The sequence below is a fragment of the Setaria italica genome, chromosome VII (assembly GCF_000263155.2).
Source record: "Setaria italica strain Yugu1 chromosome VII, Setaria_italica_v2.0, whole genome shotgun sequence".
In the NCBI taxonomy this organism is placed as follows: domain Eukaryota; kingdom Viridiplantae; phylum Streptophyta; class Magnoliopsida; order Poales; family Poaceae; genus Setaria; species Setaria italica.
This window is the reverse complement of record NC_028456.1, coordinates 20,735,238-20,795,056: the sequence shown is the minus strand read 5'-3', so window position 1 is coordinate 20,795,056 and position 59,819 is coordinate 20,735,238. Positions and strand designations below refer to the sequence as shown.

The 59,819-nt window shown below is 46.4% G+C and overlaps 6 protein-coding genes and 1 pseudogene across 6 annotated transcripts; all 7 read left to right on the top strand.

The window, feature by feature from the left end:
* Window positions 1–627: 627 nt before the first annotated feature.
* Window positions 628–1,996, top strand: LOC111257955 (putative F-box/FBD/LRR-repeat protein At4g00315). Its single transcript, XM_022828520.1, has 3 exons — window positions 628–939; window positions 1,630–1,785; window positions 1,853–1,996. Exons 1-3 carry the CDS (start codon window positions 628–630, stop codon window positions 1,994–1,996), a joined length of 612 nt encoding a protein of 203 aa, XP_022684255.1.
* A 5,116-nt stretch (window positions 1,997–7,112) lies between these two features.
* Window positions 7,113–8,642, top strand: LOC101777391 (F-box protein At5g03100). The gene is made up of 3 exons (XM_004977959.1): window positions 7,113–8,063; window positions 8,161–8,313; window positions 8,406–8,642. Exons 1-3 carry the CDS (start codon window positions 7,113–7,115, stop codon window positions 8,640–8,642), a joined length of 1,341 nt encoding a protein of 446 aa, XP_004978016.1.
* An 864-nt stretch (window positions 8,643–9,506) lies between these two features.
* On the top strand, window positions 9,507–11,139 carry LOC101776982 (putative FBD-associated F-box protein At5g38570). Its single transcript, XM_004977958.2, has 4 exons — window positions 9,507–10,298; window positions 10,373–10,537; window positions 10,689–10,847; window positions 10,936–11,139. Exons 1-4 carry the CDS (start codon window positions 9,507–9,509, stop codon window positions 11,137–11,139), a joined length of 1,320 nt encoding a protein of 439 aa, XP_004978015.2.
* Window positions 11,140–14,643: 3,504 nt separating this feature from the next.
* LOC101776560 lies at window positions 14,644–20,793 on the top strand (annotated as a pseudogene).
* A 12,927-nt stretch (window positions 20,794–33,720) lies between these two features.
* On the top strand, window positions 33,721–41,202 carry LOC101781144 (regulator of nonsense transcripts UPF3). The gene is made up of 13 exons (XM_004975629.2): window positions 33,721–34,230; window positions 34,904–35,010; window positions 35,819–35,914; window positions 36,006–36,104; window positions 36,222–36,301; window positions 36,376–36,471; window positions 37,430–37,529; window positions 38,486–38,583; window positions 38,667–39,141; window positions 39,212–39,277; window positions 39,350–39,468; window positions 39,572–39,625; window positions 40,387–41,202. Exons 1-12 carry the CDS (start codon window positions 34,091–34,093, stop codon window positions 39,608–39,610), a joined length of 1,515 nt encoding a protein of 504 aa, XP_004975686.1. The 5' UTR covers window positions 33,721–34,090; the 3' UTR covers window positions 39,611–39,625; window positions 40,387–41,202.
* A 4,666-nt stretch (window positions 41,203–45,868) lies between these two features.
* Window positions 45,869–48,829, top strand: LOC101780741 (nuclear speckle splicing regulatory protein 1). The gene is made up of 4 exons (XM_004975627.4): window positions 45,869–46,173; window positions 46,296–46,418; window positions 47,170–47,388; window positions 48,085–48,829. Exons 1-4 carry the CDS (start codon window positions 46,009–46,011, stop codon window positions 48,514–48,516), a joined length of 939 nt encoding a protein of 312 aa, XP_004975684.1. The 5' UTR covers window positions 45,869–46,008; the 3' UTR covers window positions 48,517–48,829.
* A 919-nt stretch (window positions 48,830–49,748) lies between these two features.
* On the top strand, window positions 49,749–55,357 carry LOC101780342 (protein TIC 40, chloroplastic). Its single transcript, XM_004975626.3, has 14 exons — window positions 49,749–50,156; window positions 50,668–50,782; window positions 50,866–50,923; window positions 51,013–51,030; window positions 51,500–51,764; window positions 52,046–52,164; window positions 52,248–52,311; window positions 52,457–52,535; window positions 53,308–53,348; window positions 53,444–53,489; window positions 53,876–53,973; window positions 54,538–54,641; window positions 54,715–54,762; window positions 54,891–55,357. Exons 1-14 carry the CDS (start codon window positions 49,964–49,966, stop codon window positions 54,942–54,944), a joined length of 1,302 nt encoding a protein of 433 aa, XP_004975683.1. The 5' UTR covers window positions 49,749–49,963; the 3' UTR covers window positions 54,945–55,357.
* Window positions 55,358–59,819: the final 4,462 nt, after the last annotated feature.

Genomic DNA, 59,819 nt, shown 5'->3' with positions numbered 1-59,819 from the left:
GCCGAGATCCTGCTCTCAGCCAACGTTGAGCGCGCGCGCGTGTTTAACTGTTCTGTAGCGGCCCATATGACAAATTTGGGCTTGGGCTTTGCATGTGAGTGATATACAATGGATGCCTGGAATTTTTTATTTTAATATTTTGTAAAAATATATATCCTAATAAAAAATTGTAAATCTATAAATATAACACAGTTTGAAAACGGCAGGAGGTGTACTGTAACAACAATTCCCTCCTATAGGAAAATACATTTTTAAAAAATTATAACTAATTTATATAAATTTGGATGGAGATAAACTTTATATGAGATCTCAACAAGATCTACAAACTTTTTTATTTAGTATTATATGATGCTTAAATAATCGTCACAAATATCAGATTAAAAAAAATTCTGAATTTAGGCCGAGAGCCTGCTCTCAGCCCATCTCGCGCGTGTGGTAGGTTAAACTGTTCCGTGGTGGCCCAGATTATAGACATGAGCTTTGTATGTGATACTGGACTGCCGCGGGCTTTAGAGACTAGGGTCTAGCGTATTCCATCCTTCCCCTTCTGCTCCGAGCCGTTCTTCTACGGCGAAGTCTGGGGAGGGCCAGCGCCCCCTTCGCTTCGCCGCGCTGAAGGAGAGCACGATGGCCGCCGCCGCCGCCCAGCGGGCCAGGAGGGGCGGCCTCTCGGTTCCCGACCGGCTCAGCGCCCTTCCAGACGAGCTCCTCCGCGACGTTCTTTCCTTCCTCCCGGCGCAGCAGGTCGTACAAACCACCGTGCTGTCCAAGAGGTGGACGGATCTGTGGCGTTCGGTGCCCGGCATCAACCTCGACCTCCGGCATTTCCAAAGGGATTTCTTTGAGAGCTGTCCTGCGGCCTGGGAAAGGATGGAGAATTTCGCCAACAACCTGCTGATCTTGCACAACGCTCCGTGCCTGGATGCGTTCCGGTTTCATGCAAGTTTTGTTGATTGCGATCCGCTTCGACATCTGGATAGATGGGTCCGTCGTGCCATCAAAGACAACCCTTTGGTGCTCGAGCTCTTTGTTCTCTGTCGAAGTGCCCCTCTTTCATATCAGTTACCCCATCTGAGCTCCAGCCCTTGTCGTCGCCTCAAAAGGTTGCAGCTTACTGGTATCTCTTTGGACCATTCTTTTGCGGGGCAGCTCCGTTCTTGGTGTCCAGAGCTGGAACATTTGGTTCTCGAGCGCTGTAACATTGGGTTTTGTTGCATTGAATCTGACAAGCTGAAGAATTTGGTGGTTAAGTATTGTAAAGGTCAACCTGCAGATGTATTTGTTGTCCGAACACCTGCGCTTACTTCCCTGTGCCTGCATATTCCTTTTGCCACCTATAAAAACGGTGTTTCATTAGATGCAGGAAACTTACTTATGCAGGCCTCGGTTCATGTGTTACCAACTTTTTCCTCTCCAATAAAATGTGAAATCATACTTCTTGGGAGCCTGTTCAATGTGACGAATTTGGAGTTGAAAGGTTTTCGAGCAAGGGTACGCCTTCTTTGTTAGAGACGTCTTTGATAGATGCATATTTGTTAAGTGTCGTCTGAAGGTTTATCCCCACTGAATTAAGATAATAATTGAATAATTGATCATTATGTTAAGTTGTTTTTTCTTACTCTATTTCAGGCAGTGCTAAATAAGGAATTTAATGATGTCCCAGTATTTGACAGCTTAAGAACTTTGTCACTTGTCTCGTGTTTCAGCACAATCAAGGAATGTGCTCTTTGGAGGTTTATGCAGAAGTCTCCTTATCTAGAGAAGCTTATTTTGAAGGATTTTCACGTAGGAGCCCTTAACATCCGTCTATATCCATTAATCTTAATTCACCATTTGATTTCCCCCCTATTAGGCTGTGTTTAAACTGATCTCTGATGTGGTGCCTAGTCACCACTACCCCAGTTTACAAACTGACTTATTGAGGCTTGGTGTTGATATTGAGGGGATACAATCATACAAATTTGATGAAGTTCTCATCTCTTATCTGATAGATTAGCATTGCTCCTAGCTTTTTGCTTTGAAATATCTGCATTTAGAACAGAACAATCCTGATGCTAATGATGCCCATTTGTCAGAAATTTGTGAATAATCTTTGAATTAGTTTTCTGTTGTGTTGTGCTTCAGGTAATATGAACACCTATGAACCAGGGTAAGAAACACTGGCAATAATAGATTCTTGTTGGTTTACTGTTACTACTGTGGAATGGTTGCAGAAATATGTTGTTTGGTTGATTTTTGCATGACTTGAGAAGTAATGAAACACATGTTGTTTACGAGTTAGAGGAAATTTTAAACAAAATTAGGAGAAAATTCCAAATTTTGGAAAGAAATTCCCTGTTATTTGTTAGAGGAAAATGGGAAGTCTCAAAAGTCATACTTCTGTGATCAGCACAGGGTGCAAGTGATGTTGTCCGGATTACGTTTCACCTGTTCTGTTGGCTGGTTTTTGTCTGCTTGCTTGAGAAAGGGCAACCCTAATCATGCATTTACTCCATGCTTGACATTTGTGCCTGCTTCTAAGAATCAGTTCATCCAGACATATTGTTTAAGGGTTTGGGGAACATTTTCAATCAAATGAGAAATTCCAAAATTTTGGAAAATGTTCCTTGTTATTGACTACAGCAAAATGGGAAGTCTTGAAAGTTGCGCCGATGTGATCAACACAGGGTGCAAGTGTCAAGTGATGTTCAGATTACAATTCACCTGTTCTCTAGCCTTTTTCTTTTCCGCTAGCTTGAGAAAGGGTGATCCGAATCATACAATTACTCTCCTATAACCCTGCTTATCCAGTACTCAAATAAAGAAGAGCTGCACAGACGCCGTTTTTTTTCAAGTTTAGTATTGAAGCAGTCCTAATACAAAAATCAATGTGCTATCTTAAACTTTGCTAGCTTAGTTTTCAAGGCTACAATAAAACAATGCCTATATGTTTATCCTTTTTCTGGAGTTCTCTGTGCAGGTAGTTGCTTTGGACGGTTTAACAAGATGTATATTTGTTTCAGGGGGCGTCAATTGTTGAACCGGCTGAATACCCTACGCTTGAAAACCTGAGAACCTTAATCCTGGATAAGTGCAGTTTACATGATAACTTTCTGTTATTGCATCACTGGTTGCGGAACTCTCCTAATTTGGAAAAGCTCAGTGTACGGAACTGCAAGGTATTTCATTTTTCTTTTTCTCTTAGCCCCATGTAACTCATGCTCACTTGATCTTACCAGTAATTAACACAAATCCTTTACCATGGAAACAGCTCCCAGATGGTTCCACAGGAGGGGCAAAGAAGACATATTGTCGGTCTAGGAACCTGGTGCAGTTTCCGAAGCTGATCTGTACTGAAATCACACACGGCGGAAATCATGCCAATATTCCAGAATTTGTCAGGTTTTTGCTGGACATCTCTGCACCACATAATGCTATAATGGTTAAAAGGATATGAAGTATCTACCGACCTGGCTCCAGTTACGTTGGTCTTCTTTTTATCTAATTTCTGTCGAACTTGCTAGCCGTAAACTATTTTCAGACGCACTGCCTGCTGTACTTCTGAACTAGAATGCAGAATGCAAGGGCTTGACCTACTAGTGACCTTTTTCTGAAATTATATAGTGCAGAATGCAAGAACATGTGTGTATGAAATGCGTCGTTGTTTCTGACTACCTCCCTTAGCATGCGATTATGCGAATGCCATCATCCTTTGTTGCACACTTGTTCTTGAAAGCTGCGTGGCGGTGCGCTTATTGCTTGGTTGCATGTGTGCTGGTGCCCTTACTTGAAGGGTAGCACGGCTGGAGGAACCTGTAACACCCAAATTTTTGAAGAATTCAAATTCATTAAAATTTGCTCAAATTAGGGTGTCATTTAAATTCTAGGCATTTAATTTCATTTTCTTTAATTTAATTAATTCATCATAGGAATTATTTGTGCATTCATGCTGGAGCATAATTTTTGATTGTTGGAGTTTGAACCAAAATTTGAATTTCAAATTTAAATTCAATTTCCAAAACCATTTCCTTTTCCTTTTTCTTTTTCTTTTTCTTCTCCTCCTATTGGGCCGCATCTTTCTTTCCCTCCTTTTCTTCTTCTTCTTTCGGCCCAGCCCCTTTGCTCCACCTTCCCGCGCGGCCCAGCTGCATAGCAGCTCCTCCGGCCCGTTTCCCCCGCTCGCCGGCCGCCTTCTTTTCTCCTGCGCGGCCCATCGCTTCGCTTCCTCCCCGTAGCCCGCGAACGCGTGCGCCGGTCCACGCAGCCACCCCGGCCTGCGTAGCTCGCCCGCTCGCCGCCGTTTCCTTTTTCCTCCGCGGCCCGCGAACGCGCGCTGGCCCATCGTGCCAGCCCGCCTACCTCCCGCAGTCACCGACGGGTGGGGCCGCCCGTCATCTCCTTCCTCCAGCCGTATCCGGCCGGGACTTCTTCCCGCAACCGCCGCGCCGCCGGCTCCGTAACCGCCTCGCCCCCGCCTCGAATCCGTCGGGCATTTAAACCCGAGGCCGCTCTATCTCCAAGCACCGCCCCTATATAAGCCGCCGCCCCCTCCCGGCCTCGAGCACCCACGCCGAAGCACCCGCAACCCTAGCGCCCCAAAGCTCCAGCGCCGCCGCCTCTTCCCCGCCGTCAAGCGCCGCCTCCGGTGAGCTCCGGTCGCCGAGGACCCCCAAAACGAGTTCGCCGCAACCTCCTCTTTCTTCTGGTGCCTTCCGCGCGCGAAACTGAGCCCTGTGGTGTTGTTTCGGCCAACTCCGCCGCTCGCTGCCGCCCGGCGCGGCGCCGCGATGTCATCGTCGACCCCGACCGTCGGATCAAGATCCGACGGCTCGCAACGGGTCAATCCGACTGTGTAACGGTCAACCGAGCCGCACCGTGCCGCTTTTTCTCTTAAGCCCCCGCCTTTTCCGCAAATCAACCCGCGGTCCAGGTCGCGTTGAAAATAATTCCAGATCTGCCCTCGCACTTTTCGGTTTAACCCTTGAACTTTTTAAAAATCAACCTGCCGTCCGGATTTGAGTTTTTGCGTGTTAGACGTTTGGTTTATGCGCGTAATTACGTATAAGCCCTCGGTTTTCGCGGTTTGGCCCTAAAAATTTTGTTTTTCTCACAGAAAAGCCCCTGGATCTTGTTTTAATCATATATTTTGCATCTTAACTCCGTTTTTCGCGTTCTTTATATCCACGTGTTCGTTTTAAAGCGTAGATCAACTTTTCAAGCTTGTTTTCTCTGTTTAACTGTGATTGGTGTACTGTTTCTTACTTTTTGCCCATGTTTGCTTGTATGTGCCCGTGTGACGCGTGTAGACGTCCCGCAGTTCGAGGGAGTTGAAGACCAAGCCTTCGAGGAGTAAGAACAGCAAGAGCAAGGCCAAGAAGGCAAGTCGTGTCCTTGATCACTACCTTTTCATCCTATACACCTTTACTTTCTCGTACTCAACATTTATGCTATGCACATGTTAAGATTAAATTGATGGGTCCCAATTAAGGTTCGTCTAGATTGAATTACCTTTGCCTTGACCAACCGGTTTACTTTATGTTGGGTAGTTCATGCTTAGTGCTTACTTGGTATGGTGGTTTAACTAAACACAATGTTTAATCTTGCTTTACTTCTGTTATACCTTTCATTAATACAAGATCATTTTTGTTAATCGGAACATGGAGAACCACCCAGGAAAACAGTGCTACCACAAGACTAAATGGCTCTGGTCTTGGCTGAATAATTAGAAACCTTAGTCTAGGGTGACCTTACTCGTGATGAGGCAAGAGGGGGGACTGAGTCGTTGCATTTTTGTCTGGGATGGGTGGTGCACGCTAGACACCGAAACATTAGCGGGTTACCACTGACTAATGAATCTTTGTAAAGACCTCGTAGCGTCCCTATGCAATCACACCTCGGAAGTGTGGTATGGTGCCTTGCAAACACCGTGGTTGGGTCCAAAGTTCTATTGAACTTTTACGCGACTTGTGGGTAAGGATGTGCCACCTCTGCAGAGTGTAAAACTGATCGATCAGCCGTGCTCACGGTTAAGAGCGGCCTGGACCCTCACATGATAATATTATCGGAAGATGGATTTAACTCGTTGTCATTTCATGCATATGTTGTTTACTTTATTTATGATCATGTTTAATTTCGGGTGGTATGAACTTATACTTAGTTAATTGCTAATAAAACTTGACCAACTTAATTAAAAGCGAATGCTAATTATACCTTAGCCGTACCTTGATTTGCCTTACACTATACTATTCCCCACGACTTGTTGAGTACCAACCATAAGTGTACTCACCCTTGCAAAACCGCTGTTCAGACCAAGCTAATTGGGAGGAGGAGTATCTACACGACTTTGAGGAGTACTAGGCGTACGTTTCTTCAGTCAGCTGCCTGTGGAGTCGTCGTCGTCTTTGGAGTTCCGCTGCGTAATAAATTAGGCTTATGTTTTATTGAGACTTTCGGTCATGTAATAATGTTTAATACTCTCTCTATTCGCTTTAGCACTGTCTTTGTTATTCACTATTGTCGTACATGTGCGTAACTTGATCCTGACGCACATGTATTTAATGCACTCGATTTTATCCTTAAAATCGGGTGTGACAGAACCTCGCGTTCCAAAACAGGATAGAGTGAGCCTGAGCCCCCTGCCGGACTACCGCCTCCACGAGATCATGTCCCACATGAAGGCCCGGCAGGTGGTGTAGACGTGCGCGCTGTCCCGGCAGTGGCGGCACCTCTGGAACAAGTCATGGCTTTATGCAACAGTAGATGCTCCTTCTCGTATCAAATTCGGCAACAGATAAATGATAAATCGATCCTTTTTCATATACTACTATAGTTTTGGCAACAAAAACCCAGGAGCGGGTGGGGTTGATCGTCATGGTTGCTACGATCCGATCACAAGAGATAAGCCAGCCGATGATAACAGAGAGTACCGTCCCATAAGTACTCCACAAAAGATCGAAGGGAGATCTGGTTTGTTGGAGCATTCCAAAGTCCAAACTCGCTACGATTCCCAACATAATGTGGATGCTGCGTACTACTCTACGTTGTAAACTACAACACCTTTTTTTCCAGTATGTATAAAAAACACAAAAACCTTCCACCAAATACGGAGCAATTGACTCGGCAAAGGGCGCAAGATGGAAGCCCCCGGCAAGCGGAAGCGCGGCAACGATGCAGGCGACGCCGCCGCCGGCTACTCGTCCGGCGACGACCGGGACAGGCTGAGCGCCCTGCCGGACAGCCTCATCCACCACATCATGTCCTTCATGAAGGCCCGGCAGGTTGTGCAGACCTGCGTGCTGTCCACGAGGTGGAGGCACCTCTGGCGCTCCATGACCTGCCTCGACGTCGACAAGAGTGAATTCGAGACCCCCGGCGCCAAGAAGTACCTGGACTATGAGGGCTGGGAGAAGTTTGAAGACTTCATGGACACCCTCCTGTCCCCTGGTAACGTTTCCATCGCCTCCTTGGACACGCTCCGGCTGCAGGCCAGCTACGGCATTGGCGAGGGCAGGCCTGCATCCAGATGGATCCGCCGTGGCATAAAGTACCCCCACGGCCAGCTACCTGCTGCAGGTGTTCATCGTGGCAAAGTAGTGAGCTATAATTCCTGGCGCCTCAGAAGGCTGCACCTTTCCAATATAGAACTCTGTGATCTTTTCGCCGAGCATGTCAGAACGAGCTGCCAATCTTTGGAGGATCTGGAGCTGGGAAGTTGCAGCTGTAAATTTCACGCGATCGCCTCCGGCTCGCTGAAGAACTTGGCTCTGAAGTACTGCACCCTGTATGGACTTGATGAGATCGCGACGCCCACACTGAAGAACTTGCTCATCGAAAGTGGCACTGGCACCAACTTGAAGACGATGGATCGTCCGCTTGTTATCACGGCACCAGCCCTTGCTTCTATGTTCCTAGGCGTGACGCCTCACAACTTTGTTGGTGGCCTTTCGTTGAGCGAGATGACATCCCTTGCCAAGGTATCTGTTCATCTATCGTGTAAAGAAATAGTCGATCCATTCAAGATCCTTGGTAGTTGTGTATCTAGCGTGATAACAAATCTAGAAGTGTCATCAGTTTCCCAGACAATGGTATGCTTGTGCCTTCTCTATCTTCCACTTATTGGTGATGTTTTCTCGTTTCACTCTACTGCTCATGTCGGGTGTCATCTGTTCTGATATACTCCAGGTGCTCGGTGAGGGATCCACGACATTCATACAATTCAACAACCTGAGAACCTTAGTACTAAGCCACTGTGATCTTAGTGATGACTTCCAGATTCTGGGGCACTTTCTTCGTAATTCTCCCAACCTGGAGAGACTCACTTTGCTATATTGCAAGGTATATTGTTCTTAACTAAGCTTTTCCAAACTCATATTTAGTTATAAGTTCTTGGTATTTTCATGAACTTACATCTTCTACGCTGCCAACAGTATTCAAATGACACGAAGAAAAAGAAAGGACCATCCAAGTCGAAGAATGCAGAGTATACCCCGTGCCCTAACCTCGTGGATGTCCCGTGCAAGAACCTCAAGCTCACCCATATAATATATAAAGAGGATGACATCCGCCAACTGATTGAGCTTTTGCTGCACATTTCAGGGAATTTACCGAATAACTACATAAAACTCACCAAAGCTCGTTTGTGGCCTAGTGCTATTGTTATCTAGATGATTTCTGTGTGATACTGTCCCATAATGGTGGTTCTGAATTATGCTATAATCACGCACGCCGATCCCCTGTCATTCTGACTATTCCTTGCAGAGTAGTATGGCTAAGACTGCAGTCTGTTCTACTAGCAAATGCCAGCGATCTCAAGTTCCAGACAGGCTTAAACCTTGCTGCCATCGTTTCGGACGACATGGTTTATAATGCTCAAATAAGTTGTAGTTCTTGTACAATCCAGTGTTACTGGAACAGCTGAGTCGTCAGGGGAAAATATATTGCCAGGTTGGGAGTCCCATCCGATTCAGATTTCCAATCGTGTAGGTGTCCAAGTAAACAATGTGCGACCTACTAATTGACTCGGTGAGATGAGACTTGGCCACGTCGTGCTGGAGAGATTGGGGACTAATTCGAGGCCTCAAATGTTGAATGAGGCCAAGTACGTATTTCGGCTGTCTGGAGCACATCCAGAACAACGTGCTGAGCTTCTGCAGTCAACCGATCCTTTTAACAATCAGGTCTGCAGGTATGCGATCAGAAGAAGATAACCGACCGATCGTCAACAACACGGAGAGGATCGGCATGATCCGATAACAATTAAGTTCGTTAGAACCTTCCTAACTCTCTACGATTTCCATGGAAAGACCGGAGCTATGACATTACATATGCAAACCTCGCCATCGAAGCTATCAGACCGATCCAAATAGAACAAGTGCTAGCAACCGCAGCTCGAGCTCAAGATGGAAGCCCTAGGCAAGCGGAAGCGCGGCGGCGACGACGACGACGACTCGTCGGCCGGCGGCGACCGGCTTAGCGCCCTGCCGGACCACCTCCTCCACGAGATCATATCCCGGCTGAAGGTCCGTCAGATGGTGCACACCTGCGAGCTGTCCAGGCGATGGCGGCACCTCTGGGCCAAGGTCCCGCGCCTCGACATCGACCAGCACGAGTTCACCGACGCGGTCGCCGGCTACAAGAAGTTCGGCGACTTCGTGCACTTCCTGCTGCAGAAGGTCTCCATCGCCCTCCTCGACGAACTCCGGCTGCACGTACACAGCGGCTACATCTTGGGGAGCGCCGACGACGACAATGCATCGGCGTGGATCCGTCGCGCCATAATGTCCAGCGCCCAGGAGCCCCAGCGTGAGGGAGTGCTGAACTCCGGCTCTTGGCGGCTCAAGACGCTGCACCTCTCGAACCTGCGTCATCTGGATGAACTTTTCGCCGAGCACGTTAGGTCACGGTGCCCGTCCCTGGAGCATCTGGAGCTGAGGGTTTGTACTTGTCAGTTCCATGCCATCGCCTCCGGCTCACTGAAGAGCCTGGCCTTGAAATGTTGCACGGGCAAAGGATTCTACGAGATCACGTCGCCCACGCTGAGGAGCTTGGTTGTTGAGCGTGGCGACAACGACTCCATCATCACTTCTCCGTTCGTCGTCACGGCCCCGGCTCTTGCTTGCCTGTCCCTGGACATCTCGCCTTACAACTTCCCAGGTGGCGTTTCCTTCGGTGAGATGGCATCCCTTGCCAGGGCATCGATCCATCTGTTGACGCATCGTGAAACACTAGCAAAGGAAAAACATCTCAGAGACCACCTGTTCAAGACTCTTCGCAGCGTGTCGAACGCGGCTAGTTTGGAGCTATCAGGCTTCGACATTACGGTATATATCTTCTTATGCTGCTGCTTCCGTTTCACTCTATGCATGCATGGATTCATGTTGCGAACTCGTTTCAGGTGGAAGCAGGTGAAGAATCCACGGCATTCCCAGAATTCAACAACCTAAGGAACCTAGAATTGAACAAATGTGGTCTTTGCGATGATCTCCAAGTATCAGGACGCATTCTTCGGAATTCACCCAACTTGGAGAAGCTCACTTTACATTTGTCCCCGAGTTGGAAGGTATATTATATCTAAGCTTTAAGATTCATTTCATCATCTTAAATCTTTTAAAAACGAGCATGCAAGTCGCAGAAGACTACATAATTATGACTTCTCTCTGTCCTTGCCAATGCATTTTTTTCATTTCATCTGTGTATTGAATCTACTCCAGGTGCTAGTTGGGGAACCCCTTTCGTCATATCCAGAATTCAAGAACATAAGGGTCTTGATACTGCACAACTATGATCCCAGTGATGATTTCCAGACATTATTGGGATGCTTTCTTCGGAGTTCACCTATATTGGAGAAGCTTACTCTGCGGTGTTGCAAGGTATAGTAGTGTCATTTTCTTTACTACGTGTATAAATCATCTGTGACTGAATTTAGTCCCCTGCCTTACATCTTTTATGGTGCAACAGTTCTTAAACGATACAAAGAAAAGGAGAGGAACCTCCAAGATGAAGAACGTTGTTGTCGAAAACCTCGTGGATGTCCGGTGCGAGAACCTCAAGCATACTGAAATCATATATAAAGATGATGATGTCCGGCAACTTGTCGAGTTTTTGCTGCTCTTCTCAAGGAATCTACCGAATAATAACATAAGGCTCACCAAGGTTGACTAGTGTCATCGTTAGCCCGGCGCCATGTGCGTGGTTTTGTGACCTATGGCTTCTCTGAATTCTGCTTGCATTGCATGCCCCTGGCTAACTGAAGTACAAGCAACTTTTGACTCGTTTTTTACTGTATATGGCTGATAGGTACGACCAGAAAAGAACTCCTATAGTACAGAGATAAGGAGCTTCTAGATATTCCAATCTTAGATAAGGGTGAATAATTCTGAACTCGTATGGTTCAAAATTTCTAACCACAATTTTAGATTGTTCTTTGACTATGCGTGGTTTACACACTTTGTGGCCTCACTTGGATACGAAATGCAAACACGATAATTCCAACAATCTAGCTCTAAGTTGGTAGAATTGATTTTTTATTCGTTGAACTGTGCAAAGGACAAGAGACTAGAGCGTAGTGAAGAGATAGTTTCACTCATTTCTCAATGCACCTTCCTCTCACAACACAATATTTAAAATTAGCTGCTGCACACCATCTCTTCTCTAAATTCGTTAGCAGCTAGTTCTAGCTCATATTATTGGAGACGTTTGAGGTTTCCTTAGAGAATGTTGGGAAGGTATCAAGAGTAGCTTTGCGTGATTACGGCTGTTTTCAGAGATCTCTACGAACGCTCGTAACCTTGATCTCTATAACTCTGCACATATTATTCTCATTAAAAAAGCAGATGCCTTGGCCATAGGTAATTACAGACCATGAGACCAATAAGCCTCGCATACATTATTATAGCAAAAATCTTCTCCAAGCTCCCTGCAAAACGCTTAGCCCCTCATCTTGATGACAACGAATTAGCTACTAATAAGAATCCCAACCAACATTTATCAACCAAAACCACGAATCACTCTAGGAATCTCTTATATAATTACTAAAAGCCTTTAAATAATTAAGAAAAAATTTATGAAGGATCGGCAACCGGGCCTTCAAAAAATTCGAGAAATTGTTGAAAACGTAGCAGCGTGGCCGCGTGTGGCCGTGAGCTGCTTGCTGCACCTCTGCCGCCGCCCCGAGCCACTTCGGTAGACCGGAAACCGGCATAACATCTTCACTCCATCGGCGGCCGGCCGCCCTCCGCCGAAAATACCTGCCCAGAGGCCAGAACCGCACTGGCAATCGCGTGCATGGATGGTTTCTTGAAGGATCGAAAGGGCGACCAGAGGGAGATGAATGGGAGCCTATAAAAATTCTCAATGAGAACAAGGTCTATGTTCCAAATGCAACCCCACATCACACCGCGCATTTTATCGTCAAGATGACACAAGTCAACTCGTGACAAGCTCACCCTAGGAACGATAAGAAACGCTCAAATCACAGCGGAAACATAGCATGAATTGATTCTATCAAGTTTGCACAAATGAGGCAAAGCAAAGATACTACTACCCACTTACTAATCTAGGCATCAAAGGGGCATCAAAGGATGAGTAATAAACTACGCATGATTAGTAAGATAAAAACAAGTAGCTAAATAAGAGGACACAGGTTAATTTAGCTAAGTGAAGGAATTAATAGAGAACTAATTATTGCATGGAATTAACAAAAGATAAAAGGAATTAGCTCACTGGTTTGCACGACTAGCTACACTTGGACTTGTGCTATTGGGCTGTGTGCACCTGCTGTTCATTTTCTTGAAGGCCTGGTCCTGCGATGGCTTGTTGGTGTGGGCCGTTGGTCACTTACTTGCTCCTGAGCCTGCTAGCTCACCTGCAGCTGCTCGCCGATGGGCTTCAGGCCAGCCGATGGGCCGCTTGCTGTCGCTAGCACTGCTGGGCCGCAAATGCTCCTCTGCTGCCTGGGCCGCGTCGCGCACTGCCGGGCTGCTGCGCCTACTGCATCGGGCCAGCCTCGCAGCGAGTGTAGCGCTGCTTCCCTGCAATCTGTCACCTGCGCACACGAACAGAAGGAACGAAGAACAGAAAACAACGCACGCAAGAACAGCAAGGAACAAAGAAGAACACGCTCCACTTCAAATCACAAGAACTCCTTCGATACTCCGCTGATCAAGATAAAACTTGAGACAAGGATGCAATACCACTAGGGAAAATAGATCCATGAGACAAATCTCAAAAAGCTCAAGCATTCATCGCAAATTTTGGAGAAAACCGAAACCCTAACTCAAGAACACGATTTGGGAAAATTCAAAATTCAAGCCGGATTCGTGAGGGATTTGAAGGGGGATCATATCAAAGGTGCTTCCTAAGGTCCTAGCAACATTTCCCTTCAACCAATCTCACGAGATTCGAGCTCAAACACGAAGAACAATAAATCCCCAAAAATAGCTCCGAAAATAGCGAAATAGAAAAACGCTCGGGAATCAAAGATTTAGCACGATTTGAGACAACAAACAAAGCTAAATCACGAGAACATCTTCTATACAAGATGAGGACTAGCCTCCTCCCTTCATCCACTCACTAAAGATGAAGAAATCAAGAAAAAAGAGTAATCACTCTCTAATCTCCCTCTCTCCTCTCACTTAAGCACATGACTAGCCTCTAAGCTAAAAGATAATGAGTTGATAAGCAAAGAGGTGCTGAAATAACCAGCCTCCCATCCCTATTTATAGTCCAGGATGAAAGACTATATTATCCCTACAGCTACAACTAAGATAACTACCCACGTAGGGGCATTTTGGTCCAAGTTTTTATCCGCGCATCGGACGGACACATCGCCTTCACGACTTTGCTTCGCCTCGACGCAAGCTTCGCGATGACGCCACGTGCCCTCCTTCTCGAAGCTCCGGTTGCACCGGGCTCGCCCCCGGTTTTGAGGCCCAAACCGGGAAACCTGCCTGCGCGGTGGTTTTGAGGCCCAAACCACCCAAACCGTCCATCTTCGCTTGGCCGCCACGCAACCTCCTTGATGTTGACGCGTGTCCGGCCTCCGCCAAGCCTCTCGCTCGAATCGACCGCCGCCGTCTCCATCTCGTCTGTTCTCCCGCCATTCCGTGCATCATGTGGACCGCCCGGACTCCTCGGGTCCATCAGTCCAAGCCTACTCGCATTCATCCTTCACCGCCCTTGGTTCATCGGCACGAACCTTTCGCTTGACCTTCACCGCACGCTGTCGACCGCCACGTCGCATCCTACACCTGCACATCACAAGCCAAGAGCAACATCAAACCAACACAACGTTGTCAATCACTCATCATCCAAGGGGTCACCATTGGTCCTCATTTCTACAGAGCCCGGCCCTACTCCGTTCACTGCACGCTCTGGTAAGGACAAGGAGGCCGAGACGCGCGGCGCCTGCCGCCTGGCGAGGCCGTGGCGTGAGCTCGTGCTCCTCCTCCTTCGGTCCTCCCGCCTGCGGCAGCTCGGCTTCTCGGGCAGTGCACCCGACTTCCTCTACAACTACAATCTTCCCAATGCATCCAGTCAAAATACGTACTTGCAGCTGGTACTACTCAGCAATGCAGTATAACTACGACTACGTATACGTAATGCGTATTTGGCAACAGTTGATCATTTGATGGACATATACTTCTACGTCTCGCTCGTACAAGGCTCATGCCAGGTGCAAGCAGGAGCAGCATCTTGGCCGGCGGCGACCGGCTGAGCTCCCTGCCGGATTGCCTCCTCCACCACATCATGTCCTTCATGAAGGCCCGGCAGGTGGTGCAGACCTGCGTGCTGTCCACCAGGTGGGAGCACCTCCGCACCCTGCCTCAACATCGACCAGGAGGAGTTCGAGACCGCAGGTTCGAACGACGACGGAGATAAGGAGTGGGACTAGTTTCAGGACTTCACCGACCACCTGATTATCCCTAACAATATTTCCCTTCCACTCTTGGATACGTTCCAGCTGCACATTAGTCACCGTAATTGCTATCAGGGTAAAGCGGCAGCCAGATGGATCCATCATGGCATAAAGTACAATGCCCAGGAACCTAGCATTCAGCGCCAGGGATTGAGCTCTAGCTCCTGGCGCCTCGAAAGACTATCTTTCCCACGTACATTTGGATGACAGTTTCATGAAGCATGTCAATTCAGGCTACCAATATTTGTAGGATTTGGAGCTGAAAGCTTGTGAGTGTACATTTCATGAGATCACGTCCCACTCACTGAAGAACTTGATTCTGAAAGACTACTAGTGCAGTGTGTGAAATAAGATGGGAAGCGTTGAACCTCCCGAAGGAGGATGCACCTTTGTTATATAGGCAAGGCAAGGAAGAGCTACTTGCGTGGCTTACAAGATGTACACGAGTTAGTTTAGATTGGAACCAAACTAGAGCTGGATTTACAACAACTAGATTACAACAACCAACTATATTTCTAACTCTATCTCTAAACTTGTCATGGTTCCAATCTAAACAACCTTGAGTACTTGTGGTACAATATATCAACTAATTTATCTAACATCCTCCCTCAATCTTAACGTAGTGATTCCAGATTAAGATTGTTCCTAAATTCTTCAAGCTTTCGAATTGTGAGAGCTTTTGTAAACCTATCAGCTACTTGATCTTGAGTAGATATGAACTGAACATCCAGAAGCTTCTGTGCAACTCTTTCCTTTACAAAGTGATAATCAATTTCTATATATTTTGTGCGAGCATGGAAGACTCGATTGGCTGATAGATAGGTGGCGCCAAGATTGTCACACCATAATCTTGCAAAAGGGGGGCTTCTAATTCCAAGTTCCTGAAGTAATGACTGCACCCAAATAATTTCTGTCGTTGCATTTGCCATTGCTTTATACTCTGCCTCAGTGCTTGAGCGTGACATAGTGGCTTGTTTCCTTGCACTCCATGAGATTAAGTTCGAACCAAGGAAAATGGCAAAGCCTCGTGTTGACCGCCTATCATCAACGCACCTGGCCCAATCTGTATCAGAAAACCCGCTTACAAGTGCAGACTTAGACTTGGACATTTTAAGCCCAAGATGCAATGTATACTTGAGGTATCTCAGCACACGCTTCACTGCTATCCAATGTTCAGAAGTTGGCGCATGGAGGTACTGATAGATCTTGTTTATAGTAAAGGAAATATCCGGTCTTGTTAGTGTCAAGTACCGTAACACCCCAATGATGCTCTTGTAGAGAGTAGAATCCTTAGGGCCAAGTGGAATCCCTCCATGCGCTGGCAATTTCTCTGTAGTTGACATTGGCGTGTTGGTTGGCTTACAATTAAGCATCCCTGTCCTTCTCAGCACGTCACCAGCATATTTCTCTTGAGACAATGTCAGCCCATCTGCAGATCTCGACACCTCAATCCCCAAGAAGTAACTCAGATCCCCCAAATCCTTTAACGTGAAATCAGATTTGAGAACCTGCAAGAGTACCTTTGTTCCTTCGGTAGATGAGCTTGCCACTATGATATCATCTACATATACCAAGATGAACATAGCCAAATTACCTTTCCTATAGAAGAAAAGAGAGGTGTCGGCCTTGGATGCTTTAAATCCTAAACCTTGAAGCTTTACACTTAGACGATGATACCATGCTCTTGGTGCCTGTTTGAGACCATAGAGTGCCTTATCCAACTTACACACATAATTGGGAAAGAGTTTGTCACGATATCCAAGAGGTTGCTTCATATGCACCTCTTCCTCTAGAACACCATGAAGAAACGCATTCTCCATATCCAATTGTCAAAGACTCCATCCTTGTGACATAGCAATGGAGAGCAAAAGCCTAATTGTTGCTGCCTTAACCACATGACTAAATGTGTCTTCATAATCTAGTCCATACCTTTGCTTGAAGCCCTTGGCAACAAGTCTTGCTTTATATCTATCAATAGTTCCATCTGGCTTCCTTCGATTTTATAAACCCATTTGCAATCCACAATGTTCCTTCCTTTCTCTGGTGGTACTAGCCTCCATGTCTTGTTCCTTTGTAGAGCAAGAAATTCAACATCCATAGCTTGCTTCCAATTTTCATCATGCAAAGCTTCTTCAAGGCTATCTGGTTCCCCAGTACAAGAGAGAAGACCATATTTTACAGTACCATCTGTATAAATTTTGGGTTTGCAAATACCTCCTTGAAGCCGTGCCCTGGGACAAGTTGAAGCCGGCTCTGTCAGCTCTAGGGGCGATGCTGACACTAAGTGGTGCACAGGATCAGCGGGCACACCAAATCCTGCCGGATCCTCCTCGAACTCCGAATGTCTAGTGCCAGCCGCATCGAATCCGTGTGCCTCGAGTGTGTTGCTATGTTGTGGCACAGAAGATCCTGCCCCCCTGCGCTCGGGCGACACGAGCGCCAGACGCGGCTCGACCGGATTGGCCGCGGGCGGATCGTGTGCAGGCTCTGTGCTAATGGCGCTAACGACGCCGGATCCGAGGCGGATCTGCCTGCTCCTCATACTGACACTACCGGAAGATCATCCTCGTGCTCCGCGCTGGTGGATGGTTGTATAAAATCAGGCTATGCTGTGGTGTTTTCATTAATTTGAGCTGCATTTTCCTATACACTTAGAGAATTATCATCAGTACCATTAGGGGACATATCGTCCACATGATCGTGTAAGTGTACTCCACCTGAACTAGATGGATTAAGCAAGGCCGGAGGCAAAAGAAGGAGCTCCGAGGTAAATCAAGCGCCAGCATTTGGATTTAGATCGGAAAAGGGAAAAATCTCCTCATCAACAATGATATCTCGCGAGATACAAAACCGACCACTAGAGACATCAAGGCACTTGAACCCTTTGTGAAGGTTGTTTTACCCAAGAAATACACATCGCTTTGAACGAAATTCCAACTTCCGAGAGTTATAAGGTCTCAAGTTTGGCCAACATGCACAACCAAAGACCCTAAGAGAGTTGTAGTCAACTTCAAGGTTCAGAAGGCGCTCAAGTGGTGTTAGATGTTGGATAACCTTGCTCGGTTTTTTGTTGATTAAATAGGTGGCTGCTAGAAAAGTTTGATCCCAATATTTTAGGGGCATGGAAGATTGAGCAAGAAGAGAGAGGCCAACTTCAACAATATGCCTATGTTTCCTTTCAACTGCATCATTCTGTTGGTCAGCATGGGGACAAGAAACAAGATGAGAGATGCCTACTTTGTTAAAGAAAGAATTTAGCTTTTCATATTTGCCGCCCCAATCAGTTTGCATGGCAAGAATTTTTTGATCAAATTGTTGTTCAACAAGAGCTTGGAAGTCATGGAAATGTTGGAAAATTTCGGATTTGTATTCAAGAAGATAGATCCAAACAAATTTGCTATAGTCGTCGATAAAACTCACATAATACTTGTACTTTCCAAAAGAATCACAAGCTAGCCCCATACATCTGAGAACAATAATTGTAAACGGAAAGCAGACTGACTCGACGCCTTTGGATAGGGTAGCTGATGGCTCTTGGCCATCTGACACGAATCACAAACGGAATTTAACCTAGTCTCGACCAAGCAAGGTAAACTATTCTTCTTGATGACTTCCCTAACGACTTGATAAGAGGGATGTCCCAAGCGATGGTGCCATCTCTCCAAAGTTGGTTTGACAACACCAGAGATGCTGAGAACATGTTTATTCTTGAGGGCAGCAGCCGGTAGAGGGTAAAGACCATCTCTACACTTTCCTTCCAGAAGGATTCTCTTCGTTGCTCGATCCTTTATGAAAAATAGATTTGGATGAAATTCAAAGTAGGCATCATTATCAGCAGCTAATTTATGAACAGATATGAGATTCTTAGCAGTGCTAGGTACATGTAAGACATTATTGAGAAAGATCTTTCGTTCAGGGGTATAACAAATAACACGACCGATGTGTACGATATTCATACTTGCCCCGTTAGCCGTGTGGACTTGATCTCCTCTCGTGTATTGATCACGAATCATCATCTTGTCCAGCTCACCAGTGATGTGATCAGAGGCTCCGGTGTCAGTATACCAGTAGATCCATGCATTACTCGAACGCAAGAAGCTAGGTGTAGAGCCCTGTGACGATGATGGGCTCTACTTGAGCCAACATCGCTGAGACGACCGAATTGAACTCCAAATCGAGCCCAGTTAGGATGTAGGACACCATCTCCTCGTCATCGAGGGGCTTGCCAGCAGCTGCCATGTCCTCGCCAAGAGCACGCATCTTAGCAACATACTTAGCGATGGACAAGGCTCCCTTCTTGGTGGTGGCGAGAGCAATGCAGGTGTTCACCACACGTGCCCGCGTTGTTGACTCGAACATCTCCTCCAGGGCTATCCACAGATCGCGCGCCGTGACAAAGGTCGCAACTTGCACCAAGATGTCATGGGACATCGCGGCGACGAGGTAGCTGAACACCTACTGATCTTGCACCAGCCATGCTGCATAGGACGGATTGGCTACCTTCTCCTTCTCCTCAGTGCCGCAATCAATATGTTGCGGTGGGGGGACGATAGTCCCGTCGATGTAGCCCATCATCTGCGCTCCTCAGATGGCAGGGAGGACCTGCACTTTCCATAGGGCGAAGTTGGACTTGGTGAGCTTCTCAGTCACCGGGTGACTAAAAGAGGAGGGCATCTCGGCGATGGAAGATGAGCTCGACACGGTGGATGTGGTTTAGAGGATAGCTCTGATTACCATGTGAAATAAGATGGGAAGCGTTGAACCTCCTGTAGGAGGCCGCACCTTTGTTATATAGGCAAGGAAGAGCCCCTTGTGTGGCTTACAAGATGTACTCGAGTTGGTTTAGATTGGAACCAAACTACAGCTAGATTTATAACAACTAGATTACAACAACCAACTATATCTCTAACTCTATCTCTAGACTTGTCACGGTTCCAATCTAAACAACCTCGAGTACTTGTGGTACAAGATATCAACTAATTTATCGAACACAGTGGACTTTCTGTGATTACATCGCCCACACTGCAGAGCTTGATTATTCATATCCGCAGATATACAGAATTTACAGAATCGTTGCTGGTTATCACTGCCCCTGTTGTTACTTATCTGCTCCTGGACATGGATGCTTGTTTCTTTGAAGGTGGTGTCTCATTAGAGGAGATGCCATCTCTTGCCAAGGCCTCAATTCATTTAAAAAGGAACTACGTAGAAAGTAAACTCGACGAGGATCAATTCAAGCTTCTTTTTAGTGTGTCTAATGTGACAAGTTTGGTGCTGTCGGGTTTCGAGACAATGGTTTGCCTTCTCTATCTTTACCAATGTTTTCTTTTTTGTTGTGTTTCTGATGTGACAAGTTTGGGTGTTGTCAATTTTCCTGACATTGTAATACTTTTTGTCTTCATTGATATTTCCCATTTTTTTCTCTTCTACTCATGTTCTGGTGCATTGCATGCACCAGGTGCTTGGTGAGGATCTGGTGACATTCCCGAACTTCAGAAATCTTAGGACCTTATTATTGGAACTGTGATCTTAGTGACAACTTCCAGATATTGGAACACTTTCTTCAGAGTTCACCTAATTTGAAGAAGCTCACTTTGTGCCATTGCAAGGTATAATGTGCTTTGGCTTTTAACTTATGCGACTAAATTTTTAGTTCATTGTCTTACATCTTTTGTGATGTCGATAGTTCTCAAAAGACCCTAAGAAAAAAAAAAGGACGAAGGCCAAGCTGAACAAGGGGTGTCTGAACCAGTTTGATGTCCGTTGCAAGAACCTCAAGTATACTGAAATTGTCTATGAAGATGACGATGTAAAAAAGCTGGTGGAGCTTTTGTTGAGCATTAGTGAGTCTGCCCAAGAATAACATAAAACTCACCAAAATCGATTCGTTTGACCATTAGGACAGGGCTCCAGACCGTCTCTGTGGTTGTGTCGCTTTGCATCCATGTCCTCTACTATCTTCGAATGTAGGACCGCTTCTATCTTAGCTAATGTGCAAACATGTACTTTTGGCTCCTTTCGTTTCTAGATAATTTAGCTGCATGGTGTGGTATTCTGAATTTGTGTTCACTGCACGTCTGCACCTATAAAGCTATAATCTTGCTTTTGTGTGATGCTTGGTTACCTTGGTGTGATGCTTACGTGTGTTCAAACTTCAAAGTGGACTGAAAGTAGCATGTTTGCTTGATGCTTCGTTTCTTTGCATATACTAAGGGCTCCTTTGGCACGACTTAGCCTGTTTTAGCTTTGACTTCTTGCTATAGTAGCCGGGCACTATGCTGCACTATTTTCTACTGTAGCGTGAAGCCGGAATGCAAAACGAGGCAAAAAAATGAACTAGGAAGATGAGAAACCGGTGGAGCCGAAAAAAGTGGCTTACCCAGCTTAGACTCCAGCACGCGCTACGATGCGCAATAGTAGCGCACAGTGCTGAAGCTGAAGCCAGCGTAAGCCGCACCAAAGGAGCCCTAACTCCAACTTAAAGTGGAGGCTGGCATTTTCAAAAATAAATCTTTGAGTTCACTTGATCTTTCTGCATGTATATGCAATTATGCATACACTAATTTACCTGTGAAGTGAAATAGCAATCTGGAAACCGCTGTGTTCTTTGCTTGTTCCTGGGCTGCTGACAAAGAATTCGATACAAAAACAGTGATAAGAAGTTGCAGGGTCATCTTTGCTAAGCTGATCGAAAACTGAAACTCGTGGAGAAACCACTCCGGCCTACAATGTCTCCAAGAATGGGCTCAGACCATCTGCAGTTCTTCACATGTACGAGATTTTGACCGTACGCTTCGCGTCCTCAACAGAACCTTCGATCGGATGAACCACTTCCTTGGAGATATCCCGCAGGGCGCTGGACAGTTCGAACAGAGCGTTGTCTTCATAGAACTCGAGCTCAACCAGCTTTAGGTTCCTGCACGGGTAACCTGCCGGCGCACGCTGATCGTCGGAGCGCTTCCTCTTGGCCCTCTCCTTCCTCTTCCTGCTCCTAGACACCGGAGCGCCGCCGGAGAACACGCGGTTGCGCAGGCAGTTGCGCAGCGTGAGCGTCTCCAAGCGGGGGGCGTTCCGGAGGAAACGCCGCAGCACGTGGCACTCGGCCCCGACGTCGCAGCCGTCGAGGAGCAAGGTCCCCAGGTTGCCGAACACGGGGAACCCGCCGGGCTCGCCGTCGTCCAGCAGCGCCGCCGTCGAGAACCGGAACAGCTTCAGGCTCGCCGCGCCGCGCAGGGATCTCAGGACGCCGAGGTCGCCGGCCCGGTGCGTCAGCGTCGCCTCGACGATGGACGGTGTCTCGTGTTCCAAGGCGACCGGCGGCGCGTTGCCGAGGACGCGCAGCGAGACGACGCTAGGTGTCGCGAGAACCAGCTCGTCGACGTTGTATGCGTGGTCGTGGTACTCGATGGAGAGCTTCTTGAGCGAGGCGGAGGCGAGCCGGGTGAACTCGTAGCGGCAGTCCTCGAGCTGCATGTCTCCGAGGACCGGGAAGTCGGCGGCGAGAGCGCCGGCGAAGTCGCTCGTCAGGGTCAGCCCGGAGAGGCGCAGCGTCCTGAGGCGGCACGTGAATGCGCCGGCGGCGTGGGCGTCGGGGAAGAACGGCCACCCACTGTCCTCGGCGTCGACGCCGTCGTTGTCGACGCGGACGTGGAGTGCCGCGGGGCGGCGCGCGAGCCCGCGGCGGATCCACTTGCGGGCGGCGTGGAAGCCACCGCAGGCGACGCGCAGCCGGAACGCGTCCAGCGGCGGCGGCGACGACGGCCCGATGTGCCGGAGGGACAGCCAGTCGGCGGCGTCCTCGAACCTGTCCCACAGATCGGCGGCCGGCGCCCGGGGGCGATCCTCCTCCTCGGTCGCCACGCCGCGGAACGCGTGGATCCACGTGGCCGCGGGGCGGGGCGGCGGCGGCCGGAAGAACTCGCGCTGGTCGATGTCGACGCAGGGCACGGCGCGCCAGAGGTGCCTCCACCGCCGCGAGAGCGCGCTCGTCCGCGCCGCCTGCAGGGACGTGAGGCACGACAGCACGATCCGCAGGACGTCGTCCGGCAGCGCGCTCAGCCGGTCTTCTGCTGCTGCGCCGCCGCGGCCGCGCTCGCCGTCGTGGCAGGCGGCGGGCGTCTCCTCCTCCATGGCAATCGGGGGCGATCGATCGGGTGTAGAAGCGTCGCTTCCTCGATCCAACTCTGTGTCCATGTCCATGATGATGGATCCGAACGAAAAGCTAACCGACCCCCTTGCACGGGCCGTGGGGTGGGGGAGAGCACTTTTGCAGCAGCCCACGCGTGGCAGAACTGCGCAGAGGTAAGATGAAGGCTGGGCGGCCCGCACAACGTCGTCCGGCAGCGCGCTGAGGCGGTCTAGGGCGCAGGCGGCGGAAGTCTCCATGGGGATCGATCGAGGGCGTCGTGATCGATTCGGCGCAGAAGCGTTGCTTCCCCTACGGGAATACTTGAGATGCCGTACGTACCCGCGCAGGACACGTAGTCTACCGTCTACGCGTCGTAGTGCACGAGAACGGTCGGTTCTTCTCGGATTAAGGGCCCGTTTGGCACGGCTTTGGCTCGTGCAAAAATAACTTTGGCTCTAGCTCATCTGGAAAAGCAGCTTTTTCTGGCTCTGGCTTATTTTGAAGGAAAATGTTTGGCAAAACGGCTTCTCCTAGCTTTTTAGATTGGAAAGAAGGTGTCAAATGTCCAAAATACCCTTATATTTTTCTATTCTCTTTTTCTTTTTTTCTCCTCATTTTCCTTTTCTTTTTCTTTCTCTTTCCTTCTCCCCTTCTTTTCTTTTCCCCTCCTCTCTCCTTATCCATCCGCTCCTCCCTCCCGACCTTATCCGCCCCGACCGCCTGGCCCTCCTCCGCCCCTCCAGCGCCACCCCGCCGGCCCCGGCTCCGTCGCCGCCAAGGCGCCGCCCCGGCACTCCTCCGCCCCTCCGCCGCCACAGCGCCACCCTGCCGGCCTCGGCTCCTTCCGCCGCCACAGCGCCGCCCCAGTCCTCCTCCGCCCCTCGGTCGCCACAGCGCCGCCTTGCCGGCCTCGGCTCCGTCCGCCGCCACGGCGCCGCCCCGGTCCTCCTCCGCCCCTCCGCCACCACGGCGCCGCCCCGGCACTCCTCCGCCCCTCCGCCACCACCGGGGACAAGGATGGAAAGTGACGAGGAGGAGCCGGAATAAGCCACTTTTTTTGGCTTCCGGTGGATGGAGAAACGTAGAGACCGCATTTTGCGGGGCTTCTACTGGCTTTCGCGGGTGAGCCGTTTTGCCTTCTCCCGTTTGGCACGGCTTCATCAAAAGCCATCCTAGAAGCCGCTCGATGAGCCGTGCCAAAGGGGCCCTAAGAAGGCAATCGAAACGGCCGGCGGCCCGGCTTGGCAACTGCGGTGAAACACAGTTATTAGTGTCAATTACTCTAATTACTTAATTATTAGTTAATGACATCATTAGTAACTGCTAATGACAAGTCACAAAGGGGCCATTCGGGAAGGGGCATGTCCTTCCCGAACGGACACCTTCGCACCCTTTGGACTTGTATATATGTGTAACGCTACCCCATCAATCAATAACATCGTCGACTTCGGTCCCGAGGCTACCCCTCCATCAACTGTGGCAACCATACCACCATCACCTCCGACCTCGTTGGGAGTACCACAGCCATCCACCCGAGCTTCACTGTCGGGACCATGGCGGCTCACCGAGGTGTGCCACCGTTCTTCAAAGACAACGGTGGCCCCTCGCCGGCGTCCTCTGCGATGAGCCAGGCGACGGCGCCCGCCGCATCGCGGCTGTTGACCGCCACCCGGCCATCCGACGCGGCACATGGAGCCCCGCCGCACTGAGGCTCTCCTCCGAGAGCTGAACGGCCGGCCGACGGCCGGCGGGAGGCTGGTAACAGGGAGAGGGGGCACAATGAAGGCAGAGGCGTGGGGCAGCTTGACCGGTGCTGGCGGCGCAGAGACCAACAGCGGCGCGGCTTCGTGTGGCTGCACAGGTGCGTGGAGGAGTGGGAAGCGTTCGAGGACCTCGCCGACAGACTACTGCCGCCCGGCGACGCGGCGCCGCTGGACGCGCTCCGCCTGCGCGGCGTCTCCTGCGTCGACTTCCGCGCCGCCCGCAGGTGGATCCGCCGCGGGCTCCGGCGCCGCCCCGTGGCGTTCCACCTCACCTGCGACAACGACGCCCCTCACGCTCTCAGCGAGCACGGATGGCCTTGCTTCCCCGGCATCACCCTGCGCAGCCACGCCGGCGCCTTCGCGTGCCGCCTCAGGACGATGCGCCTCTCCGGGGTGAGCTTGTCAGACGACTTCACGGATTGCCTCGCCGCCGATTTCGTGGTCCTGGAACACCTGCATCTCGAGGGGTGCACGTACAACTTCGGCCGGCTCGCCTCCCACTCGCTGAGGGAGCTGTTCATTGATCGCTGCCGGCGCGAGTACCACCAGGTCAACGACGTCCTGGCAATCGCGGCTCCTCGTATCGCCTACCATAGTATAAATGGCCACCCGCCGCCGGTCACCGCGGAAGGCGAGATGCCGGCCCTCATCGCGGCGTCACTGGCAGACCCGGCGGGCAAGCTCGGTCTCCTCAGGTCCCTTCGCCACGCGAGGAGCCTGGACCTGTCGGGGTTCTCGGCCACGGCGTTGCTCGGCGGCGAGGACGCCGGAGACTTCCCCGTTTTCCACAACCTGGGGACCTTGCTCCTCGACGGGTGCGACGTCGGGGTCGAGTGCCAGGTGCTGCGGCGCTTCCTCCGGAACGCGCCCAGTCTGGAGACGCTCACGCTGCGCGACTGCGCGTTTACAGGTGACTCTAGGAGCAAGAAGAGGAAGGCGAGGTCCCGCGACAAGACGCCCTCCTCCGATTGCTGCAGTCCGACGGCGTACGAGTGCAAGAACCTGAAGTCGATAGAGCTCGAGTTCCGTGAAGGCCACGCCGTCGATGAGCTAGCTCAAGCTCTGGTAGGTATCTTGAAGGAAGAGGCTCGTCCGATGGAAAGCTCTGTTCAGGACGGGAAGCGTAGAGTCAAAATTTCGTACACGTGAAGATTTGGTGCACCGTGCCACTGAATCCGATCATTGACACCAGCCATTGAAGTACCAGTGGCCAGTGTATGTGTAAGAGTATGAACTAGTAGTAGTATCTAATTCGGTGCATATACAACACTGAACTTGAGAGTATCGAATCAAAATAAAACATCCTTAAAAAATACGTATATATGCTACTGAAAATATGCTCTTCTTAGAAAACAGAAACAAAAACTTTGAAGTTCAACATCGTACCTGAACGAGGAAAAAGTAGAATGTTTTTTTAATACAAATGATAAATGGACAATTTATTCTCGAAACCTTTATTATTTTAACATTTCATAAGTTGTTAAAATAAAACCAATTTCCACAATTAGGTACACAAAGATATATATGCTAGTACGATCACGGAAAACCAAGATTTTTTTTAACGGAACGGCAAGAGATTTGCCGCAATTTTTATTAAAAGAAGGAACAAACCACAAAATCAAAGACAAAAAATAAAAATGACTGGGCATCTCCCCCACCTAGGACAGAAAACCGAGCACCACTAAAGCCGGCACAAAAGCATGAACAACTAAGATGAGAGGACAGGGAGGGCAACCACTCAAAGAACCAAAAGGAAAGAAAACAACAGCAGACACAACTAGATCGAGGAGCATTTGGCATAGTTGTAGCTGTCGTAATATCAACGGTTGTACCCCGTCTTTGATCAACAAGCACTACTAAAAATATAAACATTTGTCCTCGGTCTTAGTGCCAGTTGCATTTTGACCTGTTACTAATGTTAGCATTAGTACCGAGTTCAAATTTGGAAGGCCCGGAGGCCTTTTAGTAGCAGGTGTGACCCGGTACTAAAGGTCGGGTGGTGTTATGACCCGTAATAAAGGTCTCTCCACGGGTTATTTCGAAAGAAAAGCATATCTATCTCCATCACATGTGATGTGTAAATGAGATGGTAAGGAAGGCTCAAGCGAGACTTAAGATCGTGAGTTCGAATCCCATAAAGTGCGTACACGCATAATATGCATATTATGTTATTTGACCCGGTACTAAAGGCCGGTTGTACAACCGGTACTAGCCACCTTGCCACTTATTTTGAAAACAATTCTTCTGAACTCTTGTTGGAAAAAAATTCTTCTGTTGGGAAAAAAAACCCAAGAAACTTGAACGCGCACATGATTTGAGATTCGCAGCAAGGCTAGTTTCACTGAACTCTGGTAGCTCGGACAGTAGTCTGCAGCTCCTGAGAAATGACCGATAAAACCTCCTAAAATCTACGAGCATGCTCTTCCCAGTATTCATCCGGCATCGTCCCCGCTACATACTCATCATCTTTATACTTGATCTCTAACAACTTCAGCTTAGGAGCTACACACGGCCGGTTCCTCCCTCCCTTTCCCAGCAATGTAGTATATCTGGAAGCTTTTGCCAATGCAGAGGTTTCAGTGAGCCATCAATCGAGCGAAGTGCACAATTAAACACTCACAAGTATACAGATAGGTAGAATTAGTGTAAATACTAACCTTGCAATGCTGCAAGCGAAGAGTCTCCAGGACAGGCGTGTTCTGCAGGAAACGCCGCAATGTCTGCATGTCGTCTCCTAAATCACACTCGGCAGTCCCTGAGGTCCAGATCCTCCAGGGCGGGGAACAGCGCGTCGAGCCGCGCCATGAAATCGTCGTTCAGGGTCACGTTGTCGAGGCGCATCCTCGTGAGGCGGGGGCACCCGGGGGCCGCCGCGGCGAGGGCGATCCGGCAGTGCCCGTCGCGGATCAGGACGTCGAGCGCCGCCGGGGAGCACGCGAGCCCGCGGCGGACCCACCGCAAGTGGGTCGTGTGGCGGGACATCCTGTCGTCGAGGCACAGCCGGAGGGCATCCGGCGGCGGCGAGGCGGTGGAACAGGAGGTTGTCGGCGAAGTCCTCGAACCTGTCGTAGACGTTCTCCCTCTCGTAGAGCCACCCCGCGTCGCTTCTGTTGGCAGGGATGGCGGTGGACACGAACTCGCGCGCGGTCGTCGAGGTCGATGGTCCGCGCGGCGCGCCAGAGTTGCCGCCACCGCCGCGAGAGCACGCACGTCTGGACCACCTGCCGGGACCCGAGGCGCGATAGGACGGAGTGGAGGAGGCTGTCCGGCAGCTGGCTCAGCCGGTCGCCGCCGCCGGCGGCATCGTGCGTGCCGCCGTAGTTTTCCATGCGTACTGGGCGTTCAGATCTGGGGGGCTCTCCCTCCCTGCCGTCGCGGATCAAGATGCGTGCGTATCCAGGTGACGGAGTCCGCGCTTGCCAGTTGCCACCAAAGGGGGGCGGGCGCATCGCCGCCGCATCCGCGCATGATGCATGGGAGGATAGACACGAGCACACTGCATGCACCGTGTACGTGCCCCGGTGCGCGGGTATGGTGCCATCTAGCTAGAAAGGGCGGCAAACACGGCTCTCTCGGAACGGAGGGCTGATTGATCGTCATGGAGATGCCAGCCGCCGCCTCCTGCACACCAGTCGCGGTCGCGCCTCGGGTCCATGCAGGCTGTGCAGAGACGACCGTGCCGTCGCGGCGCGCGGTGCATCGACATCGACCGACGCGACTTCCAGGGGCTGCTACATGCTCGAGGACTTGGCCGACGCCATGCTGGCGATCCGGCTCCACGGCGCGTCGCCGCCGCCGTGCTCGTTCCGCCTGCACAGCGCCGACGAGGTGAACGCGACGCCCCCTTCGGCCTATGGATCCGCCACGGCCTCGGCCTTCGTCCCGCCGCGCTCCGCTTCAGTTCAGCTACGCGTTCGGCGACCGCCAGGCCACGCAGCCTCCGTTCGAGGAGCTGGATGAAGTCCTGGGGGCCAGTGGTGCCCGAGCTCACAGGCCCCACCTCTCCTCCGTGTCGCTGTCCGAGAGGTTCGAGGAGGCGGCTGCACGGTCCTGGAGGAGCTTGATCCACAAGGAGCGACGCGCATATAGGTTCCGCTGGATCACGAGCTGACCCTAGCGTCAGACGCCAAGAACACTTCAAGCCTTTCCCTCACTCCCTCGGCCTGTGTTTATACCCTGCGTTCGGTTTTGGATGGTTTTGGCTGGAATTATTGCAGGGATTACTGCTCGGCCCTGAATATTTCAGCTCCGACAGCTTAGCTCTGGCATCAGGCCTACTATGTTCATATCATTATTGGTCATCAGTAGCAAGATCAATAATTTGTAATTGTGGAAAGCTGAAACAAACTCTTCAAATGTGTAACATTTGCAATTGCGGAAAGCTGAAACAAATTCCAAGTACATGCAAGCATTTGCATTGCACAACATAAGGACATAATAAGGAGAAATAAACATTGTGACGCTATGTTGTGGGCCTAGGCCCTTATTCAAAGAACGAGCATAGCAGGTTTGCAACAAAAGATACTCCTTCTGTCCCAAAATACTATTCGTTTTGACATTTCTATATAGAAAAAAGTCTACATAACCCCTAATCTATTGCAAGCGGGCTACTTCACCCCCAAACTATAAAACCATAAAATCAGGTTTTATACACCTTAAACTATGGAATACCATTCAAATAACCCCCTGGGTGGTTTTGGTTTTCCCATGGTGGCGTGCCATGCTGGCATGAGCCCACTTGTATATCTTTCTTCTACCTGTTGTGCTCGACTCGCTCGCGGTGCCTGGCTCCACGCGCGCCCCTGGCCGCCCAGCTCGCCGCGCCCCAGCCAAGCCATTCCCCGCGTCCGTGCCATCGGTCGAGCAGCTCCCAGCGCCTCTGGCCACCCGGCTCCACACACCGCCCGTCCGCGCCCCCGAGGCCCCGACCGAGCCGCATCCCCGAGGCCCCGACCGAGCTCTCCTCACGCCACCAGTCCACGTAGGCCATAGAGCGAGGTGCGTGGAGGGGGAAAGACTCGCAGCGGAGCAGACTGCAGACCTCGTGGCCGCGGGGCTCACAACTGCGGCAAGACTCGCGGTGGAACTGGAGCTCACCGCCACGGCAGGGAGCCGCGCTAGCCACGCTTCCATCGGGTAAAACAAAAGCAGCACGCAGGCACGCAAGGCAGCCGTCTTCCTCGCTTTCTGTCATTGCTCGCTCATGCAAGATGCAACCAGCGCCGCTAGCCAAATTAATCGCAACGCAAGAGCTCAAGACGCTGCCCTCGCTCCAGCGCACGCTCTGCATCTACGTCCACCTTCAATCAACTCTAGAAGCAGCTACCAGCATTGACGGAACATAGCTTTCTTTTTCTCAAAGCTTGACGAAACGGAGCTGATTGAAGGAAGAAGATGGAACAGAGATTAATGACATGTGGGCCTGTGGGGATCACAATATAAGAGAGATGAAGATAGGAAAGAAGTTGTTTGCTTACTCACAGCCACATCATTTGCCACGTAATGTGCCACATCAGTAAAACCACCTTCAGACAGTTTTCAATACTTAAAGGTGTAAAAGAACTGGTTTTGTAGTTGAGGGTGTTAATGTAGACCAAACACAATAGTTCAGGTGTTAAGTAGACTTTTTTCTTCTATATACATAGCTTTTGTTCAGGAGTTAAGGTGTAAAATATTGAAATCTTGGACAGGAATTAAAATCAGAGTCCAAAATTTTGTAACATTGGTATTAACAACAGGCCATGGTAGGCAGTTTATATTGCACAGGTTGGTATTAAGAAATAAACGAGTAACATAAGGGTAAAAGCAACTAAGCACCATACTAGCGATCAGTTTTGATACAGCTTAGTTACAGAAGTCAGATGACCAACTAAAAATAAACAATAGAGAAAAGATATGGCTATCTCTCCGACAAAGAGAAAAAAAGCGTCTTCTTGTTGGTCATTTGCACCTCCCTTTCTTCACCATACTTTCAATTGCACAAAGTCATGTAAGATGTTGACGCAGATATACAGAGTTACATACTCACAGTATATGTTTTTTATTAAAAAAAGATAACTGATCTTACCCAGAAAGTTTGCAAAGTAAGCTTCTCCAGATTAGGAGACTTCTGCAGCAATCTTCCAAGAGCCTTGAATTTGTTCACATCACGTTTGCTGTGAAAACACCAGTTGAGTGCTAAGGTTCGCAAGTTGTCAAATGCTGGGGATTTATCAAATTCCTTATCTAGAATTGCCTGAAATAGAGAAATGGAAACAGAACTGAGCCAATGATCAGCTTAGTAGACACGTCTCTAATAAGGAGATCATACCATTGCATTAAAACCTCCCAACTCTAAGCTCGTCACACTGAATAGGCTGCCGAGAAGGATTGCCTCGCCTCTTTGAGATAGTTGATCAGATGCCAGAGAAATTGATGCCTTGACAAGGAACTTTTCAGTATCTAATAGAACACCATTTTTATGGGTGTTGTAAAGAAGGTCGAGGCGCAGCGAAGCAGGAGAAGGAGCCCTGATCACCAATATATCTGCAACTCGACTTGTGCAACTACGAATAACCAAGTTCTTTAATGTCTCAGATTGAAGGCCACAGAACTCAGTGTCACATCCCCAGAGAACCAGATCCTCCAGGGCTGGGCACCCAGAGTGGAGGTGCTCTGCGAAACTGTGCTCCAAAGACACACCAGAAAGAACAAAACGTTTGAGATGACAAGAAACCAGTTTGGGTAATTGATATAGAACACTCCAGTCAAGCCTATTAAGCCGGATCTCGAGCTCCATTGGGCAGTACTCGGTAGCAATAGAAAAGAAGAAAGAATTCCGACTCCAATCGATCATAATACTACCTATACGTAACCGGAATGCATCCAGCCGCGGGGCTCTGTGACGCATCAGTAGGTTGGTGCTGAAATTCTCCATCTTTCCCCACACATCCTTACAGCAGTATTGGGAAGACCTCCGGGTGATGCTGAGGAATTCGCTGATGTCGAGGTCGACGGCAGGCATCGAACGCCACAGATCTATCCCCCGCTTGGACAGCACTACGCTCTGCATTGCCTGCCGCGACGGGAGGAAGGAAAGGACGAGGTGGAGGAGCCCATATCGCAAACGCAAACGCTAGTTTTGCTGTTTATTAGACCTTGGAAGTGTTTCGAAGCATTTCGCTACTGTAAAAAAATGATATGAAATGGGTACGTTTGGGTACCCTAAATTTGGAATGGTTCTGGGTTTAGAATGAGCTAACCGATCGAGCCCTAAGTATGTTAGAGTTTGTGTAAAACACCAATTAAATTAAATGAGTTCTGAGCAATTAATTATTAAGATGAAGTAGTACTTAATTGTAAAACAAAACGCTCAACTCGGCCAGGTGCCGAGCTACCGCTCGCGCAGGCCCGCTTGGGGGCGGTCTCCATCGCAGCTAAGCGGAGGGACCTGGGGTGGGATCGGACATCACAGGCCTCCCTCGCACCGCTCTTACCGCCGCAGCCGCCACCGGGCCATAGTAGCAGGTAGTGGAAGGGGAACGTGGCGTTGGTCCGAGGGTGTGTGTGGGCGCTGCTGCTAGCTAGACGGTTAAACCCCATTCAGCTCGTCTCCCCAACACCAACCAGGCTGACGGCGAGCGAGAAAGGGGAGAAGGGAGGGTGGAGGAGTCGGCAGCGGCGGCATCACTCAGGTCACTCCACTCCAGTGCTCCACTAGCACTAGGCACTAGTCCACCGCGCTGCAACTGTAAATGGGCTTGGATGGGCTGGGCTGGCTTGATCTTGTTCATCCATCGCAGGGAACCGGGCCCCCGGTGGCTTGATCTTGTTCATCCATAGCAGGAGACCGGCCCAGCTCAGAAAAAATGTAAGCAATTTCAAGGTGGAACGACAAAGTTACCTCTTTTTTTTTTGACAATAACAAAGTTCCCATTATTAAACGCGAAGATTTGTTCCATTTTCACATTTTGTAACTCTATAAGACCTCCCAAAACGAGTTTCTGCTTTGAAACTCGAGGTTCCTGTGAAAGTTACTAAAATTGAAGTAGCTTTTCGTTAGAGGATTAGATCGAGAAACGCATGAATATTGGGCTCGTTTGTTTAGCGACCTGCGCCGATACGTCGGTGAGCAAAAAAAAAAAAATGGTGAGAGATTTCGCGACCAATGATTCGCCCGCAGCTGGCGGAAAATAGATGCGCTTGGCGCAATCGAACGTTTATGCCAAAGATCGGTGCTAAACAAACGGTTGGCCAAAGTCAACGCCAATTTTTTAGTCGACCAGGGCAGGGTGTCGATCCAAAAGCACCCATTATACCCCCTTTTTCCACTAATATAAGGTGTTTGTTGTTTAAATTTTATCCATAAATATAAGTATTTTGGCACAAGACAAATCATAATATCTAGATTCATGGTCTCAAAATTACAAACATTATGTAGCAAGCTTGACATAGCAGAAAAATAAAGAAGATCGCTGGGAGTCACACTAGTGGGTCGGTCCTGCTCCTGCACTCCTACTTTGGCCAGCGTGCAGAGCTAACGGGAGAAAATAGGAAGAATTTTAACCCAAGCCTTTTGCTAAGCATCTACACCAAAGAATACATTACAATTGCACTTTTACTTTTGGTGTTTTCCTGAATTAAAAATTATTCTACTTCTTTTTTTGCAAGTAAGATGAGAAAACCAACACAAGTCTATGAACTCATGGACGGATTGCCTATTATTCCAGGGCTGTGTCATTTAGAGTCTTTCATGCAAAATATAGAAAATCACTAAAATGCATATATCCCGTAAATTATTTGTAAATAATATTTCGATATAATTGATTTACATAGGATAAATAAAATAATTAATGAAAATCAAATGGTTTCCTGATTCCCGGATTTTCAGTTCTCCCGTACTTATATTTTCTACCGTCTTCTTTGAATTCCTTCCCTTTTCCTTTTTCTTCCCGTCTTGACCTTTTCGCTTTCCTCCTCGCCTCTTCTTCCTCCCCCAATCTCCGACAGTTCCCAATTTCCCATCTCCCAAACCCAAACCCCAATCCACCCGAGCGACCAAAGGGGAAGAGAAAAAAAAAAAATCGCACGCGACGACGCGACGGAGAAGGGAGGGGAAGCAGCAGACGGTAGCGAGAGAAATCCCCACCAGCCTCCAAACCCTAGCCACCTCCCCCTCCGTCCTCCAGATCTCGCCGCCGCCCGCCCCGCCTCGATGTGACTCGGCCCTAGGGTTTGCGACGGTGCGGGGGGGTCTTCGCGGGGGGCTGGGATTCGTGACGCGGGAGAGGGCGGGGAGCCGTGGTGACGACGGCGGCGCGGGCGCACATGAAGGACCCGGCGCACCGCACCAAGGTGGTGCTCCGGCGCCTGCCGCCGGCGATCGCGCAGCAGGCCGTCGTGGACCAGGTCGACGCGCGCTTCGCCGGCCGGTACGACTGGGCGTGCTTCCGCCCCGGCAATGCCAGGTCAGCGCTCCCTCTGTGCCCCGTGCTTGTGGCGTTCCTGCGGCCGTGATTAGGGCTAGATTCAGGGCTTGGGGTACCATCCTTCTGACCCTATGAACTGCGATAGGCAACTACACTATTGAGATGTTTTCTATTACATTCCGTTTGCTAGTTCTAGTGGTACTCTAATCTGTGACTGATTAATTACTGATGAGTTGTGGAATTGTACTTTCCTATGATTGTTGTGACCTTCAAAAACCTTCTCCAATTTGCGATGGTCTAGGAGAGTATCTGGGGTTCTGAAAGGTCTGTTCAAGTTTAATTATATTTTCTTTAGCATTGATTGCTATTGAAGTGCTAGTGGTTGCCTTCTTAGCTGTTTCTCTCTGTTGATTACATAGCATGAGCTGTATCTGACCTACTTTTGCTTTTAGTGGAGCCAAAAAGGGCTAAAAATCATTGGTGAGGGTAGACTCAATATTCTTAATTTTATCTTTGTTGCTTCTTGACTGAAGGCGTTTTCATTCTTAGTTGTAGAGCAATGCTGAGAAGAATTATATCATCATTTAGAACTATTTTTTTGCATTCAGCTTCTTTTACTTTGCAGCAAGTGACTTCTTGAGCAAATAAGTATATTACTTACTTCGAAACTAAATGATTCTGACATTCTTCTTCATCTATGTTTGTTATCCAGCCAAAAGAATCATAGGTATTCTAGACTATACCTTAACTTCAAGCGCCCAGAGGATGTTGTTGAGTTTGCTGAGGTCTTCAATGGGCATGTTTTTGTGAATGAAAAGGGTATTTTCTTGATCTTATTAGTTATTACCTAATATGTTTGTCTTTTTTAATTCCATCCGTGTAATCTATCTTCAGGATACCTAAATCCATCTGATCATATTATGTCAACTTGATCAGTTCCAATCACTGAATATACTTGATCAGTTCCAATCACTGAATATACATCTTTTTTAAGATGATAAACTATCCTTGATGGCCTGCCCTTTCTTTGTTCATAACTCCTGTGATCTAAGTTTAGCATGATTTGTTAGGGTCTTTGCATCAGTCATGCTACTACTTGACGTTGCAAATTGATGTTAATTTTTGATACCTGAGCATTAGCCGTTCAACTAATGTTGTCTCCTATTGATTATGACTAGCTATAGTTAACCTTCTATGAATACTGTCTACTTGACCTATAGGTTCTGTTTTCCCTTTACTTAGTGACTGTAGAAGAAAAGAAAGCGAAGGTGCTACGTTGAGATTGTATCAGATGTACTTAAACTAAGGCTGCAGCAAACATTAACAATGACATAGTGCCCTGTTAATCTTGTCCTTGGGGTTATTGTGCATGTTAGTCCAACTTAGTTCAGCACCGAGGCGGTGGCTGCAAGGCACAGAATATGTTGATGTGATAATATTTCTTGTAGTGTTATATTATAGTGCTGAAGCAGAAATTTGATACTTACTGCATTAAATGTGTAAATCCTTCTCTCTATTTTTTTACGCAACTGAAGAGCACATGTTTCTAGTTTTTTTTTGGGAGTATTCATTTATGATCTGCTCTATGTAAATCGGATCTTATGGATGTTGCCCATGGTTCTGTCAGGCGTTCAATTCAAAGCTCTTGTCGAATATGCACCATCGCAACAGGTTCCAAGGTCAAATATCAAGAAGGATGGCCGTGAAGGAACTATTATGAAAGGTCCTAGACAATTACTTTACCTAATTGTTTGTCTGATACTATCAAACCATACCATTTTTCTAAACTTGGACTTTTTTTTTGGAATTACTAGATCCGGAATACTTGGAGTTTCTTGAGCTTATTTCAAAGCCTACTGAGCATCTGCCAAGTGCTGAAATTCAGCTTGAAAGGAAAGAAGCTGAAAGGGCAGGTAGAATATGCGATCATTACTTTCTATCTGTAATACAGTATTTTGCTGAATGATATATTTTTCTGAATATGCCAAGATTAAAACGGTGTTGTCATATCATTTGGTTATTTTTGTCAGCTGCTGGAAAGGAGGCCCCTGTTGTGACAGCTCTTATGATGTTTGTTCGTCAGCAACGGGCAGCTAAGAGTATGGCTCAGGTATATTCCTTAACTTATAAAATAGGGTTCTTTCTTATCAATGGTTACCTTGATACCCTTTTTGTACATTGCAGAGACCTGGAAGTAGAGTTAGCAGAAAAGTTGCTGGTGTTGTGACTAGCAGTTCCAGTCCTTCTAAAAGGTCTTCTGAGAAGCGCAGGTCCTCCGCGGTAATATGCTTGGTTTGCAACTTTTTGAAATTTTCTGATAAGTGGAGTATACCTTACCAATGAATGGTCATGTTATGCAATATTGTTTCATTCAGTTAAATTTTCTTTTATGTGTGGTACTAACTCATCATTATGTTTCTCCTGATGCATTAGATGGTCCTTGGGACTTTGACTCTAATCTGTTGTACTGTATGAAACTAGCATAGTTCTCATTTCTGTAATCTCTGGTGTCTGCATAATGTGCCCCTATATGTTATGTATATTTTAAAGGAAAAAGTCCAAATTACTCCCTTTAAGCTAACCCCCTAAACTATTTTTGGTTCAATTTACCCTGCAACTATGTTAATTGGTTCAGTTTACCCGTTTATAGGTTTTTGTCTTTTTTTCCCCCATGCATAAGTGGAGTTGTAAGTTAAAATTTTGTGGGTGGTAGCAAACATCATAACATGTTTAAAAAATACATTATGAATTTTTCATCATTATTTTGATAGGCTAGGACATCTAATAATAAATTAGTCCATAGGATATAAAATTGTACAAAATAATAATGATGATAAAAAATCAGAATATATTTTTAACATAAGTTATGATGTCCATTATCACACAACAAAATTGACTTAAAACACCACCTGTGCATGGAGAAACAAAAAAAGACCACAAATCTTGTTAGGGGTAAATTGGACCAATTGACATAGTTGTGGGGGTAAATTGAGACAAAAAATAGTTTAGGGTGTACCCTGACTCTTCTGCCACATGGTTACTATTATATTCAGTTGAGGCACTAGCGAACCCATTTGGTTAATTTGAAATTTGGTTTGTCTTGCTTTTTGTAGCAATTGTTACTGATTTGCTGGAAGCTTTACCTTATGTTCTATTGTTTGTTCTGATAATGAATTCCTTCCTTTTGTTCTGTGAAATAAATTGTGACCTGAAGTTCTTTTGCTGTGTTCTCGGGCAGTATGTTGTACGTGACAGTGCTAAGGAGAAACCAACTTATATCATGGTGCCGAAGAGAGAGGAGCATACACAGAGGGAAAAGGCTGTTGCTGGAAGTTCAGGTGGTAAACTTGTAGCAAATCAAGAAGTTGTTAATCGTAATCCTTCTGTTTTTAACTGTTTAAACAACAGTATTTTTAATGTTAGTGCGTATTACTGAGGGATTTTTCTGTTATTACCTACACCCTTGTCTATGTGCTGTTAAAATGATGTATCTACTATTGTGTTGATTATTGGACCCTGCCTGTGATCCCCGTTATTCTAAATTGCACCCTTGGTATGTCATTGGGGAACAGTACCCAACATTTCCAAGCCCTTAGTCAGGGGCTCAGGGCATTGTTCATATTGCTGCGCATCTTTGCACGGTGGAATTACACATATATATGCGAACCTTTACATAGTAAAATGGTTTAGAAGTTAGTTAACATACTCCCTCCGTTCTAAATTATAGGTCGTTTGTCTTTTCTAAATGCATAGATATTATTATGCATCTAGACATAGGGTATATCTAAGTGCATAACAAAGTCTATAAATCTAATAAAGCCAAAACGACCTATAATTTGGGACGGAGGGAGTATTTCCAAAATTGGCAAAATATGCATGTTTCATTAAGACCCACTGCAACGCTAAAAGCATATCCTTATTAACACACAAATGCATATTGAGCTTTTTCTCTTGTTTGGTTGCATCGCTGGCGTGTGGAGACACGCTTCTGGTACTTCTGTTGCCGTCCAATTATGGGCATGATAACTGTCTTTCCTATTGCGTGACGTCTTTGGCCTCTACTGATGTAACGCCTACTTTTCTAATTCTAGATTGAAAGATAAGTTTTTTTATATGGTTTTTTTTTCCTGAGCATGGAATGGTGGTCTATTTCTGTTAGAGAAAAAGAAAGCTATTTTGTTTTTGTCTTTGTCATGTTAATCGCTGCTCTTGCAATTTATCGACTTATTGCATGTGTTCGGAGTGGTGCATCTTTTTTGTTAATCTTGTTTCATTTTGTATTTTTTTATCTTAGATGCCACAAGTGGGGGAACATCTGGATCTGGTCAGGCTGTTGAGGCTAAAAGGGACAAAATTGTCATTTTGAAAGGCAGAGGAAGGGTTGATTCTAATGTAAGCAAACACATACCATCATCTCACAAATATTTTTGCTATTTTGTTAGTATGGACCTAAGTTTGATCAATATTTGCCACAGATACCTGATGGCACAACACAGCAGTCATCAACCCCTGTGAAGAATGTGCCACCATCGAGTTCTAGACAAGACCAGCGACTCGAGGGCAGTGGCAGAATTATTAAGACTATACTCTCAAACAAGGAAGCCCGCAGTTCGAATCCATCTCAACATGAACAGGAAGGTCACATGCTTAACACTGAGAGGGATAAGCGGCCACCGCGGGTTCTCAACCCACGTACTATAGTGAAAGATCAGATAGCTGAAAATGCTGAGAGAAGCCATTTTGATGAGAAGCCTAATCATCTCCATGGCTCTGCTCCAGTTGGTGAGAAGATTGAAAGGCATGCTAGAAACAGAGATAGGCCCGATCGTGGTGTATGGGCTCCTCGCCGCTATGACAAGTCTACATCTGGTGGTGGTTCAAATGCCTTGTCATCAGAGTTCCCACAAATGCCTTCAAATTCTGGAGACAATTTCTCACAAATAGCAGATGGTTTGTATCTTGCTGAAATGTTTTCATTGTTGGTGATGCTCGAATCATTAAACTGTATGACTTGATGCAGGTCATGGAGACAGAAAGACAGACACAAGGAGTCATGGTGGTAGCCGTGGCGGTCCTGTTGAAAATGGTTTGTATGCAAAATAAGCTGCATATTTCTAGATCAGTTTACACACAGTTCCTGATGCACTTTTTAATCCAGGGCATAGGCATGCCAACCGTCGTGGTCCTCCACGTGGTCCGAAGGAAACTGAAACATCTGCTAGCACGCCTGATGGAAAGAATTCAAAGAGGGGCTCTGCTAGCTATGGTGCTCATGAGGTGTGATTATATTGTAATTTCTTATTTAACCATGGCTGATTGCAGAGGTCTATGAATCTGTTAATTTTTCATCTAAATCTAATACCATGAATGTCATGTGCAGAGACAAGTATGGGTTCAGAAGTCAAGTTCAGGCTCTTGAGTTTGTGCATTGACGGTATGCTATGCTACTCTAGTTTATGCATTGTCTTCAGGCCCTTATTGGAATCGTTGTAACACTACTATGATCATTGCCAGCACCATCCATGTACATTTCTGCTTCCTAATATTCTTTTGGGAGCACTGTTAGTGGAATGGCTAAATTCATCCCTAAAGTCTTCCCAAAGTGTCAATTGTGTCCCTTACAGTTTTAAAAGGTCCGTTCAAGTCCAGCAAGTTTGATCATTAGCAATTTAGCCCCCAGGTTAACATGGAATGCCACATGTTTGTGTGCATAGTCTGCTGGATGTTCGGATGGATCTCTGCATGCATGGGAGAATTCTTTTCTACCCCAATTTTAAAATGATTCTGTTTCTGTTAGATGATACAGCTCAATAAAATCCTCGGTCCTGGGAAGTTTGAATCAAACCTTTCAGACTGGTCACATGATCCCAACCAGTATGTGGTAGCTAGCTAGGCGACACGCGTTTTAATCTGTTAATTATGGCTAAACCATTGTAGTTTATAAACAAGGGCAAATGAGAGATTTCACACCACGAATCACCTAAGCCCACTTGCTGCTTACTAGCATGCACATGCCACATTCCACATCAGCCTAGGGACCAAATTAAGCCAAACTTGCGGGGTTTGGCTGAACCATTTTAAAACGTAAGGGATGAATTCGGCTATTCCGTCAAATTGTTAATGAATGTGTTTTTCCTAAAAAGGTCTTCAGGAAAATCTAGAATTTGTAGACTGATTTCTCCCACTCTTTTGCAGATACTCTCACCAAAACAGGTATTGCAAGTTGTGGAGAAGTCTTGGATTCTGCAGCTCATTCTTCTTTATTAGCTGTTGATCCTGTGAAGTATGTTAACAAAATGCCCATCAATCAAATGCTGCCATGAAGTGCAATCTCAGATTTGTCAATTGAAGTCTCAGCTGTAGCTGAAAAAGGGAGCTTGCTGATTTGATTCACAGAAATAGTGAAGTAACATAACCCAGCATGTAGGTAGCTCTCGATCACTTTGGGTGAGATTTGATTTGGGCCCAAGGTTGCTATTTGTGGAGCAATGCATGGAGATTAGGTTGGCATCAGTACCTCACTACCTCGTGATAGTGGTCACATATTTCCAAGACCCCTGGAGGCTACACACACCCTCATCAATTCGTCAGAGATGGATGTAAATATCTCTAGAGAAAGAAGAGGTCTGGTTCTGATTGCTGTTTACAGGTTAGAGGTGCCGTGTATCTACAAAGAGATATAAGAGTTATCAGACTACCCGGTTTGCTAAATAAAGGTGAATTTAGCTAGTAGATTTTGAGATCCTGTATTGCAACTACTGCAATCGTGGTTCGCCTCATCGGAAAGTTACCCAAGAGTGCAAAAGTGACATCTCATTTTGGTTTATGTTTCCGACTAAATGGGATGTGAGGTTGTTTTGACGTCTGGTGTGTCTTTTGCTGTCATGTTCCACCAGATGACCCGGGGTTCTGTCATGTTAAGAATGATATACTTGTGTACAGCATCCAAGGTGCTTGCTGTTTTTAATCTTAAGATGATGTTGCCTGGCTGTAATGGGTGATGATGTCTTCCCTCTTGTGCCCTCCATCAGAAGTTTTTCTTTTCTTTTTTTATTAGGCCCTATGCTAAATAGCGTTTCCCTGCTGTGGCTTCTTGGTGGCAAGCTCTATCGTTGCTGCAACGAATTTAGCTTGAATGTCTTGTCGATCAGCCTGAAGATAATTCATATTTGAAGTTATAAGTAGTTGCAGCAAGTAATTCAAGAAAGCAGCCAAATTTAAAACAGGGAAAGTCCAAATCACTACCTTAAAAAGTCCAAATCACTACCTTGAACTAGCAAGAAAGTTTAGAACCCCTTAAATAAATTTTGTGTTTACTTAACCCCTTTGATTTGTTAAACCAGCTTACTATTCACCTTTGGTCCATATTCAATCCTGATTTTGTGTTTACTTAACCCCTTTGATTTGTTAAACCAGCTTACTATTCACCTTTGGCCCATATTCAATCCTGGTTTTGCTGACTGGGATGACATGCGAACTATCCAACATGGCAGCATGAAATAAGGCCCACAAATCCCTCCTAATCTGCCCAGGTGCCCCTCCCCCCCCCCCCCCCTCTCTCTCTCATTGATCCCTCGAGTTCGTCTTGAGTGTCTTCGCCGCCCTCTTCCCGTTCCTTGCGAATCAATACGAGTGATGATCGGAGGACAGACGAGTTGATCGGTAATGATGAAATCGAGTCTATTCCTCTTCCTTTAGGACGGATCGAAACTAGAAGAATCATTTAGTTTATAAGGCTAGGGTTTTAGCGTCTAGAACCTGCTGGGATTTAATCTTGGAGCAATTGGGTGACTTCATTCGTTCAAATGGGATTTGGATGAGTACTTGTAGTCGTCTTCACCATTAGCTATGTATTGTAGGTTCAAATTTTGAAAATTGTTGCCAATATGTTGTTGGTTTGATGGGGTTCTAACAGATGGAGGATGTTGGTATCACTTGAAAGTCGGTGTTTAAGTTGATCATAATGTCGTTAATACAAGCACTTGTACTCCCTGATGCTAGTAGTGTTGAATTTTTTTAAAAAAGTTATGCCTTTTTCTATGAATCTATGGAATATACACTGTTCTGATATAGGATTGTTATGTGTTCAATGCTGTTAGGAAAATGGACCCGCGAGACTTTATTCGGTTAGATTCCACTTTGGGGGATGGTTTAATTTTGATGTCAACTTATTGAACCATGTCAACGGTAGAGTAGAGTTATCACACGTAGAGAGGGACAAAGTGTCATTGCCAGAACTTAGGAGGTTTTTGTTAGCTCATGTTGCACTAACTGATGAAGATAATGTTGATTTTTATTGGTTATTCCCTAGAGATGATCTAAGCAATGGATTGAGGAGGCTTAGTGATGACAAAACTTGCTTCTATATGTTTGATTGCATAACAGATGGTGTAGTTGATGAAATTTATGTAGAGATATATATGTATGATAGAGGGGATCAAGGAGGTGTTCAGTTTATTAATGAAGGTGGTGTTTAGGTTGGTGATCAAGGAGGTGAGCTTGGTGATCAAGAAGGTGAGGTGCCTTCTAAAGATGATAAAGAATACGTTCAAGATGAAGAGGATACATCTGATGAAGAAGAAGATTATGTTTTAGGAGATGAGGACACATCAGAGGATGATGAAGAAGCAATTGAGTTCAGGACCAATGCTAGGGACCAAAGGTGAAATCCAGTAAGCACTGATGAAGATCATGGATTTTCTAACCTTGAAATCCAGGAAATTGCAGAAGAAGCACATGCTTTAGAAGATGATGGGGAACCCATAATGCTGGATAGTAGTGAAGAATGCAGTTATGAAGATGATGATGAGGGTGAAGTAATAAGAAGGAAGAGCATATTTTCGAGATATGACAGTGAAACTATAATTCCAATGTTTTCATTTGGGATGATTTTTAGTGGAAGAATGCAGTTCAAGGAGGCCTTAATCAAATATGGACTAACTACTAGGAGGCACATCACATTTCCAAAGGACGAGGCTACTAGGATTAGAGCCAAGTGTTCATGGAAGGGCTGCCCTTGTTCATTTTTGCCTCCAAACACAATGACAAGTTTAAGGTGAAGACCTTCCATAATGTACATATTTGCCCTCAAAGAAAGGATAATAGGTTAGTCACAGGCCCAAGCATAGCTGAAAAATACGAGCACATCATCAAGGCAAATCCATCTTGGAAGCTTCAAAATATTAAGGGGACCGCGCTACTTGAGATGGGTGTAGATGTGTCACTCTCCAAGATCAAGAGAGCAAAGGGTATTGTTATGAGAAAGATCTATGAGTCATGCAAAGGTGAGTATGCCAAGCTCTTTGAGTACCAGGCTAAAATTCTTAGGAGCAATCCAGGGAGCACATGTGTAATATGCTTGGACCCTGACTACGATTTCCAAGTATTCCAAAGGATCTACGTGTGCTTTGATGCTTGTAAAAAGGGCTTCCTTGCTGGGTGCAAGAGAGTGGTTGGAGTAGATGGCTTTTTTTTTTAAGGGTTCTTGCAATGGTGAGCTAATTTGTGCTCTTGGTAGAGATGCAAACAACTAGATATATCCAATTGTCTGGGCAGTAGTGGAAAAAGAAACCGAGGATTCATGGACTTGATTCAATATTGGATTGAATTGTGATAGTGTTGACAATAATATATGTGAAAGTTTCGATAATTGAAGAGTAGATGTTAGGGCTCATCCTATCATTTCCATGCTCGAGGGTATAAGGACAAAGGTGTGTGTGAGGATTCAACAAAACAAAACTAAGGCAGGTAGATGGTCATCTACGATCCGTCCAAATATACTGAAGAAGCTCAATAAGTACATTGACTTGTCACAACAATTTTTAGCAATTTGGAATGGCAAAGATGGCTTTGAGGTCAAACAAAAGGATAATAGGTATTCAGTTGACATAGAGAAGAGGACATGCTCTTATACGTACCGACAGTTGTCAAGTATACCTTGTGCTTGTACCATCACAGCTTTATTTTTGAGTTCAAAGCCTGCTGAGGACTACATAGCAGATTGCTATTCAGTTGTGGAATATAATAAGATCTATAATTATTGCATGATGCCCATGAACGGAATGGATTAGTTGCCAAAAGACCTAAGCCACAAAACTCCAGCCTACGTGGAAATGCCGGGCAGACCTAGGAAGGAAAGGAGGAGGGAACTTGGTGAGGATAAAAAGGCCACAAAGGTCAGTAGGATAGGAACCAAAATTAAATGTAGCAAGTGTAAAAGGGAAGGTCACAACACTAGGAGCTGTGGTCGTAATATATATGTTCGACATTCATTTTCCAGTTTGCAACCAATCTGAAAGCATGGAGAACACTACTTCTGTACGTGTATATCTGTCCTCAGAACTTGAAGTTTGCTATTCCTTTTCCTATACTGAAATCCCAGATTGATGTGCCAAATCGAATTGTCATGAACAGGCTGACAGAATTACAATAATCATATTCAAAAATAAACCAATGAGAATGTTTGGTACAATAGCAGGCTTAAATCAACAGAGAAATTTACAACTCAAGTAAAAAAGTCCCAACATTGTAGTTTGCTACTCTGAATCTTGCTTCTGAACTTGCCGCAGCTGCCCCTTCTCCATCCAAAATGTTTAGTAACGTGGCCGCTCTCCCTCCTGTGATGGTACATGCATTCAAACACATGTCGCCATTCATTGATATTGCAGCCGCCCATGGATGAGCTGAAGCCATGGCCGGGCCCCTCGCCGGCGGCCACCATTGTCACCAGACCTTGATAGCAAAAGTAAAGACCCAGGCGACAAGACTGAGCGCAGCACAACACCCGAATGTAGTGGATGCGATAGGGAGCGAAGATGACGTGCTGCACTTAGCGTTGCTAGACGACGACATCAGACACAGCGGCGCAGTGGATGGCGGCGACATGCTCGGCACCGAGGAAGGTGCTCAGTATCATGAGGAGAAAGAGAAAAGAGGAACGAGGGCACCTGGCCGGGCTGAATTCGAGGGGTTATATGCTCCTCATTTCTTTTGCCACGTTGGATAGTCCGCGTGTCATCCCAGTTAGTAAAACCTACATCCCAGTCAGCAAAACCAGAATCGAATATGGGCCAAAGGTGAATAGTAAGCTGGTTTAAGAAATTGTTAAGTAAACATAAAGTTTGTTTAAGGGTTATCTAAACTTTCTTCATAGTTCAGGGTAGTGATTTGGACTTTTTCCTCAAAACAAATTGGAACACGGATGATAAAATCTGATCATCCTCGTTTTGGCCATAGCGCCGAAGTCTTTGTGTAGGTACTCTACGTATAAACACAGTATTAGTTTTGTTTGAGGTTTTAATTCATTCACATTGTGAGACCATCCATGAAAAATACTCGGTGCAAACTAACTACTTGTGTAATCCTAAACGGCGAGTTGATTTTGGTCTTCAAATTAGATATGGCATTTATGTGTACCATTTTCTATTTTTTAAAATATTACAAAACTTCTATATTTAGTATTTTGAGGGTTTTCACGGCACCACCATGTCGGTAGTTTGCACCGTATATTTTCTCGTAAATCAAAGCCCAATTTGTAAATAAAAATGTCTTTTGAAAAGGAAAATTGAAGCCGGCTACAGGCTACACCAAGCCACCGAATTAGACAGCTCGCCGTGCCGACTCCCCGCGCGGTCCGTCACCCGTGCAGGAAAACGTAAAAAAGCCGCTGCACCGTGTTCTTCTCCCTTTCGCCTTCTGGACTCTGGTGCTCTCCTTCCTCTGGTGTGACCGCGTGAGGCCGACGCGCGACACCGACCCCTAGGGTTTGCGCCGTCTCGTCGCCGATCGAACCGGCAGCTCGCCGCCGTCGACGCCGCGATGCAGAGGTACGGGCTGCAGCTGCGCACGAAGCCGGCGGCGTCCTCGTCGTCGCGCGCGCCGCCGCCGCCGGCGCGGCCCCTGGCGGCCTTCGCCGACGACGATGACGACGATGTTGAGGCCGAGATCCTCCGCCAGGCCGCCAAAAAGCGCGCCCTCCAGAAGGTAACCCGCTTCGATCACCACCCCGCGCGTACGCTCCCCCCAACGTTTGTGTGCCGGGCCACGAGATGATGGATTTTCCCCCCGTCCCTCCTCTCCGGGGCGTTGGTGTTTCGGAAGTGCAGGTGGAGGAGCAGAAGAAGAAGGCCATAGAGGAGGATCCATCGGTGTACGCGTACGACGAGGTGTACGACGACATGAAGGAGAAGGAAGCCCGCCCCAAGATGCAGGCTAAGGTCGTCCGCGAGGTAATTCGTCCGGTCCTGCCTCCGTCAATTGTTTATTTGCGCCGTAGTGTTTCGTTATTGCGATGCTTGAAAGAGTATAGTTTGATATTTTTGGCGAAGAATACTAGTTGCTAGCATAGTTCTGCGCCCTGTTTCTTAGTGTTTGATTCCTGGAATCGAAATTTTACATTTGAAGTGGAGCTTATGGTGTTTTCCTTTCTTGTTGGGAGGAAAATGGAGCATGGGAGATTGTTGTTGTTTGGCAGAGATTCACCTTGGTGCTTAGCGCATCTTGATTTATAAGAGGAATTTTTGTGGATGAATCGAGTGCTAAACAGGGATTTAGCTGAATGAAAATCTCCTATTTATGAAGATCTAAAGAATTATTTTCCATTATTTTTCTTTGGCAAAAGTAATTGTTTGCTTCTGCTGACTGTTTAATCGGTCCAGTATTTGAAAATTAGCATGTAGCTTAGATAACCGGTTTTCGAATTCTGCACAAGCTTTAGCAATGAGAAAGATATTCCTTCATGTAGCTACTCAATCTTGCATGCTATATTGGTCGCAGCTGATTTGTTCTACACGATACAGATATGTTATGTACCTGTATTTTAGTGGAAGCTTTCCAAAGAGGAGCTTTGTTCTGCATTTCTTATGCTACGATGATATTTTTCATGTACTCTCTGATCTGAGCCACTAGCTCTGAGTTTTATTATTGTTTGATACCTTGGTATTTTGATTTTTTAAAAACAATTCCTCTCCTTTTGTACAGTCAAAATACATTGCACAACTTAAGGAAAAAGCAGAGCAACGTAAACGAGAACAGGATATAATATATGAGAGGAAGCTTCAGAAAGAGAGGAGCAAGGAGGACCACCTTTTTGGGGACAAGGATAAGTTTGTAACATCTGCCTACAGAAAGAAACTTGAGGAACAGCAAAAGTGGCTTGAGGAAGAGAGAATGCGGCAACTTCGAGAAGAAAGGGAAGATGTAAGTTTTCATTTGTTTGCTGTTGCATTTCACGTCTTTTATACCTACATTGCTATCTTTGTGAGTTCCTATTTTTATTACTTGTTTCTATTGTTTCCAAGTTGCATGTTTGCTTCTACCCTTTATTTCAATACGATACGGTATGGGTATCGTTTACTTACTACCGATGATACCCTGCTCATGAGGCAGGCTAGTTCACTTTGCTGAATTACACGTCTATGTTGGATGGTTGCTTCATTCCTGTTGAGCCTTGTGCTCGATGATAAATCATCATCAAGTATTTAGTTTGAATTCTGCTGTTATTACATGTTCTATGTGCTTGACTTGGTGGCATCAGACTAGGAGAATAAAGGGATCCTGATGCCTATGAATCCAGATGCTATAGCGTATAGCTACATGAACCTGGCCTTTTATACTGCCCTTTTAGTTTTATCCCTTACTTCAGGACTATCTTCATTTGTAGCTGATAAGTTAATTTTGTTTCTGCAAAATATGATCTGCTAACTGTAAACGTCCCCAAGGCTAAATTTTGTCATGGGTGTGGCATTCCTTTCCTATTCACAGTATTAATGACATAAATGCTGGTTTTGTCTCATGCTCATCTGCAAATTAGATTGCCTATCTAAAGGAGCTTGTATTGTTATTTTGCTGCCATATTGTCTCTCAGCTAATGTTTTATTCACCTATCTCTTCTAGGTAACTAAAAAGAAGGACCTGAGTGATTTTTACTTCGGACTTGAGAAGAATGTTGCTTTCGGTGCACGGACGCATGGCAATGCAAAAGCTGCTGACCCTCAAAAGTCAGACAATAAACCAGAGGATACTAAATCTAACAGTGTTGATGCTGAAGTCTCCGAACCTTCTCCAAAGCGTAGAAGAGAATCCAGTGTTGGACCAGAGAGGGCTAAGAGTGTGGAAGAACCCTCAGGAAGTCAACCGAAGGATTCAACAGCTGCTGCATCTACTGAGAAAACTGGCGCTGATGCTCCTTCGAATGCTTCTCAGACCCCACAGAACATTCAGCCAGCAAAGGTTACTGATGATCACTACAAAAGAAGTGATGATGCACTTGCTGCTGCGAGAGCACGAGCTCTGGCCCGGAAGAAAGCGAAAGAGCAGCAATTGTGAAGTACAAGGCAGAAAAGTTTGCGGATCTTTTACTCCTTTAGGGATAATGTCAAATTTTATTTGATAGGGTTGTGTAAAAGATTGCCAACTGATAGCTGCCTTGCACATTGAAAAACATTTTTGAGTGTATGTTGCACATGTATCTTGTAAAAAAACCCTCGACTTTGATCAGCACGCACTATGAGAGTAAAATGTCAGTGTTTTGTGAAAAAAAAATCAGGACTCAGGAGGGAAGAGTAAATTTACTTCTCTGAACATTCTTTCTGTAAACTAACCTGTTGGTAGTAAACAAAGGTTCTATGCAGTTGTGTTATTTCGCTGTACCATTGCAATTTTACCTAAAAAATGCTGGACCATTAAGTGATATCTGCAACTGCAATGTTGACTGATGTTCCTTTCTGAACTTTGGAGTCGTAATGCCAATCTCGTCCGCATCTCCGGCTCCGGCTCATGAATTCTATTCGATACATCTATATCTGCCTTGAAGACGTGTCTTGTCAGGCGGTCGCAGACGAAGAGCGTGTGTATATTTCCATGACTTAACAACTTTGTGAAATTTGTCAAAGCTTTCTGTAATTAAATCGAACGCCACAAGGTGACAACCAGAGCATTTCTTAGTTAGGATAATGTGTCACAGAAAGACCATGGTTTCTTTACTGTATGAAGGATGACAAACTCTAGAGGATACAAGATGAGGATCATGCGTTTAGAAAGATTTCTTAAAAGTGTGGTATTTTGACCGGAAACCGGGGGTGGGGGGTGGGGGTTGTTAAAAGGAAAAAGGAAGGAAAAGAAGGATATATACAAGAGGAATTACAAGGATGAAGTCCCAAACAGCGTTGTCCCAGAGGTGGTAACTTGCTTTAGTTTCAACCATCAGATTTGCGTTGAAAAGTACCATTACAACTTTGGTAAATTCCGCACAATTAGTAACTTCGTAGCTGTACAATTAGTGACTTATATCGTTGCTAAAAAAAATGATATTCGTTTGCGAGAGAGGGGGTACGTCATACGTGTACCTCCCAGGCTCCCAGGCTGATTAGCATGGCTGTCTATGCTCTGGGACGGATAGACGTTGCTGTCTGATGATAATGACGAGTCTTACGCTTGGGTAGTGCAGCCGTGCAGGTACAATACAGCCACTCCTACTGTCCTACTGTGCTGGCTGTTGCCGGCTTGCCGTCCCGCGGGGCCGCACTGCAGTTAAACCATCCCCGCGGGCCCCACTCCCCAGCGAGAGCCGAGAGGCGAGGGGCTTTGGTTTCGGCGTCCATCGTCATCCGAATCACCCTCTCCTGTGTCCTCTCCCTCTCCCTCACCGCGCGAGTACACAACGAGAGCCTCGCCGCCACGGCGCCACGCAAGCGATAAACCCTAGCGCGAGCGAGCGAGGGAGGGAGACAGAGAGACCTCAGCGCCCCCACGCAGCGCGGCGCGGCCCGGCGGCATGGAGAGCCTCGTCCTCGCCTCCTCCTGCTCCGCGTCCCCACGCCTCCCCGTCCTCTCCGCCGCCGCCCGCTTCCGCGGGCTCCCCGGCGCCGCGCCGCCGACCGCGGCCTCCACCGGCGGCGCCGCGCGGGGAGGGGCGAGGAGGCCCAGGCTCCTCGTCGCGGCGGCGGCTCCTCGCGGATCCAGGAACGGTGAGGGGCTCTCTCTCCTGATGCTTTTACCTTCCCTGATTGCGCGCTGCCCAGTTTCTGTCCTGCGAGAGAGGCGAGATGATGACTAGGGTTGACCGGTTGAGCAGTGGGAGCTTGGGATTTGAATTGCTTCAAGCGCCGAGGGCTGTAGACTGTAGTTTCTGTCAGATTGTTCCCTTTTGTTCATCTATCTATGCCGGCCTAATCGTTGCCTGCTCATCACTTTTGGAACTGAGTGTGTTGTCCTATTGGAGCTCGAGGCTGCTCTGTGCATCCTCGGTCTAATTTTCCTCAACTCACATCTGAATTCTTAGCTCACAAGACTACAAGTAGTAGCTGAGGACCAAGTACGGAATGGTCAGCTTATCCGTTTGCATTTTTAGTGAAGTAGCTGATGAGTAGAGTAGAGGATGTTTCGTCAGCTTGGGTTGCTCCCATTTCTGTCCATATAATTGAGTAGTACCTACTTTATTATCATGATAACTTTAAATAAAATCCTTTGTTACGTCAGCTTTCGAGGGATTGAGAGCAAAAGGCTTTGCAAGCGTGTCGTCTTCGACCAGCAATGAGAATACGTCTACTGGAACCGGTACCCTGCCTCCCATGCCTCCCCCGTCATCATACATGTGAGTTTTTCCTCTTGTTTTTCTCTGTGTATGCCACTGTTAACTTTACCCTTGTATGATAACTTGACATATAATCTCTGCAGTGGTTCTCCTGTCTTCTGGATTGGAGTTGGTGTAGCATTGTCTGTGGCGTTTACCACGGTATGAATCCCATTGCCTTTAATGCTATACCGTGCAGTTATGTATACCATTCACTTGTAACTTAAATACTTGGTGGTTTGATGTATCAGGTCTCTTCCATGGTAAAGGTGAGCTCTTGGCTATTATCTTTTTTCTATGTCGTCAAACGGTATGTATCCCCATTAATTGCATGGTTACTCCTAAAAATCACCCTTTGGGACATGAATCAGGTCTTTCTGTTAGCCTTTTTGTACTACGCTTGCTTAGTCTTCCAGTTTATATGTAATGCATCAGTTCATTTCCGAGTTTTATTATTTAGAAGTTTGAAGCATAGTATGTAGTCCTATGAAGGTGGGATTGTGTTGTAGTTTGACGGGAAGCTTAGTTTGTGCATCCTATAATCTTCAACTTTCATGCTTATCACTACTGCACCAATTGCCTATCAAATTTGTGCATACTTCACCCCACTTCATATATTTCTAGGTTTGGCCCTCTCAGTCATTTTTTGTTACCTTTTACTGTTTCCGTTGCCTCTTTGAATATGACTGTATGTGATTGGCTTACCCATTATTTCACTTGTTGCTAAATCTGTTGCAGAAATATGCCATGCAGCAAGCATTTAAGTCAATGATGTCCCAGTCACCATCAAACTCATTTGGCTCCAACTCCCCTTTCCCATTTGCCATGCCGCCACAGGCAGCTCCCACTGCACCAAGCAGTTATCCTTATCCATACTCAGTACCAAAGAAAGATACCTACCCACAGGCTGCAACTGTTGATGTCTCGGCTACTGAAGTTGAAGCTGCTGGAACATCAAAAGAGGCGGATGTGGCTGAAACACCGAAACCTTCAAAGAAATTTGGTATGGGTTTTATGTTTGTAGTTTTTCTTTCCTCTAATTATCCTCGAATGGAAGGTTGGGCGTCTGTGTTCCAGTAGCATGTTCAACTTATATGTTACCATTGTTGTGCATTTATTGTATTTTTCTATGATTGTATTTCTTGCTCCTCTACTAGTACGATACTAGGAAATGAAAACACACCACCCATTGGTGATACTGCTGCTTATCTTAATATTGAACTTCGTTTTCATTATATATTTGATATCTGTCTCATTCTGACTACCATCAGTAAATGCATGCAGCATTTGTCGATGTTTCTCCTGAAGAGTTGCAGCAAAAGAACCTCCAATCTTCACTGGAGACCGTAGATGTAAAAAGTGATAGTACAGATAGTGAAAGTAAGGAGGATACTGAGCGAGAAGTAAGTTATGCTACAAGGCTGGTTAATAAGCTTCCTGCAAAATCTGCGATATTTTATTTGATGCCTTTCTGTAATTATCAAAGGTTCCCACAAATGGAGAGGCTTTTAAGCCAAATGAAGGTGCTGCTCGTGGACCAACTGAATCTAGTGAGCAATTGAACTTCTTTTGTTATGCATATTGAGGATGTCTATTCGTATCTCTTATCTTTCTCAAAATGATATTGTAGTGTTCCTTTTATCCACTATTTCCTGGTTGATGCGAATAGATTTTTCTCAACTGATTTTGTTCTAGGCAACTCAGGACCTATGCTATCTGTTGAGACAATCGAGAAAATGATGGAAGATCCAGCTGTGCAGAAGATGGTGTATCCGTAAGTTTGACACATACAGAACCTCACTATTTTTGCATCTATTTTAAAACAGTAACACTTCCCAACAATTGGTTTATTTTGTTGTAAATTGTAATAGTTTAGTGATATTGGTGGTCATCAATTAATTGCTCCATACCAAATACCCCATACCCTGCCCCCCTTGATATATCCACAATGTTGTTTTTACACAATATCCCTGTGAAATAGGAGAATGGCTCATCAGAAAGCACCTAAGAAACCAGCTTGGCTGAAGCATGTTCCTATGACTCTGTTTGAATGTCAGGCTGTTAGCATTTTGGGTGCTGGTGATACTCCATACTCCTATCTGTACAGATCTGTGTTTGTTTGCTGAATGATGAGAATAATTAAAGATTAATAGTAGCAAAATAATACCTTTGGTTTAGTAGCAATAACTTAATCCTGAATTTTCTATTTTTAGATGGTTCATGCTCTAAAGTTAGTTCTGCTTGGGAGGAACTCCATGGCTTCTTGCTTGTCATGTGTTTGGGATGAGGGAACCCCAATTAATGAATAGTAACAGATAGGACTACTTATAGCAACTTATCAGTTCTCCAATTCTTGCTTATTATATGTTGGGACTGAGGTGGTGTCTCTTGTGGGAAGGCATCCCATGTAATGGAAAACCTGCAGAGTCAATTTTAGTAAATCTGAAGTTACTAATTCTTGTATCGGAAAATTAAGAATATCAAGAACTCCTTTTTATCCTCCAAGTAGACTGAAAAAGTTTTGCCGGTTTCTTCACATGTTGCAGCTACTTGCCCGAAGAGATGAGGAACCCAGATTCGTTCAAGTGTATGCTCCTGATCACTTATTTAGATAATTAATGTCACATATTCACAGTTTATTTTCCAATACAAATAGTGATGTGTGGAAATCTTATTTTCCAGGGATGCTGCAGAATCCAATGTACCGCCAACAACTACAGGATATGCTGTAATACATCTATTGCATTTTTGTATATTACATTGTTTAAGTTTGAGTACTTGGAATTAAGATGAATCATGGCAGGAAGTAGTTTGATTATATAAAAGCCATTTATACAAACCATATTAATCTTCAATGGTAGGATGTCACGGCATGATAGAAACGATTAAAGATTATGCAAGCTAATGCCAACTGATGAGCCCAGCACTTCACCCAGACTCATGGACCTACTGGTTATCAACTTATGCCCACTGGCCACTAATGCACTTGAGCACTTGAGCTAACAAACACCCATATCTGAATGTTCAACTTGTTAACAGAAGTCTTCTCCGGCTTTATTACAGTGTAAAAATCTTCCCTGGCTTTATTATACTGATGTTATTACCTATTAACAGAAATAACATGGGTTCGTCTCCTGATCAATGGGATAACCGCATGGTTGATCACCTGAAGAACTTTGACCTTAGCAGTCCAGAAGTGCGACAGCAGTTTGGTGAGTAAATTAAACGCTTTCTGTGTAACTTGGGTCTTGTTTGGAATGCTTGATTGCATGGATTCTGCAAAATTCCCCCCTGATCTATGCAATGCTTTTGTGCCTACCTGATTCATTGTTCTTCTAATCAAATGAAGATTTCAATTAATATGGTAATTATTGTCATTATTTGCTGCAAATATGTTCCTCTGACTCTGATGTGTGCCTGCCAGAAGCTGACAAAGTTTATTGGCTGAAGTGATGCCATATTGAGAATATTGTGTTGTTTTAATTATTTTAGCTTGCCCATGTCACTTTCTTATGCTAAAGCGTAGGATCACTTGCACATGCTTCTAGTGTGTTTTTATTATGCTTCGAAGGCAATGTTAAAATTGTTTTAAGTTAAGAATCTGCGCTTCTCTGGTATTGAATTTTTATTGTTCATCAGAAACCGATTGTTTGGGACCGAAAGGCTTTGATGTGCTGATCGGAAACTGATTGTTGCAAATTTATTCCATTAGTTACCCATTAAAGTGGTAGCTTAAATGAGATATGAACTCCTAAACTATTGAATTGCTTGTACAGCGCAAGTTGGCATGACTCCGGAGGAAGTAGTATCGAAAATAATGGCAAACCCAGAAGTCGCTGTTGCATTCCAAAATCCAAAAATCCAGACAGCCATCATGGATGTAAGATCTGTAGAAATTCTTCCTTGCTGCTTTAGTCATTTGAGTGTTCTGACATTGTGCCATCTTGATGCAGTGCTCGCAGAACCCTCTTAACATTGTGAAATACCAAAATGACAAAGAGGTATGTTTTGATCCTATTGATTGTCTGTCTCACTTTTTTTTTGAAAAAAAAAGGAGAAAAGACTCAGTTTATGAACATAGATGGAGTGACAGTCTGCTTCACCTTGTAACCTGATTGTTTCCTGACAGGTCATGGATGTTTTCATGAAGATATCACAGATCTTCCCTCAAATTAACGGCTAGTGGATCTTCATTGCGAGATTGCAGTTTTGATTTTTAGGGCCCACCGTCTCGTGTCCAAAGGGCTGCTGTAGCATCTGTCTAAGAGAAAGGAACAGCTGTTGGGTGATGATGCTCCAGGTATACCCTCCCTGTGCCAAGCTTTTGGAGTTGCCAATGTACATCGTGTCCTTCATCTAGCGCCTTTTGGTGTAGCTACGAGCCTATGACCCCTACTTCATAAAGTCAGGCTAGTCAACGTAACAGGGTCAAAAATTTCTATTTACATCGTTTCGTGCTGACGTTGCATTGCACGGTTTATCGTAGGATGTGAAAGACGCAGGTTCGTATGACCACATTTTTGATACTATGTTATTATCATGTGTAGTATGTTATTAGAGATATACTATGGCGATGCAAGTAATCTTGTTCCGACATTTCCTGGCTATTTGATCGGGCTGAAATGTGTCTCCTATCCAATACGGCCGCGCTGGGAAGCCAGTTTATCACCTTATCCCTTTTTTTTTTATGCCTCGGATTAGCTCGATGGGTGTCCGGCGAGAGGCCATCCATCCTGACCATCCACGCCCAGGAGAGCACATCTCTGGCGGCGTACTAGTGCCCTCCGTGGCCCGGACAGGCGACCAGGAAGCCGACTAGGTCCTTGCCCACCGGAGCCGCACCGCACCGAGCAGCAGTCCACGCGGTTACCACCGGCGCGGATGGACACGACAAGCACGTCTGTTCGCCGGCGCGGATGCGTCAGCGCGGTTGACATCCACGACCGGGATCCCGCGCTGATCCGCCGGATGCCGGCGTGCGCTGCCGCTTCGGACTTCGGAGTGACGAATCGAACACAGTGACTGTTCTCGCCCGCACCGCGCGCGCCATGCTTCTTGGAGGAAATCAAACCCCAGACCGCGTCCCCCGAGTAGCGAGCAAAGCACGAAAATGCACGATGCGTCTCGCCTGCTCCAGCGATAAACGAGACCCAACCTGTAAGAATTTGGTCGTTTCTCGTGACGAATTCGAAGAAATGGGCAGCTCAAATTCGAGTTGGTGAGAACTCAAACCTGGTGGCCGAGACGCACAACCAATTAAGATTGACAACGCCTCCCGGACGACGAGCCAGTCAATCGCCGACGCGGACGAAGGGTCGACAATCCGTGGACGATTCGGTCGGCGGTCGCAACCACGCTGGTCGCTTCCGCCGCTAGGTAAGCAACCTAGGCCTGCCTGATTCTAGCCTTTATCGAGTGCCTGATTCTAGGCTAGATGCGGCTGTAAAACTCCGACGGCGTCGTGGTCCAAGGCAGAATTTACTTGACGAGACGACGATGTCTCTCGCAAAACATATGTTCAACAGTGCGGAAGGCGATGGTAGACTTTTTTTTTTAACTAGTCCGGGGATTCAAAGCAATACAAAGACGAACAAGCTAGGAAGACGAATGGCGGACCTACTGAGACCTTCCTATTAATGAAAAAACGTGCTAAGGCACGGTCGCGTAAAACAAGAGAGAGTTCGACTGAGGTTATCCCTATCGGGACTGCATGATAGTCGTGCATTGTCACGCGTAATCTAGTATACTTTTTTTTCTCCAAATATCAATGTCAAATTTAGCAGCACGGATACTGTTAATAAATACAAGGGAAAGAGGTCAACCCAAGGTCTCCTCTTGCCCGATCTCTTTCTCCAAGAACCATTGGCTCTCCCAGACACCAAAATCTTCCGAATCAGGTTCGTTCTGTGCAGAGACAATGCATACACGTTTGAACTACCAACTCTAGCCGTACCACGATAACTAGTATTTCTTGGTTGCTTTTAGACGGGATTCCGGTAATGATTATCGGCTAGAAGTTAATTTGAAAAAAAAAAAGGTGCAGTGGAAGATTTTGATCGCTGACTGCTTTGTCGCATTGACAAATCGCTACCGAAGACCGGCTAATCGGACGCATGATTTGCGACCTGATCTCCCAAACCTGTAAAGCAAATTTGAACGCACAACTAGTGCATAAATTTGGGCTTGGCCAGTGCTACATCAACTTCAACAACATTATTGCACTGGCCTTGTACCAAAACTCCTAAACTTCACATTAACCACGGACACGTACGGCGAGTTTCATTTGACGGTGAACATTATTAGGTCAAGGCCACGAGGTCCAGCGGTGAGGTCGATGTGCTAACAATTCAACTTCCAGTTCAAGACACGGAGTAGTGTGTGTTCAGTTGAGGATGCATGGCTGAAGAAAGCTTTCACTTGCTGATCGAATGCTGACACTGCTGACAGAGAAAACTCACAAAAAGGGTAACGGAAATTCGATACAGGTGACATTAAATTCCGAGTGAAAATTTATTTCTTCATCCTTTTGCTGACGTCGACTAATTGGAATTCTGAACTTGACACGGGGAAAACCTAAAATCAGAGAAAGGATCTTGAACATGTCGTAAAGTTCAGCCGCTCAGGTGAAAAAGGGCAAATACTTTCTGTAGAAACGCGAACAGGCCGGGCAAATACGACTCAGGCCTCGAGTCTGAACATGATCCACATCACGTTTTTAGCTAGCCAGGGGAACTTTCCTGAAAGTACTAGCACTATGCATGCCACTTTGTTCTAGGAATCTTCTCGTAAAAGCAATGACCAGGTAAAACAGGCCGCCGGCGAAAAGCGCAGCTCCACTATCTGCTGCCACCACCATTCACACAGGAAAAGCAGCAGCCATGGCGTCCAAAGATTAAAGCCCGGAACGCCATGGAAAAGTTTCCCCATGCAGTGCCTGCCGTCGTTCAGATCATTACACACTGATTGCAGTTACCCCACACCCTGAAGAAACAAAATGGCAATACGAATGTCTCTGAATCTTTAATCTTTGACGACCAAGCCAATTTGGGTGCCTATTTCCTCCAAGGTTAGTCCATTTCTATTCATGTCTGAATCTCTTTCTCTTCACTGGCTACTCACGTCAACGTAAACAATACTGTACGGCGGTTAGGCGAAACAGGTGAAGAGAGGATGTGGATTACTCAACTGCAAATTTTGGGCGAGAGGGAAAAGAAAAGGTTAAACTAGTACGAGAGGGAGGACGAAGGTGGAACGCGATTGACATGTTAACCCCTGCGGCATGCCGATTGGCAACTGGCTGCGGCGTTAGGTCGTCAGGAAACCTTCTAGCTGGTGACTTGGTGAGTGCGAGTGACCAGCGACCAGTAAACCAAGAACAAACGATTCGGTTCTGACCATCGTAAACTCGCCACTCGTCACGGCCAAACTCCATCAGAATTCCGACGGGGATTGAAGATTTGATCAAAATGAGTGGCTGTACGCGGCACCGACTCATGACGTGCGTTCTCCGTTGTACGGCATTTGGAAATTTGAGGATGCAGCATGTAGGATGACCTCGTCGGATGTTTTTGCAATGCAGTTTGGAAGAAACAGTTGGAGTGAGGATGCAGACGTCTAATTTTCGGATCTCCATTTGGACCTCTCGCGATGCAAGTTGCAAGTACTACCAGACTGACCAGTGACCATGTTTCGATCGGTTCTTTGATGGACGGTGGTTAGTCAGCAGTCTAGCTCAGAAACGCGTATGGATTTTCCGGTCTCGAGCTCCGGTAGTTCAATTCCTCCGAGGAACACACCAAAACTAGTCTCATGCGCCGTATACGCCATCAGGAGTCTTTGTTTTGCACATGAAAGTCCATTTTAGACTGTCCGGACACACTGATTATATATGCTGCCAAGTTTAGCTTAAGGCCAGTCTCAATAGGAATTTTATGGACATTATTTTTTATATCACATCATCAAAATTGCTAGGTAATTATGAGGAAAGAGGATGTGAGAGTTTCATCAGATGAGAGAGAAGTTTCATCTCCACGACACTCATCAGACTCAATTACGAAGTTTTCAGTCTTGATAACTGTGCAACGAAACTGTGCACTGAGACCGGCCTTACAAGTGTTTTAGTTTCAGCAGTCAACGCAAGCACATGCAATCGACACCCTGGATCATACTGCACAGCTCTTGCTTGCTTCCGGTAGGAAGACATGCATTAAGAAAACATTTCTCGAGGATCATCTGCATGCATGAGGACCGATCGATCTGGCTCACAACTCACAAGCCACTCACAACCAATTAATCTTTGATAAATCTAGTCGTTTCTGACGATCGTAATAGAAGACTTTGTTTCTAGATCTGGAAAAACACTCTCTTTTATATTCCTTTTCTCCACGATCTCGCGTTGCTCTTCAAAAACAAGGGTCTGGGTCTCCAGCTTTTGCTGATGTTCTCGAATGGGGACTAGCACAATTGATACGGTTTTCTCCTCCCACTTTACAGGAAAGAAATGGCGCCGCACGTGAAAGAAATGGCGTTCTTTCACACGTTACCTAGGAGAAAGAGCTCATGAAGTAATTTTCTTCTTCTCCTTTCGCAGTCACACGAACCGAAGCCATGCGTGACCATATGCTTATGTGTGTATGACGACACTCGCACTCGACGAAATGCTCTGTCGATAGAAATGGTATCTCTAGAATTAAAATTGCATCAGTATAGTAGTCACAAAAAACGTAAATGACGACACAGCCTCCAATATTGTGATATTCCATATGTTTTTGAGTTTATTGAATTGCATGTACCGACCAGTTACACTCGAAAGATTACTAATGGAGAAATGTAATACTTCAACATTGTTCACTAGTTCAGGTGTGTGAGGTGATATGTGCACCGGCCTCTTCATTTGGAATAAAAGATTGTGGCATCGTGTGTGAGGTGAAATCCTCAACGTCTCACTCTGCTCTCTCTTCCTAGCCCTCGCCGCCTTCCTTTCAATTGTGCCTCTAACCACTCCAAATATGCATCGTGAGAACCACATTTTCCCCTTTTTTTTTTTGGTATAGCAACG

Bases quoted from the DNA above. Each gene is read 5' to 3' on its own strand.
- LOC101780741 (XM_004975627.4), top strand. From the start codon at position 46,009: ATGCAGAGGTACGGGCTGCAGCTGCGCACGAAGCCGGCGGCGTCCTCG. The intron at 46,419-47,169 runs GTAATTCGTCCG...CCTTTTGTACAG, and splicing joins AGGCTAAGGTCGTCCGCGAG to TCAAAATACATTGCACAACT. The intron at 47,389-48,084 runs GTAAGTTTTCAT...TATCTCTTCTAG, and splicing joins TTCGAGAAGAAAGGGAAGAT to GTAACTAAAAAGAAGGACCT.
- LOC101781144 (XM_004975629.2), top strand. From the start codon at position 34,091: ATGAAGGACCCGGCGCACCGCACCAAGGTGGTGCTCCGGCGCCTGCCG. The intron at 34,231-34,903 runs GTCAGCGCTCCC...TTTGTTATCCAG, and splicing joins TTCCGCCCCGGCAATGCCAG to CCAAAAGAATCATAGGTATT. The intron at 35,011-35,818 runs GTATTTTCTTGA...TGGTTCTGTCAG, and splicing joins TGTTTTTGTGAATGAAAAGG to GCGTTCAATTCAAAGCTCTT.
- LOC101780342 (XM_004975626.3), top strand. From the start codon at position 49,964: ATGGAGAGCCTCGTCCTCGCCTCCTCCTGCTCCGCGTCCCCACGCCTC. The intron at 52,165-52,247 runs GTAAGTTATGCT...TAATTATCAAAG, and splicing joins AGGAGGATACTGAGCGAGAA to GTTCCCACAAATGGAGAGGC. The intron at 52,312-52,456 runs GTGAGCAATTGA...ATTTTGTTCTAG, and splicing joins TCGTGGACCAACTGAATCTA to GCAACTCAGGACCTATGCTA.
- LOC101777391 (XM_004977959.1), top strand. From the start codon at position 7,113: ATGGAAGCCCCCGGCAAGCGGAAGCGCGGCAACGATGCAGGCGACGCC. The intron at 8,064-8,160 runs GTATGCTTGTGC...GATATACTCCAG, and splicing joins CATCAGTTTCCCAGACAATG to GTGCTCGGTGAGGGATCCAC. The intron at 8,314-8,405 runs GTATATTGTTCT...CGCTGCCAACAG, and splicing joins TCACTTTGCTATATTGCAAG to TATTCAAATGACACGAAGAA.
- LOC111257955 (XM_022828520.1), top strand. From the start codon at position 628: ATGGCCGCCGCCGCCGCCCAGCGGGCCAGGAGGGGCGGCCTCTCGGTT. The intron at 940-1,629 runs GCAAGTTTTGTT...ACTCTATTTCAG, and splicing joins TGGATGCGTTCCGGTTTCAT to GCAGTGCTAAATAAGGAATT. The intron at 1,786-1,852 runs GTAGGAGCCCTT...CCCCCCTATTAG, and splicing joins TTATTTTGAAGGATTTTCAC to GCTGTGTTTAAACTGATCTC.
- LOC101776982 (XM_004977958.2), top strand. From the start codon at position 9,507: ATGGTGCACACCTGCGAGCTGTCCAGGCGATGGCGGCACCTCTGGGCC. The intron at 10,538-10,688 runs GTATATTATATC...AATCTACTCCAG, and splicing joins ATTTGTCCCCGAGTTGGAAG to GTGCTAGTTGGGGAACCCCT. The intron at 10,848-10,935 runs GTATAGTAGTGT...ATGGTGCAACAG, and splicing joins TTACTCTGCGGTGTTGCAAG to TTCTTAAACGATACAAAGAA.